The sequence below is a fragment of the Lolium perenne genome, chromosome 5 (genome assembly GCF_019359855.2).
Source record: "Lolium perenne isolate Kyuss_39 chromosome 5, Kyuss_2.0, whole genome shotgun sequence".
Taxonomy (NCBI): Eukaryota; Viridiplantae; Streptophyta; class Magnoliopsida; order Poales; family Poaceae; genus Lolium; species Lolium perenne.
The window spans coordinates 161,769,624-161,841,712 of record NC_067248.2 but is presented as its reverse complement, the minus strand read 5'-3'; the positions used below and the strand labels follow the sequence as shown (position 1 = coordinate 161,841,712).

Genomic DNA, 72,089 nt, shown 5'->3' with positions numbered 1-72,089 from the left:
CACTCTTCCAATAAAATATTTTTAGGAAGCGCTTTCTGGGAGATCATACATACTCAGATGAACTGATAATTGTTGAGAACTACGAGAAGAGTGATGTATCAAATGGTTAAACTGAGAACCCATCTACAACTAGACTGCTATTCCCAATACATATAATGATGAGGGACAGTAAAGAAAATAAATTAAAATAAAACAGAAGTAAGATCCAGTACTAGCTTCTACACACTTCTACTATATTCTAGGAAATAGAATCCTTTAGTCACATATGTTGTAGTAGTTTCTAGCATGTTCTAGCTATATGTTGTAACTAGAATATTTGTATCTCTTTTCCTGGCTTATGTAGTGTCCTCTAGAACACTCTAGTTATGAGTAGAGCTAAGGAGAGAAGGCTCATGCAGCCTATAAATAGAGGTCCAGCCTCTACATATGTAACCAGACTATGTACCATCTACCTATCAATAAAGAGAACTTTCTGTTCTTGTTTTTAAGATCTTGGATTAGATCTTGTGTTGAGAGTTTGGATTGAACTCTTGACAGCCCCCGCCCCTAGAGCGATATCTAGCTTACGCCCCTAGAGCGATATCTAGCGCAGCACGTTGAAGCGGTTCCTTCAACATTTGTGCTGTCCACATTGTAGCAACACGGTGGAGCTGTTCCTCCACAACTTTGTGCTGCTTCAGGTGGTATCAGAGCCCTGCTGATCCGTTCAAGTTGCTGGTTCCCTCATTGAGAGCAAGCTGCAGCAAGCAATGGAGGAGTTGGGAAAGAGAATGGATGCTGCAGAACAACAAATCCAAGCGTTGCGTGAAGATCTTAACCGGAGATTTGATCAGCTAGTTGAGATGATCAGAAAGGGTGTTCCTCCTACTGCCAATGATGAAGAATCATCAAAGGATGGAGAAGATGCTCAGCGGAGAAGGAAGGGAGGTCATCTTAGAGCAAAAACACCTCAACCACATATTGTTCAGCGTACCTCAAGAAGGCCAACTTATGATGAAATTTCTGAAGATGAAGAAAATGATGAGGGCCTTGAAGAACCTGACCTCTATGCACATCCAAGAGTACCCAACACTACGTATGTGAGGGATACATACAAGGTGAAAGCTGAGATCCCTACTTTCAATGGAAATGTTGATATTGAAGGGTGCCTTGATTGGTTGTACGAGGTGGAGACTTTCTTTGAGGTCATGAATATTCCAGAAGACCGTAGAGTCTCTTTGGTCGCATACAAGCTGAAAGGAGGAGCTGGTGCATGGTGGCATCGCCTTCAAGAAGACCGCAGACTCAGAGGAGAACCTCGTGTGCGATCTTGGCGGCAAATGAAGAACCTTTTAAAGGGGAGATTTTTGCCTGCAGATTATGATCAGATCCTATTTATTCAGTTCCAGAATTGTGCCCAAAGAAATAGGACTGTTTCAGAATATACAGAGGAGTTTCTAAGGCTACAAGTGAGGTGCAACCTTGCTGAAACAGAAGATCAACAAGTTGCAAGGTACATCAATGGTCTCAGTGATGTTATCCAGGATCGTTTAATGATGCAGCAAATTTGGTCCCTTGATCAAGCACAAGCTCTAGCCTTAAAGGCCGAGAGGTTGGTAAAAACAAGAAAGGCAAGTAAGGCTCCATATTCTCATACGGAAGCCTCACCTAGGAGTAACTCCCATAAAGCGGAAGAAAAGACCACCCAACCCAAGGAAAAACAACCTGCCCCAAAACAAGTTGGTGGTAAAAGCAGGACTAAGCCTATGATAAAGTGTTATAAATGCGGTGAAGAGGGACATGTATCTAGCAAATGCCCATTGAGGAAATTTGTCAACACCACAATCCATGATGGTGAAGATGATGAAGAATATGAATCTGAAGATGTAGAAGGACAAGATATTTGTGAAGAAGAGGGAGAAGAGGTGGTATGTGTGATTCAACGCCTCTTGTGCTCAACGCCGCAGCCCGACAACACACAAAGGAAGAAAATATTTGAGAGCAAATGCACGGTGAATGGCAAGGTATGCAAATTAGTAATTGATAGTTGCAGCTGCGAGAATCTCATCTCCCAAAATTTGGTGAACCATTTAAAACTTGAGACTCATGATCACCCAAACCCATACACTATTGGATGGATCAAGAAAGGGGTGAATATGAGGGTCACCAAACAATGCAACCTGCCACTCTCTTTGGGCAAGTACTACCGCTCAAATGTACTATGTGATGTGGTTGATATGGATGCCAGCCATGTTCTTCTTGGGAGACCTTGGCAGTTTGATGTGGATACCACACATAGGGGGAAAGAAAATTCGTACTCGTTCACTTGGAACAAGAGAAAGATCATCATTCTACCCAACCAATCAGATCGTAATAGCTCCAAAGAGGAGGGGAAGAGTATGTTAACTATTTCTCACACCTCTAATGAGTTTATGGGAGACTTGAAAGAGGCAAATATGTGTGCTGCACTTGTTGTGAAAGGAGAAGTGCAACCGGAGGTTGAGATTCCAGCAAAGGTACATGACCTACTAGATGAATTTCAGAGCATACTTGGAGAGCCACAAGGCCTACCGCCAATGAGAGGAATTCAACATCGAATTGACTTCATTCCGGGAGCAAGTCTACCTAATCTGCCACACTACCGAATGAGCCCAAAAGAGCATGATATACTCAAGGAAAAGGTGGAGGAGTTGCTGCATAAAGGGCACATTCGAGAGAGTATTAGTCCATGCGCCGTACCAGCTTTGATCACACCAAAGAAAGATGGATCTATGCGCATGTGTACAGATAGTAGAGCTATCAACAAGATCACCATAAGGTACAGATTTCCTATTCCCCGTTTGGATGATATGCTAGATCAGCTTAGTGGTGCAAGAGTATTCACAAAGCTCGATTTAAAGAGCGGATATCATCAAATTCGCATTAGACCCGGGGACGAATGGAAAACAGCTTTTAAGACAAAGGAAGGGTTGTTTGAGTGGATGGTGATGCCATTTGGACTCTCTAATGCACCAAGTACCTTCATGCACTTGATGAACCAGGTACTTCGACCCTTCTTATCCCGCTTTGTTGTGGTTTATTTTGATGACATCCTGATATATAGCAAGGATGAAGATGAACACTTGCATCACATCCGTAAGGTACTATGTGTACTAAAGGAGAACGAACTCTATGTCAACCTGAAGAAGTGTGTTTTCCTTCAAACAAAACTTATTTTCTTGGGCTTTGTCATAACACGTGAGGGCATTCACGTTGATGACTCTAAAGTTAAAGCAATCAAAGAATGGCCAACTCCAAAGACTATTTCTGAGGTGAGAAGTTTTCATGGTCTTGCAACTTTCTATAGGCGGTTTGTGAAAAATTTCAGTACCATCATGGCACCAATTACTGAATGCCTAAAGAAAGGAAAGTTCCAATGGAACGAATCTGCTGAAACTAGTTTCAAGGAGATAAAGGAAAAACTCTCACAAGCTCCCGTCTTAGTACTACCCGATTTCACTAAAACTTTTGAGCTAGAGTGCGATGCAAGCGGAGTAGGCATTGGGGCTGTTCTATCTCAAGAACGAAAACCCATTGCATTCTTTAGTGAGAAGCTAAGCGAAGCAAGACAAAAGTGGAGTACCTATCAGCAAGAATTATATGCTGTTTTCCGGGCTTTAAAGACTTGGGAAGTCTATTTGCTGCCTAAGGAGTTCATTGTTTACAGTGATCATCAATCCTTGAAGCATTTTAGAAATCAAAAGCATGTGGATCGCATGCTAGCAAGATGGGCAGCATATTTAGAGAGGTTTAACTACCTTATTGTGCATAAATCTGGAACAACCAACAGAGTCGCCGATGCTTTGAGTCGTCGTGCATGCCTCTTGACTTCTTTTGAGGCTGAACTTCCGGGCATGGATCAAATAAAAGAGTTGTATGAAGAGGACGAAGACTTTGGCCATGTTTGGGTAAAGCACCTAAGAGACCAACCATTAGGCGACGGCTATTTAGTGCAAGATGGTTATCTCTTCAAGGGTGATCGGTTATGCATCCCAAGAAGTTCTCTACGTGACAAGTTGATTAGAGAGCTCCATTCAAGTGATCTTAGTGGCCATGTGGGACGTGACAAGACTATCGCTAATCTAGAGGCTCGTTACTATTGGCCACAATTGAAGAGAGATGCTGGAAAGTTTGTTCAGCGATGCCCCATATGTCAAACATGCAAAGGACAGATCCAAAACTCAGGGTTATATATGCCTTTGCCTATTCCTGAGGCTCCATGGGAGGATATCTCTATGGACTTCGTATTGGGTTTGCCAAGAACAAGGCGCGGGAATGATGCTGTGTTTGTGGTGGTGGACAGATTCTCCAAAATGGCTCATTTCATCCCATGCCGCAAGACAACAGATGCTCGTCATGTTGCAAATTTATTCTTCCGAGAAGTGGTCAGACTTCATGGGGTTCCACGGTCCATTGTTTCAGACCGTGATAGCAAGTTCCTTGCTGCATTTTGGATGACTTTGTGGAAGCAATTCAACACTGAGTTAAAATTTTCTACTACAGCTCACCCACAAACAGATGGCCAAACAGAAGTGGTGAACAAGTCTTTGGGTAATCTGATCCGTTGCATTTGTGGCGATAAAAAGGGACAATGGGATTTAGCCTTATCTCTTGCTGAATTCTCCTACAACAACTCCAACCATAGATCAACAGGAAGGAGTCCATTCTCTATTGTCTACACTAAAGTTCCAACACATGTGGTGGATCTGTTGAAGCTACCATCAAAAGGAAGCTCAAAAGCAGCCTTGTCCTTTGCTGAGAACTACACAAAACTATTTGAAGAAATCCGCGGTGTCTTGGAGGCACAAAATCAGAAGTATAAACAGTTGGCTGATTGCAAACGGAGGCTGAAATCATTCCAAGTTGGTGATAAAGTGATGGTATACCTCCGAAAAGAAAGACTTCCTCTAGGCGTTAAAGGAAAGCTTAGGCAACGAAAATATGGACCCTTCTCTATTCTAAGAAAGATAAATGATAACGCATATGTGATAGATCTTCCCCCGGAGATGGGCATATCTCACACATTCAATGTGGCAGACTTGGCCCTTTATCATCCAGAACAAGCACTTTATGAAGATAACTCGAGGACGAGTTCTAAACAACCAGGGGAGGATGATGAGGGACAGTAAAGAAAATAAATTAAAATAAAACAGAAGTAAGATCCAGTACTAGCTTCTACACACTTCTACTATATTCTAGGAAATAGAATCCTTTAGTCACATATGTTGTAGTAGTTTCTAGCATGTTCTAGCTATATGTTGTAACTAGAATATTTGTATCTCTTTTCCTGGCTTATGTAGTGTCCTCTAGAACACTCTAGTTATGAGTAGAGCTAAGGAGAGAAGGCTCATGCAGCCTATAAATAGAGGTCCAGCCTCTACATATGTAACCAGACTATGTACCATCTACCTATCAATAAAGAGAACTTTCTGTTCTTGTTTTTAAGATCTTGGATTAGATCTTGTGTTGAGAGTTTGGATTGAACTCTTGACAGCCCCGCCCCTAGAGCGATATCTAGCTTACGCCCCTAGAGCGATATCTAGCGCAGCACGTTGAAGCGGTTCCTTCAACATTTGTGCTGTCCACATTGTAGCAACACGGTGGAGCTGTTCCTCCACAACTTTGTGCTGCTTCATATAAGTAAATAAAATGACTGTTGCCATAATGATTTCAACGAATCAAAATCTCAAAATATAAGGTACTTCCAGGGAACAAAGGTAGTACTTCACCGTTAATTAGATGACAAACAGCATATATAAATAACATCATAAAGTTCCACACCAATAATATTCCTTCCAGATTTCTGTGATCTTGAGAGTGATCAAAGGTTAGGAAACACAGGGTCGTGGTTATTTCTAGTCTGTTTTTTACTGAGTATAGCTGATCGTTAGTGGGTGATATCACTTGGCACGGTAAGTAGACATGTTTGTTTTCTTCGTTCTAGTTATCAAGGACCATAGCAAATAACAATATTTGATTCCTTTGAAAATTCAAGGTGCAAATTCCCATGGGAAGCTAAGAAGCACAGATATTGTACACAAACTGTTGCAATGATAAAACATGCTGAGCTCTAACACATTTTACCTCCATGGAACGAAATTTTACCTTCAGTCAAGTTAACAACTAATCACCCCTGTTTTCAAAACAATATGGAACAACCCCTGCATTTTAGAACTCTGAAGATAGCTAAGCTAACTTGAAAGAAGAACAAGTGGTCTACTCCAGCCAAGGACTATGAACCAAGTAGAGAAAGTACTGGTATGTTATTACATCTTCTACCACCAACATATTCAGTATTATCTCAAACCTACAGGAAGTGTGACCAGAACTTCTAAAGCGGAAATTTAATTTGGAATGTTTGCTTTACATTCCTTGCCAGCTTGATCCCAATTGCTTCAGTACCCTAGCTATCTATCTTGCAACATGAAATCCTAATAATTTTGCATATCCTGGAATAAATGGAAACACGTGGTACGAACACTAGTAAACAGCTCCAAATCTAGTGCAATAAACTACTCAAAGGCATGTGATCTGAGAAATTAATCACATGAGTAAGCAACATGCGTGTATGAACAACAATGGCATTACGAAAACTTGAAGAGGAAACAGGAGGTGAGGTTTTACCAATTAACGGGAACTCAGTACTGATCTGCAGCGAGGAATGCAGGCGGCCAGGCGAGGAAGTAGGCGTAGATCGGGTGCCCGTACTCCTTGCCATCCTTGGTCTCCAGGCGCTCCATCTTGCCGGTGTCGAGATGTAACGAGTAGCGGCCGTATCCAAACGTCTGGATGAAGACCTTGCCGGTGCGGCCGGCGTCCATGTCGCTGGGCCAGACGTTGAAGACCCTTTTCGCCCAGTCCGTGGGCAGGCCTGGCACCGCGTCCCACACCACGCGCATGTCCATGATATCCTTCTCCAGAAGCCACCCGTTGTCGCTGCGCCTGTCCTCGCCGCGCACCCAGAGCTGCAGCTGCTTCGCACGGCTCGCCATGGCCATGATGCAGAGCCGCCCCTCCTCCGGCGTCTCCGCGATGCGGTACGTGCAGAAGTTGTCCGCCAGTTCCGCGGGCGCCAGCAGGTAGGAGAAGCGCAGCGTGGCAGGGTCGAGCACGAGCACGCGGCCGGAGTTGCAGATGTGCCAGTACATCTTCCCGGCGGCGTGCACGCAGCTGCGCTTGAACCAGTGGGGGTCGAAGTCGACCAGGACTTGCATGTCCCGAGCGAGCGCGCGCCAGCTGCAGTCGCCGCTGTCGACGGACGCGACCCAGGCGCGCGGGTGCCCGTCGTCGATGGCGAAGCAGACGGCCTCGAAGCAGAGCTTGCTGGGGTGCGCGCGGGAGAGCAGCGCGGAGCCGATGTAGTACCTGGAGCTGCGCCAGCGGCGGTCGTCGGGGACCGTGTCGCGCGGCGGCGGCGGGAGGAGCACGCTGCGGCGCGAGGCGGGGTCGAGGACGAGGATGCGGGGGATGATGGACTTGGGGAGTGGTACGGTCGGCTCGAGAAGCAGGAGGCCTTGGTGGCAGTCGTAGAGCTCGAAGCGGGAGGCTTCCGGGGCGAAGTCGAGGGAGAGGTGCGGGGAGGAGGGGTCGAGGGGCGCGAAGACGGCGTCGTAGTGGGTTGGCGGGGGTCGGCTGGGCGGCGGGGGAGGGGTGTTGACGGGGTGGAAGAAGTAGCCGAGGAGGGGAGGGGCGCGGGGCAGGCAACGTGCCGCGACGCGGCGCCAGCGGTGGCAGGTAAGGGCGGCGCGGAGGAGGTCGGCGAGGGAGAGGCGGCGGAGGATTTCGCGGAGGTCGTCCCCATGGAGGACATCGATCGCCGCCCCCGACAGCGCCGGGACAGAGGTGGACGGAGCAGAGGACGGGCTCCTCTCCCGGCTCTTCCCCGCCATTGCTGCTGTTGCTGGAGAGAGAGAGAGAGAGCCCCTTGCCCCGGTCGTGGATTATAGTGCGACGGAGGAGCAGTAGCATAGGACGGTAGCAGGAAGGGGCATTTTTTACTGGGCTCGGGCTTTTCGGAAGAAAAGCTACGCTATCATTTGAGAAACCACTGAGCAGAAATGCTCCCGTAAGAACAGATAATCGTACATACATTAAATTTGCAGAGTTGAGCAGTTTTTCTTTTTTGGAATGGAGGAATAGGGAAAATGGTTTGGCTTCTTTTAACTCTCACTAGATTGGCCTTCTTCTCCACCTTCTGCCGTCGTCAACCGCCGTCCACCCCACCCGCTGCCGGCGCGCTGCCGCGCACCTCGCCGCCCCGCCCTGCCCCAAACTCCCCCTCCACCAGTCTACTGCCGCCCCGGCAATCCCTCTAAGACCCGCTCCATTCTTCTCCGGCGCCGGCACCCACACCCGTACCTTAAACCCTAGGGTCCATCCTCGTCGTCGTCGTCTCCGACGCGGCCAGCCACGAGCTCCGGCTCGGCGGACATTCCCCCGCCCCCTCCCTCCTCCCGCTCGATGTGCTCAAGGTAGAAGACGATGCACAAATCTTGGCACGATTCAACGGCTAAGCTCTCAGTTTACTAAAAATTAGCAAACCTGCTGAAATATAGATCATACGAGTACATAAATAGAAATACAATTCATACATTTTCTTTCAGAACGGGCTACTCCTTTCTTTACTGCATGACGGAAATACAAATACTACATGACGGAAATACAAATTCAGTTCGAAGTCCACACACGGAGAAGGGAACAAGGAAAGGAACCGCCCTTAATCGTGTATCCACTACGGGGCAAAAATCTGATGACACTCAAGCACAACAAAAAGTGCATACACCACACAAACAGTCACGCCCCACAGGTTTAAACACAATAAAGATGAAACAATAGGTGACGAGTAAATCATGGCCCTTCAATCATCAGGGCCGCCATCCCACAGTCTCCCCTTGCACACTTATCGCCATCGTCGCCGCTTTGTTTATCAACTTCTGAGTTCCAAGCTTGATCGTCCGGCATCTTCCTCGCCATATAAACATGCCCAATAGTTTAGAAAAGAGCAAACCATGAAGATCACTACCACAGGAGACTTCAACACTTATTTGGTCAAATGTTATCTTATTTTTGATATTCCAGATTGACCCACATATAGCAGTAGTCAAAAGAGTATAAAATTCCCTATCCCCGGGCATATAAGCATAGATCCAAGCCAAACTATATCAAAGACTATTGGGGAAAGTAATAGTCCCCCAAACAAGCTCCCAACAATCCCCAAACAACTTTTGCAACGGCATAGTTAAAGAAGTTTTTTTTCTTTCGAAATGGGGGAAATATCGCCCCAGATTCTGCATCCAAAGGATGCACACGACTTTTTTTATTAGATTATTCACAAAACCTTACAAGAACAATACAAAAGATCAATCTCGAAGCAACCTTACTATACCTACAGTGGGATGAAGAGGGTGACAATACACCAACTCACATCATCCAAAAACTAAATGCCTTCCCAAATAGCCCAATAGCAGGTGAGAAGCACATCCAGTCAAGCAGACTCTCAGCACACGCCAATGCACACGCTACAGAAGTTGCTCCCGCCGTCTTCCTCGACTCCATCTTCAAGAGAGATCATCGCATTAACCTTGCAAGACCTGCCATCGATGCCACCATGACGTCAGACGGCTCCACCATCATGCACGTATACATCATCCCGCATCTGTCGTCGATACCCTGCAGCACCATGCCACTGAGACTCAGCGCCAACAATGTGGTAAATGAACACCACTCCACCGAAATCCGCCAACACCCAGCAGCTGCTCCAAAAACGATGCCCCAAGAGGTAGAACGACGCAGGGCGCGCCGCCATCATCCGATCCGGGAGACCCGGACCTAGGGTTTCCCCCAGAGCAGCACGAGTGAGAGACCGCAGACCGCTGCTGTCTACTGTTGGCTTCTTTTCCTGTAGACAGTGTTGGGCCTCCAAGAGCAGAGGTTTGTAGAACAGCAGCAAGTTTTCCCTTAAATGGATCACCTAAGGTTTTATCGAACTCAGGGAGGAAGAGGTCAAAGATATCCCTCTCAAGCAACCCTGCAATCACGATACAAGAAGTCTCTTGTGTCCCCAACACACCTAATACACTTGTCAGATGTATAGGTGCACTAGTTCGGCGAAGAGATAGTGAAATACAAGTAGTATGAATGTATATGAGTAGTAATAGCAATCTGAATAAAATATGGCAGCGAGTAAACATGTAGTAGAACTTGTTGGAAACGGTGTTTCGATGTGTGAAAACAAGGCCTAGGGATCATACTTTCACTAGTGGACACTCTCAACATTGCAATCATAAAGGAATATAAATAAGCACTTCACTATGCTATTCTGAATTACTCTTTGGCAAGATAACGAACACTAATTCATCATGTAGGTAAACCTTAAAGATGTATTCCCAAGTACTAATAAACACCCTACGTTGTCACTGTGAGCATTCATAGGAGATACTAACACACAACAATTTCATAGAGACATCCAACTCAAATCATAACTCAGTGAACAAGTATTCTGTGAAATATAGCCTAAGAGACCCACACGGTGCACACACTGTCACCTTTACACACGTGGGACAAGGAGTCTCCGGAGATCACATAAGTAAAATCCACTTGAATAGCATAACGACATCTAGATTACAAAGCTCATCATATGGATCTCAATCATGTAAAGCAGCTCATGAGATCATTGTATTGAAGTACATGGGAGAGAGAGATTAACCACATAGCTACCGGTACAGCCCTTAGCCTCGAGGGAGAACTACTCCCCCCTCATGGGAGACAGCAGCGGTGATGAAGATGGCGGTGGTGTCGATGGAGATGCCTTCCGGGGGCACTTCCCCGTCCCGGTGGCATGCCGGAACAGAGACTCCTGTCCCCCAGATCTTGGCTTCGCGATGGCGGCGGCTCTGGAAGGTTTCTCGTACCGTGGCTTATTCCTCCGAAGTTTTTAGGTCAGGAGGCTTCTTATAGGCGAAGAGTCGGAGTCGGAGGGGCCACGGGGCCTCCTCACACTAGGGGGGTGCCCCCCCGGGCCGCGCCGCCACCATGTGTGGGGCCCACCTTGCTCTCCTCTGGCCCCTCTTCGGTGCTCTGGAAGCTTCCTTGAAATATAAGATACTGGGCGTTGATTTCGTCCAATTCCGAGAATATTTCCTTACTAGGATTTCTGAAACCAAAAACAGCAGAAAACAGGAAATGGCACTTCGGCATCTCGTCAATAGGTTAGTTCCGGAAAATGCATCAAAACGATATAAAGTGTGTATAAAACATGTAGGTATTGTCATAAAATAAGCATGGAACATAAGAAATTATAGATACGTTTGAGACGTATCAGCATCCCCAAGCTTAGTTCCTACTCGTCCTCGAGTAGGTAAACGATAAAAAGAATACTTTCTGAAGTGACATGCTACCAACATAATCTTGATCCATTAATGATGTAAAGCATATGAGCTGAGATCAAATTACTCAAAGCAAATGTCTATATTGATATAAGAGATGATAATGCAAGAGTTAAACAAGCTAGAAATTTTCATGAACTATTGCTTCAAAGACATGAAACCGTACAAAGTTCATTAAAGATGTGTTAAGTATTCAGCGTAGAAGTTCTATCCTTCATTCCAAGCATTAAGTAAATTTTCACAACATAAGAAGGATTCAGTCAAGTAAACATAAACATGAACGTCATGAATCAACTGTTTCGAAGTCTACTCAACCGGTGAGCGCAAGCATTTGGTATTAGCACCAGGATGTTATGGCATAAAGAACGTTAATGGGGGTTTGGAAGGCCAAATGGAAGAAAGTCTTACAAAGCTATAAGTGATCATTAGACAAGAGGGAGTCTTATGATCGAAGCTATTGATACGTCCAATTTGCATCACTATTTTATATCATAATTTGCTGTTATTCATTGATATATTTCATATTGGGACACAATACTTATGTTATTTCATCTATTTTGCATGTTTCATCATTATTGGAGGATCAAGCACCGGAGCCGTGGATTCTCAGCTGGAAAAGGCACCGTCAGAACGCGATATTTCGGAAGATCAACTGTGGAAGGAAATTATACCAAAAATCCTATTTTTCAAGATGACGAAGGAAGCCAGAAGGAGGAGCCAGGAGGACCCAGGGTGGGCCCACACCCTAGGGCGGCGTGGCCCATGCCCTGGCCGCGCCGCCATGTGGTTTGGGGGGCCCACGACCCCTTTCGCCTCCTTTTCTTCGCGAAATCCTTCGTCCCGAAAACCGAAGCCACAGAGGGTACCTCGCGAAGAGTTACAGCCGCCTCTGCGGGGCGGAGAACACCAGAGAGAAAAGAGCTCTCCGGCGGGCAGGAATCCGCCGGGGAAATTCCCTCCGGGAGGGGGAAATCGACGCCATCGTCACCGTCATCGAGCTGGACATCATCTCCATCACCATCATCATCATCTACACCATCATCACCGCCGTCTCCACCGCTGGACATCGTCACCGCCGTAGCAATTTGGGTTTGATCTTGATTGTTTGATAGGGGAAACTCTCCCGGTATCGATCTCTACTTGTTGTTGATGCTATTGAGTGAAACCATTGAACCAAGTTTATGTTCAGATTGTTATTCATCATCATATCACCTCTGATCATGTTCCATATGATGTCTTGTGAGTAGTTCGTTTAGTTCTTGAGGACATGGGTGAAGTCTAAATGTTAGTAGTGAACTATGGTTGAGTAATATTCAATGGTATGATATTTAAGTTGTGGTGTTATTCTTCTAGTGGTGTCATGTGAACGTCGACTACATGACACTTCACCATTTATGGGCCTAGGGGAATGCATCTTGTATTCGTTTGCTAATTGCGGGGTTGCCGGAGTGACAGAAACCTAAACCCCCGTTGGTATATCGATGCAGGAGGGATCGCAGGATCTCAGAGTTTAAGGCTGTGGTTAGATTTATTCTTAATTACTTTCTTGTAGTTGCGGATGCTTGCAAGGGGTATAATCACAAGTATGTATTAGTCCTAGGAAGGGCGGTGCATTAGCATAGGTTCACCCACACAACACTTATCATAACAATGAAGATTATTTAGCCGTATGTAGCAAAAGCACTAGACTAAAATCACGTGTGTCCTCGAGAACGTTTGGTCATTATAAGTAAACAAACCGGCTTGTCCTTTGTGCTAAAAAGGATTGGGCCACTCGCTGCAATTGTTACTCTCGCACTTTACTTACTCGTACTTTATTCAACTGTTACATCAAACCCCCACAGATACTTGTCTCGTGAGCATTTACAGTGAATCCTTCATCGAAACTGCTTGTCAACACCTTCTGCTCCTCGTTGGGATCGACATTCTTACTTATCGAAAATACTACGATACACCCCCTATACTTGTGGGTCATCAAGACTATTTTCTGGCGCTGTTGCCGGGGAGTGAAGCGCTATTGGTAAGTGGAATTGGTAAGGAAAACCTTTACTGTTGTGCTGATTTTATTTTTGCCTGCTGCTATAAGTCATTATGGAGAGATCTTCTCTTCAATTTTTATTTGGGAAATCTACTACTACTGCAACGGTAGTGGATGAGGCGCCAGGTGAGGAAGTGATACCATATGAAATACCTATGAAAATTATTGAACGTGTTATGGATAACCGCTATGAAGGGGATGGAACTGTCCATCTCGGTGATCATTTACTGTTTTTGCATGAATTATGCGGTTTATTCAAATGTGCAGGTATTGCTATGGATGAAGTGAGGAAGAAACTATTCTCTTTATCGCTGTCTGGTAAAGCGGCGCATTGGTATAAATTACTGGATAATGGGGATTCTCTTGAATGGAATGATATTGTGCCCCGGTTTTATTCTAAGTTCTATCCTCCAAGTGAAATTCATAAGGATCGGAATCGCATATATAATTTTTGGCCTCATGATGGAGAGAGTATTGCCCAAGCTTGGGGGAGATTGAAGTCTTTAATGCTCAAATGCCCCATTCATGAGCTTCCTGGTAATGTTATTATTGATAATTTCTATGCAAGACTTTCTTTTCAAGACAAGACCTTGCTGGATACTTCTTGTTCTGGATCATTTACACGCAACAAAGAAGATTTTAAAAGGGACCTTCTTGATCGGATCCAAGAAAATACTGAAGGTTGGGAGAACGACAAGGATAGAGAATCAGGTATAATTTATGATTATAAATGCATTGAAGCTTTTATGGATACTGATAAATTTCGTAATATGAGTGCTACATATGGTCTTGATTCTCAAGTTGTCAGTAAATCTTTATAAAGCTTTTGCCTCTCATTATGAATTGCCAAAGAAGAATTTTGATAAGTATCATGAACCGTATAAAGATAAAATTGATTCATCTATTAATAAATGCGTTGTAGTTGAAACTGCTGATCATGTTATTCCTGAAGCTTATATTGAAAAAACTCCTTTCCCTGCTAAAATGAAGGAGTACTCTATTATAAATAGTGCGGTTCATAAAAGTGAAAAGAAACCTGTAGAACCTGAAGAACAAATAAAAGTTGAACCTGCTGTTGCAATAGTTAAAGATCTTGTGACTGAAAATGTGGAGGATGGTCATATTATTTTCTGTGAAGATGCTTCTAATATTGTTTCACATCCTAATAAACCCAAACAAGCTAGTGTTCCTATGCTATCTCGTTAGAATTGGTGATCATTGCTATTATGGATTATGTGATATTGGTGCAAGTGTTAGTGCTATTCCTTATGAGCTTTACACGGAGATTATGCACGAAATTGATTCTTGTGAACTTGAAGATATTGATGTGGTTATTCAGCTGGCTAATAGAGAAACTATTTCTCCAATTGGTATTGTTCGAGATGTGGAAGTATTATGCGGTAAGATTAAATATCCTGCTGACTTTTTGGTACTCGGTTCTGCTGCTAGTGATTATTGTCCTATTATTTTTGGTAGACCTTTTCTAAATACTTGTGGAGCTATTATAGATTGCAAGAAAGAGAAAATTTTGACTAAATTTGCTGGTGAATCTTATGAGTTTAACTTCTCTAAATTTACTAAAACTCCTTATAAAGCTGATTTGCCTAGTAATGATTTTAAAATGGAACAGTGTGCATCTATTGTTCTTGTTCCTAATAATCCTTTGCAGCAACATTTGGAGGATAGCGAGAGTGAAGTTTTTAGGAAAGAAAGAGATGAGCTTGAGGAAATTTTTCTTCGCCAACCTATTCTCAAGCATGATTTACCGGTGGAAGATTTGGGTACAACACCTCCACCAAAGGAAGATCCTGTTTTTGATTTAAAGCCTTTGCCTGATAATCTTAAATATGCTCATATTGATGATAAGAAAATATATCCTGTTATTATTAGTTCTAAGCTTTCAGAGTTTGAAGAAGAAAGGTTATTGGAAATATTGAAGAAGCACCGAGGCGCTATTGGCTATACTCTGGATGATTTGAAAGGGATTTCTCCTTCTATTTGCCAACATGCTATTAATATGGAAGATGATGCAAAGCCTGTTGTTGAACATCAGCGTCGTCTAATTCCGAAGATGAAGGAAGTGGTAAGGAATGAGGTATTAAGACTTCTTGAAGCTGGTATTATATATCCTATTGCTGATAGTAGATGGGTTAGTCCTGTGCATTGCGTTCCCAAGAAAGGAGGAATGACTGTTGTGCCTAATGATAATGATGAGCTCATCCCTCAAAGAGTAGTTGTAGGGTATAGAATGTGCATTGATTTTTGAAAAGTTAATAAAGTTACTAAGAAAGATCATTACCCTTTACCATTTATTGATCAAATGCTAGAAAGTTTGTCTAAAAATACTCATTTTTGTTTTCTTGATGGTTATTCTGGGTTTTCACAAATTGTTGTTAAAGCTAAAGATCAAGAGAAAACCACCTTTACTTGTCCCTATGGAACTTATGCTTATAGACGTATGCCTTTTGGTTTATGTAATGCTCCTGCTACTTTTCAAAGATGCATGTCTGCTATTTTTCATGGTTTTTGTGAAAGTATTGTAGAGGTATTCATGGATGATTTTTCCGTCTATGGGAATTCTTTTGATAGTTGCTTGCGAAACCTTGATAAAGTTTTGCAGAGATGTGAAGAAACTAACCTTGTTCTTAATTGGGAGAAATGCCACTTTATGGTTAATGAAGGAATTGTATTGGGACATAAAATTTCTGAGAGAGGTATTGAAGTTGATAGAGCTAAAGTTGAAGCAATTGAGAAGATGCCCTATCCAAGGGATGTTAAAGGTATTCGTAGTGTTCTTGGTCATGCTGGGTTTTATAGGAGATTTATTAAAGATTTCTCCAAGATTTCAAAGCCTCTTACTAATCTTCTTCAAAAAGAAGTACCTTTTGTTTTTGATGATGATTGTAAGGAAGCTTTTGAAACTCTTAAGAAAGCCTTAACAACTGCTCCTATAGTTGAACCTCCTGATTGGAACTTACCCTTTGAGATTATGTGTGATGCTAGTGATTTTCTTTGTAGGCGCTGTTCTTGGACAGCGAGTAGATAAAAAATTGAATGTTATTCATTATGCTAGTAAAACTCTTGATGCTGCTCAAAGAAATTATGCTACAACTGAAAAAGAATTATTAGCTGTAGTCTTTGCTTGCGATAAATTTAGATCTTATATTGTTGATTCAAAAGTTACTATTCATACTGATCATGCTGCAATTAGATACCTTATGACAAAGAAAGATGCTAAGCCGAGGCTTATTAGATGGGTACTTCTTTTGCAAGAATTTGATTTACATATTGTAGATAGGAAAGGTGCTGATAATCCTGTTGCTGATAACTTGTCTAGATTGGAAAATATTGCTTATGATCCTGTTCCTGTTAATGATAGTTTTCCAAATGAACAATTGGCTGTAATAAAGGTGAGCTCGCGAGACAGTCCTTGGTATGCTGATTATGCTAACTTTATTGTTTCCAAGTACTTGCCTCCAACCTTTTCAGCTCAGCAAAGGAGGAAATTCTTTTATGACTTGAGGCATTATTTCTGGGATGACCCACACTTATATAAAGAAGGAGTGGATGGTATTATGCGAAGATGTGTTCCCGAATATGAACAACAAGAGATATTGAGTAAATGTCATGGTAGTGTTTATGGAGGACATCACGCCGGAGAAAGAACCGCGCAAAAGGTTCTACAATCAGGTTTTTATTGGCCAACTCTCTTCAAGGATGCGAGAAAGTTTATTTTATCTTGTGATGAATGCCAAAGGGTTGGTAATATCTCCAGACGTAATGAAATGCCTATGAATTATACTCTTGTTATTGAACCGTTTGATTGTTGGGGATTTGACTTCATGGGACCTTTTCCGTCTTCAGAAGGTAACACTCACATACTTGTTGCTGTTGATTATGTTACTCAATGGGTGGAGGCTATACCTACAAAAAGTGCTGATGGTGAGACCTCTTTAAGAATGCTTTTAGATATTATTTTTCCTAGATTTGGAGTGCCTAGATATATTATGACTGATGGAGGTTCTCATTTTATTCATGGAGGTTTTAGAAAAACTCTTGCTAAGTATGGTATTAATCATAGAATTGCTTCCGCTTATCATCCTCAAACTAGTGGTCAAGTAGAATTATCAAATAGAGAGATTAAATCTATTTTGGGAAAGACCGTTAATAAAACTAGAAAGAATTGGGCTAGTAAATTGAAGGATGCACTTTGGGCTTATAGAACTGCTTATAAAAATCCCATGGGAATGTCACCTTATAAAATGGTTTATGGGAAAGCTTGTCATTTACCTTTAGAACTAGAGCACAAAGCTTATTGGGCTGTTAGAGAATTAAATAAAGATCCTAAACTTGCCGGTGATAAGAGGTTGTTACAATTAAGTTCTCTAGATGAATGGAGAAGTGAAGCTTATGAAAATGCTAAACTCTTTAAAGAGAAAGTTAAAAAATGGCATGATAGAAGGATTATCAAAAGAGAATTTAATATTGGGGATAAAGTCCTATTGTATCGGTCTCTGCCTCGGATTCTTTGCAGGGAAATTACTCTCGAAATGGGAAGGACCATATGTTGTCGAGGAGGTGTATCGTTCAGGAGCAATCAAAATTAGCTCTCTCCAAGGCAATGCTACGCAAGTGGTGAATGGACAAAGACTCAAGCATTATATCTCAGGTGATTCCTATAATGTTGATGTTGATATTATTCAAGTGGAAACACCGGAGGCTTTCATAAAAGGGCAAATTGACAGTCCGCCAGAACTCGACTTTGAATAGGTAACGATCGGTAATGAAAAGTACGCAATTTACTTTCCGAACAATATTTTCGCTGTTTTTGGAAAATATGAAAAATTACGAGTTCGAAACGGAGTGGAAAGGACGCACGAGGCGCCACCATAGGCCGGCGCGGCCAAGCCTGGGCCCGCGCCGACCTATGGTCTGGCCGCCCCGTCGCCCCTTTCCGACTCTGGTTCGATCTGGTACTTTCCGTTTGTTGTGAAAATTTTTGCTATATAATCCCCCGGACCCCGGGAGGTCCGTATATCGTGTTCTCGACGTGTTTTGTTTCGAGCTGTTTCTGCCAGGATCTGTTTTCGGTCTAGAAGCACCATGGTCTCCAAGAACAAGGGCAAGGAGTTTCCGGATGAAGATGATCGAGATCTTGGGTGGAAAGAGGAAGACAAGGACGTCAAGGAAGAGGATGAAGAAGAGGGGGAGGAAGATTCGCGCGCACACCCGCGTGTTACCATCGCAAGCATCAAGGTGGTGGACAACCCTTTTAGTGCAAACAAGAGCGCAAGAATTCGCACTGGAGGAGGGGTTCCACGTCATTACCTAGCTTCGAAAACATCTCTATCAGGCATTCACCATCCCTTCCACAATCTAATTTTCAATAATCAAATTGAAGGGACTCCAAAGGTAGCATTGCCTAGCCAGTGGGATATAGATCGTTCTAACACTGCAGGAGAAAAGGAGCCTGAGGCTGAAGAGTGGGGAAATAACTCCAAGAGCTGGGACTCGCCGTCGGACAGACTCCTTAACCGCGTCGAGCACAATTCAGAGATGATTCGCAATCTCATATACAGGATTGATGAGCTTCAGGAGCTTATTGAGAAGCTTGTCAGGAATTCATCACCACCATCGCCGAAGGAGTAATTCATCATCGGTATTGGCATCCCCTTGGTTTGTTCCAAGCTTGGGGGAGTGCCGCGGTATCACATTATCACTACCTTTTACTTTTATTGTCAAGTAGTGTCATATCATGAGTAGGGAACTTATCATATAAGATGGGTTGCAGTTTGGAAGTATCTCTCCTTTAGTTGGTTATCTATGTATCCCTTGGTGTGAGTTATCGTTATGGAATATTAATGAGAAGTCTTATCATTTACATATTGCACATCTTATTCTAGTTTGCAATCTCTATTATATGATTTACTTTGTTGTTAGTATTGGTATCACTTTGGGAGCATTGAATAAATCTATTTGGTTTTGGCAAACTTAGCATTGGTCAATAGCAACAACACTTTGAGGTTTAAATAGAAAAGAGAAATACATGTAGATGTTTCATTGTCTTTCTTTCTTGTTAGCTCATAGCTTATTATTCTGAAGATTAAAATTGTTTGCGCTTACAAGGAAGATGCATGATTGTTTCTATCACATGTATATTTGTTTGTTTCCCTCGACTCTTATGCTTGCTAATTAACCTTGCTAGCCAAAGACCTGTACTGAGAGGGAATACTTCTCGTGCATCCAAACCTTAACCCAAACCTATGTCATTTGTGTCCACCATACCTACCTACTACATGGTATTTTCTGCCATTCCAAGTAAATACTTTATGTGCTACCTTTAAACAATTCAAAACTTAGTATCTCTTATTTTTGTCAATGTTTCATAGCTCATGAGGAAGTATGTGGTGTTTTATCTTTCAATCTTGTTGGGCAACTTCCACCAATGGACTAGAGGCTTCATCCGCTTATCCAATAATTTTGCAAAAAGAGCTGGCAATGGGATTCCCAGTCCCAAATTAATTAAACTAAATAGACACTCCTCCATGGTATGTGATTGATGGACGGCACCCGAGGATTCGGTTAGCCATGGCTTGTGTAAGCAAAGGTTGGGGGGAGTGTCATCATCATAATAAAGCTAAAATAAAAAGGCACTCCTTCATGGTATGAGATTGTTGGCAGGCACCCGAGGATTCGGTTAGCCATGGTTTGTGAAAGAAAGGTTGGAAGGAGTGCCACACAAATTGAAAATAATATGGGAGCCGCTCTTTGGAGGTTGTCTGGCAAGGGGGTTAGAGTACCCGCTACCAGTCGTTGACAACAACAAACACCTCTCAAAATGTTACTTTTATTCTCTTTATATGATTGCAAAACTGAAAAAGCTCTAGCACATGATTTAATCCCTGCTTCCCTCTGCGAAGGGCCTGTTTTTTACTTTATGTTGAGTCAGTAAACCTATTTCCTTCCATCTCAAGCAAGCATTTGAGTAGTTGTGATCAAACCATTATATTGTGATTTGCTTCATCATGTCTTTTATTCTTCCTTGTTTAGTACAAGTTTTATCTGAATGAATATAGCTTTGCAAGTTATCAATGATTATGAAAAGACCATTATGATTGAGTATGCAAGTTGTGCCTTATAAACTTTAACATGAGAGCGCTGCTCAATGAAATAAATATAATCTGTTAATTGTTCTCTGACCAAGAACGAAGTTTGCCATCACCAATTATGATTTCTTATGCACCTTTACTTGTGATTACCTTATACTTGTTTCAAGTTGAGTTATAAGAGGTTGTTTACTATAATGTCTTGTGTGAAAGAATATGATGCTTCTTGTCCGTATTTTATTTATCGACTCTTCACTCCATAAACATGTGGTCCTGTCTATCGAGCTCAGTTTCGCTTGGCGACAAGCGAAGTCTAAGCTTGGGGGGAGTTGATACGTCCAATTTGCATCACTATTTTATATCATAATTTGCTGTTATTCATTGATATATTTCATATTGGGACACAATACTTATGTTATTTCATCTATTTTGCAGCTATGCAAGGAGTAGTGATTGCCATGCAACGGATGCACATAGAGCTATATGTGTATGAAAGCTCTCCAATGGAACTAGTGGGGGTGCATCCAACTTGGTTGCTCACGAAGACCTAGAGCACTTTTGAGGAGGCTCATAATTGGAATATACAACCCAAGTTCTATAGTGTAAATTCCCCACATTGTTATGCTAGTAAAACATGAAAACTCTCTCATATGGAGTGTAGGTGCTGAAACATGAGCACAAATGATGACTATGAATAATGCAGGTGCTAAAACATGAGCACAAGTGTGGATAAAAGATAGTAATGTTGCCCCCTTTTTCTTTATTCTCTTTTTTTCTTTTTCTTTTCCTTTTCTATTTTTTTCTTTCTTTTCTTTTTCTCTTTTTGATGGCCTCCATGGCTCTTTTCACTTTTAGGGGCAACATCCTAATATGACAACACACTTTTTGGTACAAATAACTCATAATGAATGAAACATGATGTATGAAACTGTATGCCTCTGCCAGTGTAGCAGGATGTGCAATGATCTAGCGTAACATGGGTAAACCACACATTAGCTGTATAGAATCATGCAAAGCAATGTATAAATGATAAATGACAACATGTAATGTAAAATGGAAGTTGCATGGCAATATATCTCGGAACAGCTATGGAAATGTTGTGGTAGGTAGGTATGGTGGCTGTTTTGAGGAGATGTATGGGCTTATGTGTAGGAGAACAAGAGAAAGTCCTCTCACGGGTTTGGATGTACTGGCGAAGTATGCACAATTCTCAATGTGAGCAAAAGGCAATGCACAGTACCGAAGAGGCTAGCAAATTTGGATGGTGGAAGTGCCAAAAACCGTAGCTTAACATTAGTCAAAAAGAACTCACAAGCTTATTGCAAACAACTAGCAGGTTCATCATTAAGAACATGATTAAAATTTACTCCAAGGAGGGCCGTTCACGGTGGCACAAGTACCCCGCTAGCTCCCTCGACCTTCAGCACAACTTAGTTATTACGATGAATGATACGCGTACAGCACGCGTCCGTTGGGAACCCCAAGAGGAAGGTGTGATGCGTACAGCGGCAAGTTTTCCTCAGTAAGAAACCAAGGTTTATCGAACCAGTAGGAGCCAAGAAGCACGTTAAAGGTTGATGGCGGCGGAGTGTAGTGCGGCGCAACACCAGGGATTCCGGCGCCAACGTGGAACCTGCACAACACAACCAAATTACTTTGCCCCAACGTGTCAGTGAGGTTGTCAATCTCACCGGCTTGCTGTAACAAAGGATTAGATGTATAGTGTGGATGATGATGTTTGCAGAAAATAGTAGAACGAGTATTGCAGTAGAATGTATTCGATGTAAAAGAATGGACCGGGGTCCACAGTTCACTAGTGTTGTCTCTCCCATAAGAAATAGCATGTTGGGTGAACAAATTACAGTTGGGCAATTGACAAATAAAGATGGCATGACAATGCACATACATGTTATGATGAGTAGTGTGAAATTCAATTGGGCATTACGACAAAGTACATAGACCGCTATCCAGCATGCATCTATGCCTAAAAAGTCCACCTTCAGGTTATCATCTGAACCCCTTCCAGTATTAAGTTGCAAACAACAGACAATTGCATTAAGTATGGTGCGTAATGTAATCAACACAAATATCCTTAGACAAAGCATTGATGTTTTATCCCTAGTGGCAACAGCACATCCACAACCTTAGAACTTTCTCATCACTTGTCCCAGATTTAATGGAGGCATGAACCCACTATCGAGCATAAATACTCCCTCTTGGAGTTACAAGTAACAACTTGGCCAGAGCCTCTACTAATAACGGAGAGCATGCAAGATCATAAACAACACATAGATGATAGATTGATAATCAACATAACATAGCATTCTATATTCATCGGATCCCAACAAACGCAACATGTAGCATTACAAATAGATGATCTTGATCATGTTAGGCAGCTCACAAGATCGAACAATGATAGCACAATGAGGAGAAGACAACCATCTAGCTACTGCTATGGACCCATAGTCCAGGGGTGAACTACTCACACATCACTCCGGAGGCGACCATGGCGGTGAAGAGTCCTCCGGGAGATGATTCCCCTCTCCGGCAGGGTGCCGGAGGCGATCTCCTGAATCCCCCGAGATTGGATTGGCGGCGGCGGCGTCTCTGGAAGGTTTTTCGTATCGTGGCTCTCGGTACTGGGATATTCGCGACGAAGGCTTTAAGTAGGCGGAAGGGCGGAGTCGGAGGGCTGACGAGGGGGCCACACGCTAGGGCCGCGCGGGCCCCCCTTGGGCCGCGCCGCCCTAGTGTGGCGGCGCCTCATCGCCCCACTTCGTTTCCCTTTCGGTCTTCTGGAAGCTTCGTGGAAAAATAAGCCCCTGGGCGTTGATTTCGTCCAATTCCGAGAATATTTCCTTACTAGGATTTCTGAAAACAAAAACAGCAGAAAACAACAACTGGCTCTTCGGCATCTTGTTAATAGGTTAGTGCCGGAAAATGCATAAATATGACATAAAGTACGTATAAAACATGTAGATATTGTCATAAAATAAGCATGGAACATAAGAAATTATCGATACGTTGGAGACGTATCAGCATCCCCAAGCTTAGTTCCTACTCGTCCTCGAGTAGGTAAACGATAACAAAGATAATTTCTAAAGTGACATGCTATCATAATCTTGATCAATACTATTGTAAGCACATGTAATGAATGCAGCGATTCGAAGCAATGGTAAAGACAATGGTTCAACAACTGAATCATATAGCAAAGACTTTTCATGAATAGTACTCTCAAGACAAGCGTCAATAAGTCTTGCATAAGAGTTAACTCATAAAGCAGTAAATTCAAAGTAAAGGAATTGAAGCAACACAAAGGAAGATTAAGTTTCAGCGGTTGCTTTCAACTTATAACATGTATATCTCATGGATAGTTTTCAATGCAAAGTAATATAATAAGTGCAATAGGTAAACATGTAAGAATCAATGCACAGTTAACACAAGTGTTTGCTTCTAAGATGGAAGGAAATAGGTAAACTGACTCAACATAAAAGTAGAAGAATGGCCCTTCGCAGAGGGAAGCATGGATTGCTATATTTGTGCTAGAGCTTTTATTTTGAAAACAAGAAACAATTTTGTCAACGGTAGTAATAAAGCATATGTATTATGTATAAGATATCCTACAAGTTGCAAGCCTCATGCATAGTATACCAATAGTGCCCGCACCTTGTCCTAATTAGCTTGGATTTACATGGATTATCATCGCAATACATGTGTTTTAACCAAGTATCACAAAGGGGTACCTCTATGCCGCATGTACAAAGGTTTAAGGAGAAAGCTCGCATTGGATTTCTCGCTTTTGATTATTCTCAACTTAGACATCCATACCGGGACAACATAGACAATAGATAATGGACTCCTCTTTAATGCATAAGCATTCAACAACAGATAATATTCTCATAAGAGAGTGAGGATTGTTGTCCAAAACTGAAACTTCCACCATGGATCATGGCTTTAGTTAGCGGCCCAATGTTCTTCTCTAACAATATGCATACTCAAACCATTCAACTCATGATAAATCACCCTTACTTCAGACAAGATGAACATGCATAGCAACTCACATGATATTCAAAAAAGATAGTTGATGGCGTCCCCAGGAACATGGTTATCGCTCAACAAGCAACTTAATAAGAAATAAGATACATAAGTACATATTCAATACCACAATAGTTTTTAGGCTATTTTTCCCATGAGCTATATATTGCAAAGACAAAGAATGGAATTTTAAAGGTAGCACTCAAGCAATTTACTTAGAATGGCAGAGAAATACCATGTAGTAGGTAGGTATGGTGGATACAAATGGCATATTATTTGGCTCAAGGATTTTGGATGCACGAGAAGTAATCCCTCTCAATACAAGGCTTAGGCTAGCAAGGTTGTTTGAAGCAAACACAAGTATGAACCGGTACAGCAAAACTCACATAAAAACATATTGCAAGCATTATAAGACTCTACATTGTCCTCCTTGTTGTTCAAACCCTTACTAGAAAATATCTAGACCTTAGAGAGACCAATCATGCAAACCAAATTTTAGCAAGCTCTATGTATTTCTTCACTAATAGGTGCAAAGTATATGATGTAAGAGCTTAAACATGATCCATATGAGCACAACAATTGCCACGTATCAAATTATTCAAGACATTATACCAATTACCACATGTAGCATTTTCTGTTTCCAACCATATAACAATTAACGAAGCAGTTTCAACCTTCGCCATGAACATTAAGAATAAAGCTAAGAACATATGTGTTCATATGCAACAGCGGAGCGTGTCTCTCTCCCACACAAGAAATGCTAGGATCCAATTTTATTCAAACAAAACAAAAACATACAGACGCTCCAAGTAAAGCACATAAGATGTGACGGAATAAAAATATAGTTTCACTAGAGGAACCTGATAATGTTGTCGATGAAGAAGGGGATGCCTTGGGCATCCACAAGCTTAGATGCTTGAGTCTTCTTGAAATATGCAGGGATGAACCACCGGGGCATCCCCAAACTTAGAGCTTTCACTCTCCTTGATCATATTGTATCATCCTCCTCTCTTGGTCCTTGAAAACTTCCTCCACACCAAACTCAAAACAAACTCCTTAGAGGGTTAGTGCATAATCAAAATTCACATGTTCAGAGGTGACATAATCATTCTTAACACTTCTGGACATTGCACAAAGCTACTGAAAGTTAATGGAATAAAGAAATCCATCAAACATAGCAAAACAGGCAATGCGAAATAAAAGGCAGAATCTGTCAAAACAGAATAGTCCGTAAAGATGAATTTTTTAGGTGCAACAGACTTGCTCAAATGAAAATGCTCAAATTGAATGAAAGTTGCGTACATATCTGAGGATTACTCACGTAAATTGGAAGATTTTTCTAAGTTACCTACAGAGAACACTTCTCAAATATGTGACAGCAAGAAATCTGTTTCTGCGCAGTAATCCAAATCTAGTATGAACCTTACTATCAAAGACTTTACTTGGCACAACAATGCAATAAAATAAAGATAAGGACAGGTTGCTACAGTAGTAACAACTTCCAAGACTCAAATATAAAACAAAAGTGCAGAAGTAAAATCATGGGTTGTCTCCCATAAGCGCTTTTCTTTAACGCCTTTCAGCTAGGCGCAGAAAGTGTGTATCAAGTGTTATCAAGAGATGATGCATCAACAGCGGGGTTTGGAGTTTTCTCCACTATGAATTGTATCTTATCTATGTAAGTTTCAGAGGCTCCTTTTTCATTACTCTTAGGCTTGCTATTCTCATCAAACAAATTTTCAGGAACAATCCAATCATAGTTATTTTCTAGAGCTTCATGCATTCCTAGGAGCTTACTAGGTATCGGTGCTTTAATCTCTCCACCATCATTAACATTATTAGTGTACCTTATTCTATCCATGTCCATCTTTTCAAGTGTTCTTTTAAAATCGGTGAACAAACCAAGCCTCTTATGCTTAATAAAAACTTTTCTACCTTCTTTAGCTATATCTTTAAATTCTCTATCAAGGACTTTTAAAACAAAATCTCTCTTTTCTCCCCTCTCCATATCAGAAAGTGTAAGAAACATGTGTTGTATCATGGGATTGAGACTAATAAATCTAGTCTCCAACATGTGTACTAAACAGGAAAAGGCACTTTCATAAGTAGGAGCAGCTTTTAATAATGGTATATCTTCAAAATCTTCATCCATGCTAACATGGGTGAAAAATGCTTCTATATTATCTCTTCCAATGATAGACCCTTCTCCTACATGTATATCTTTTAGAGTAAACTTAGGAGGAAACATGATGAAATAAGTAAAGTAGATGCAAGTAACTAATTTTTTGTATTTTTAATATGGAGAACGCAAACAAGATAATAGATAAAGTAAAACAAGTAACTAATTTTTTTTTTGTGTTTTGATATAATGCAGCAAACAAAGAAGTAAACAAAATAAAGCAAGACAAAAACAAAGTAAAGAGATTGGAAGTGGAGACTCCCCTTGCAGCGTGTCTTGATCTCCCAGGCAACGGCGCCAGAAAAATGTGCTTGATACGCGTATAGCACGCGTCCATTGGGAACCCCAAGAGGAAGGTGTGATGTGTACAGCGGCAAGTTTCCCTCGGTAAGACCAAGGTTTATCGAACCAGTAGGAGCCAAGAAGCACGTTGAAGGTTGATGGCGGCGGAGTGTAGTGCGGCGCAACACCAGGGATTCCGGCGCCAACGTGGAACCTGCACAACACAACCAAATTACTTTGCCCCAACGTGACAGTGAGGTTGTCAATCTCACCGGCTTGCTGTAACAAAGGATTAGATGTATAGTGTGGATGATGATGTTTGCAGAAAACAGTAGAACGAGTATTGCAGTAGATTGTATTCGATGTAAAAGAATGGACCAGGTCCACAGTTCACTAGTGGTATCTCACCCATAAGAAATAGCATGTTGGGTGAACAAATTACAGTTGGGCAATTGACAAATAAAGATGGCATGACAATGCACATACATGTTATGATGAGTAGTGTGAAATTCAATTGGGCATTACGACAAAGTACATAGACCGCTATCCAGCATGCATCTATGCCTAAAAAGTCCACCTTCAGGTTATCATCCGAACCCCTTCCAGTATTAAGTTGCAAACAACAGACAATTGCATTAAGTATGGTGCGTAATGTAATCAACACAAATATCCTTAGACAAAGCATTGATGTTTTATCCCTAGTGGCAACAGCACATCCACAACCTTATAACTTTCTGTCACTGTCCCAGATTTAATGGAGGCATGAACCCACTATCGAGCATAAATACTCCCTCTTGGAGTTACAAGTAACGGCTTGCCCAGAGCCTCTACTAATAACGGAGAGCATGCAAGATCATAAACAACACATAGATGATAGATTGATAATCAACATAACATAGCATTCTATATTCATCGGATCCCAACAAACGCAACATGTAGCATTACAAATAGATGATCTTGATCATGTTAGGCAGCTCACAAGATCGAACAATGATAGCACAATGAGGAGAAGAGAACCATCTAGCTACTGCTATGAACCCATAGTCCAGGGGTGAACTACTCACACATCACTCCGGAGGCGACCATGGCGGTGAAGAGTCCTCCGGGAGATGATTCCCCTCTCCGGCAGGGTGCCGGAGACGATCTCCTGAATCCCCCGAGATGGGATTGGCGGCGGCGGTGTCTCTGGAAAGTTTTCCGTATCATGGCTCTCGGTACTAGGATATTCGCGACGAAGGCTTTAAGTAGGCGGAAGGGCGGAGTCGGAGGGCTGACGAGGGGGCCACACGCTAGGGCCGCGCCGCCCTAGTGTGGCGGCGCCTCGTCGCTCCACTTCGTTTCCCTTTCGGTCTTCTGGAAGCTTCGTGGAAAAATAAGCCCCTGGGCGTTGATTTCGTCCAATTCCGAGAATATTTCCTTACTAGGATTTCTGAAACCAAAAACAGCAGAAAACAGCAACTGGCTCTTCGGCATCTTGTTAATAGGTTAGTGCCGGAAAATGCATAAATATGACATAAAGTATGTATAAAACATGTAGGTATTGTCATAAAACAAGCATGGAACATAAGAAATTATTGATACGTTGGAGACGTATCAATGAACTCTCAGACATGGAAAGCTATCAAGTCCAACTACACCTTCAACTATTTAAATAGAGTTTGTAGTACGGCACAAGCTTAAAGACAACAATCCACTACTAATTTTAACTTATTCATCCAGCAAGCTTTACCATCTAAATACCTCAAAACGTTTGCAAAGAATCAAGTTATCAAAGCTCAATGATCTACAAGATTATGCAAGTGTTTCATTATACCACTACCACATGCAACATTTCCTGAACCGACCAAATAACAATGAACGAAGCAGTTTCAACCTTCGCCATGAACATTAAAAGCTAAGAACACATGTGTTCATATGAACCAGCGGAGCGTGTCTCTCTCCCACACAAGCATTTATTCAGAGAATGAAAATAACAAAAATGAAAATAAAAGCACACAAACGCTCCAAGTAAAGTGCATAAGATGTGAAGGAATAAAAATATAGTTTCAATAGAAGAAACCTGATAAATTGTTGATGAAGAAGGGGATGCCTTGGGCATCCCCAAGCTTAGACGCTTGAGTCTTCTTGAAATATGCAGGGATGAACCACGGGGGCATCCCCAAGCTTAGACTTTTCACTCTTCTTGATCATATATCATCCTCCTCTCTTGACCCTTGAAAACTTCCTCCACACCAAACTCAAAACAAACTCATTAGAGGGTTAGTGCATAATCAAAAATTCACATGTTCAGAGGTGACACAATCATTCTTAACACTTCTGGACATTGCCCAAGGCTACTGAAAGTTAATGGAACAAAGAAATCCATCCAACACAGCAAAAGAGGCAATGCGAAATAAAAGGCAGAATCTGTCAAAACAGAACAGTCCGTAAAGACGAATTTTTCTGGGGCACTAAACTTGCTCAGATGAGAAAACTCAAAACTAATGAAAGTTGTGTACATATCTGAGGATCACTCATGTAAATTGGCAGATTTTTCTGAGTTACCTACAGAGAACCCTGCTCAAATTCGTGACAGCAAGAAATCTGTTTCTGCGCAGAAATCCAAATCTAGTATCAACCTTCTATTAGAGACTTCACTTGGCACAACAATGCAATAAAATAAAGATAAGGAGAGGTTGCTACAGTAGTAACAACTTCCAAGACTCAAATATAAAACAAAATTGCTGTAGTAAAATAAAAACATGGGTTATCTCCCAAGAAGTGCTTTCTTTATAGCCATTAAGATGGGCTCAATAAATTTAATGATGCACTCGCAAGAAATAAGAGTTGAAGCAAAAGAGAGCATCAAGAAGCAAATTCAAAACACATTTAAGTCTAACCCACTTCCTATGCATAGGAATCTTGTACACAAATAAATTCATGAAGCATAATGCAACAAGCATAGAAAGATAAAACAAGTGTAACTTCAAAAATTTCAGCATATAGAGAGGTGTTTTAGTAACATGAAAATTTCTACAACCATATTTTCCTCTCTCATAAATATTTTCAGTAGCATCAAGAACAAACTCAACAATATAACTATCACATGAAGCATTCTTATCATGAGTCTCATGCATAAAATTATTACTCTCCACATAAGCATAATCAATTTTATTAGTAATAGTGAGAGCAAATTCAACAAAGTAGCTATCATTATTATTCTCATCAAGTGTAGGAGGCATAGTATAATCATAATAAAATTTACTCTCCATAGTAGGCGGCACCAAAAGACCACTATCATTATAATCATCATAAATAGGAGGCAAAGTATCATCAAAAAAAAATCTCCTCAATGCTTGGGGGACTAAAAATATCATGCTCATCAAAACCAGCTTCGCCAAGCTTAGAATTTTCCATATCATTAGCAACAATGGTGTTCAAAGCGTTCATACTAATATCATTGCTACTAGCATGCAAATAAGGTTCCATAGGTTTTTTAATTTTCGCATCAAACAATCCATGTCTTAACTCAGGAAATAGCTTAAAAAGCTCACTGTTACTTTCCATTATGCCTAACTAGTGAAAAACAAGAAACAAAAAGATGCAATTGCAGGATCTAAAGGAAATAGCTTCGAGCACTTACAACAGCGCCAGAAAATAACTTAGTTACCTGGGACCGGAGTGTGAGTGCCTTTTACCTTTCCTCCCCGGCAACGGCGCCAGAAAATAGCTTGCTGTCTATTGTTGGCTTCTTTTCTTGTAGACAGTGTTGGGCCTCCAAGAGCAGAGGTTTGTAGAACAGCAGCAAGTTTTCCCTTAAGTGGATCACCCAAGGTTTTATCGAACTCAGGGAGGAAGAGGTCAAAGATATCCCTCTCAAGCAACCCTGCAATCACGATACAAGAAGTCTCTTGTGTCCCCAACACACCTAATACACTTGTCAGATGTATAGGTGCACTAGTTCGGCGAAGAGATAGTGAAATACAAGTAGTATGAATGTATATGAGTAGTAATAGCAATCTGAATAAAATATGGCAGTGAGTAAACATGCAGTAGAACTTGTTGGAAACGGTGTTTCGATGTGTGGAAACAAGGCCTAGGGATCATACTTTCACTAGTGGACACTCTCAACATTGCAATCATAAAGGAATATAAATAAGCACTTCACTATGCTATTCTGAATTACTCTTTGGCAAGATAACGAACACTAATTCATCATGTAGGTAAACCTTAAAGATGTATTCCCAAGTACTAATAAACACCCCACGCTGTCACTGTGAGAATTCATAGGAGGTACTAACACACCACAATTTCATAGAGACATCCAACTCAAATCATAACTCAGTGAACAAGTATTCTGTGAAATATAGCCTAAGAGACCCACACGGTGCACACACTGTCACCTTTACACACGTGGGACAAGGAGTCTCCGGAGATCACATAAGTAAAATCCACTTGAATAGCATAACGACATCTAGATTACAAAGCTCATCATATGGATCTCAATCATGTAAAGAAGCTCATGAGATCATTGTATTGAAGTACATGGGAGAGAGAGAGATTAACCACATAGCTACCGGTATAGCCCTTAGCCTCGAGGGAGAACTACTCCCCCCTCATGGGAGACAGCAGCGGTGATGAAGATGGCGGTGGTGTCGATGGAGATGCCTTCCGGGGGCACTTCCCCGTCCCGGCGGCGTGCCGGAACAGAGACTCCTGTCCCCCAGATCTTGGCTTCGCGATGGCGGCGGCTCTGGAAGGTTTCTCGTACCGTGGCTTATTCCTCCGAAGTTTTTAGGTCAGGAGGCTTCTTATAGGCGAAGAGTCAGAGTCGGAGGGTCCACGGGGCCTCCTCACACTAGGGGGCGCCCCCCTGGGCCGCGCCGCCACCATGTGTGGGGCCCACTTGGCTCTCCTCTGGCCCCTCTTCGGTGCTCTGGAAGCTTCCTTGAAATATAAGATACTGGGCGTTGATTTCGTCCAATTCCGAGAATATTTCCTTACTAGGATTTCTGAAACCAAAAACAGCAGAAAACAGGAACTGGCACTTCGGCATCTCGTCAATAGGTTAGTTCCGGAAAATGCATCAAAACGATATAAAGTGTGTATAAAACATGTAGGTATTGTCATAAAACAAGCATGGAACATAAGAAATTATAGATACGTTTGAGACGTATCAACCGCGACGACGATGCCTTCAAGAAGGTAGCGGCGCGACTCATCGCCATCGTCCGCCAACCGAGGTCGGAGCACGGTTTTTACCGGCAGCCGCGCATCCCCAACTCGCCGAGTGTAGTGCCAAGACGGGCAAAGATGACGCCTTCGACAAGGTAACGACGTCGACCGATGCCGCCATCATCCGCCAAGACCAAGGTCGAGGTTCAATTTTCACCGGCCGCCATGACACCCCGGACTAGATCACCATTGCTGAAAACCTGTGTGAGATCCCATGATCCCCCACATAGGACTACCAGCCTGGTCGACCACCTCCGACGAAGAAGATGACCACCACCACCATGCCCGGGGCTGCTGCCCAAGGTTTCCTCATGACGTGAGGGATGCCCACGAACGCCTCACCGCCGAGGAAGCCGAGCCACGACAGGCAGATCGACGCCCGCCCTGGCCCAACGGACCTAGATTGGACATGATCCTCACCGCCGCCACCTGCAGATCGACGCCATAGTCATCGCCTCCCTGCGCCGCCGCATCAAGGAGAGGCCTGGCGGACGCCGCCGCCGTGCCCTCCGATCGTGGAGGCGAGAGGATAGGCCGCCGCCACACCGCAGGGCTTTGCTCGGCAGCGCTTCCGGCGACGGCGGTGGGGGAGGAGGGCGCCCTAGGGAGGGAGATGGCGCCGGGGGTGGCTGGGCCCCGGCGCGGCGCCGCCGGCGCGGGGGGAGAGTCTAATGATGATTTGGGGAGAGAATAAGGAGATGTGGTTGGTAGTCTCCAAATTATCACAAAAGGAACATATATAAAGGGATTCTAGACCATTTTATTTTTCTCATATTGTCTCTGGTCAACACAACATCCTGAGGAAGTTGGCATACAAAAATATTTAACTTCAAAGGTATTTTAGATTTCCATATCCATTCGTGTTATGATCACCAGCAAGACCTTTATCCCGAGTTGATAAACAGATAAAGTAGTGAAACATTTACTTTTGATTAGGGCATCTCCAACGGGGCGACGCAAACGAATTGCGTACGACGTGAGCCCGTGATCGAAAATGCATCTGGGTCCTCCTCCAACGGGACGACGCAAAGTGACTGGGCCGTCCACGGCGACGCAAACCTGGCCCAAATATGTGTCAGGTTTGCGTCTCTGCGGACGCTTCGCGGTCGCGCCGAACGTCCTCCTTTTCCTACCCGGTCCCGCAAGTCAGGGACAGCAAAATCGACCGCTTCGATTTGCTTCTTTTTCCCCTTATTTGCTGCCCTAGTGCAACACCACCACCCCAACCCCACCCGCCGCAGCGCCGCAGTACTCGCCGTCCGGCTCGGTTGTCGCCGCGCGGGAGAGCAGGATCGTACTCGGGATTGGCTCCGGCGCGTACCTGCAGGCTATTTTGGGGCCAAACGTTGTAGGTTGGCCGCCCTGCCGCGCCACCCACGGCATGTTCGGTCATTTGCGTCGGTAGGTTTCTTCTCAAGTTTTCGGCGCTATTGTGCGCGGCCATTGATCCACAGTTCGTACCCACGCAGATGGACATGTGCAGGTGCTGCAGAAGTTCCGCGCGGAGGTCGTTGACTCCTCTTCCGACGACGAGTCCGATCAGTCGACGCATACATTGGCAACTACTGCGGCCTCCATGATCCACGAGTTCACTTCAAATGAGCGGCCGGTGCACCAGGGCTCTGTCAAGGGCCGCTCAAAAAACCTACCGCGCAACGGAGTGGAAGGGAAACTCCGGCTCCACAAGGACTACTTCCACCTCACCGATCTGGTGTACAAGGAAAAAATGTTCCGGCGCCGGTACAGGATGTCAAGGGAGCTGTTTATGGTCATTCTTCGGGGCGCCAGACACTACGACCCCTACTTCCAATGCAGGCCCGATGCAACAGGTGTGTTAGGCTTCACCTCGTACCAAAAATGCTCCGCGGCTATTCGCATGCTATTATATGGAATGGCTGCTGATATATTCGATGAGTATCTTCAAATGGGTGAGAGCACTGATACGTCCAAAACGTATCTACTTTCCCGAACACTTTTGCTATTGTTTTGCCTCTAATTTGTGTATTTTGGATACAACTAACACGGACTAACGCTGTTTTCAGCAGAATTGCTCTGGTGTCTCGTTTTTGTGCAGAAATTCAACTTTCGGGAAAATCCTCGGAATTTATACCAAAGGGCCTATTTTACCAGAAGAATCACGGAGCCAGAAGGGCAGGCCTGGGGGAGGCCCAGGGCCCCCAGACGCTAGGCCGGCGCGGCCTGGAGGGGGGCGCGCCGCCCTAGCGTGTGGCCCCCTCGGCTGCCCTCTGACGCCCTCCTCTGGACTACTTAAAGGTTTCGATCTAAAAACGCGAGACGAGAAGTCGAAGTCGCCAGAAACCCTCCAGAACACCGCCACATCGCGAAACTCCGTCTCGGGACCAGAAACTCCGTTCTGGCACTCCGCCGGGACGGGGAATTGGAGGAGATCATCGCCATCATCACCACTGACGCCTCTCCATCGACCAGCAATGTTTCCCCCATCCATGTGTGAGTAATTCCCCCGCTGTAGGCTGAAAGGGATGGTAGGGATTGGATGAGATTGGTCATGTAACAGCATAAGATTGTTAGGGCATAGTGTCTAGTGTCCGTAATTGGTACTTTGATGATATTGTTGCAACTTGTTATGCTTAATGCTTGTCACTAGGGCCCGAGTGCCATGATCTCAGATCTGAACATGTTATTGTTTCATGATGATATGCATTGTTTTATGATCTTACCTGCAAGTTGTATACACATGTTGCTGTCCGGAACCCGAGGCCCCAAAGTGACAGAAATTGGGACAACCGGAGGGGAAGGCGGTGATGTGAGGATCACATGTGTTCACAGAATGTTAATGCTTTGCTCCGGTACTTTATTAAAAGGAGTACCTTAATATCCAGTAGATTCCCTAGAGGCCCGGCTGCCACCGGCTGGTAGGACAAAAGATGTTGTGCAAGTTTCTCATTGCGAGCACGTACGACTATATAAGGAACACATGCCTATGGATTGCTTAATACTTGGACACCGTTTTATTATTATCTGCAAATGCCCTGCTTTGATTGTTACATGAGTTTCTCTCATCCATGCAATGCCCGTCATCCATCCCTGTGCCTACAGTATTTTAATCCTGCTGTTTACTGTAATCACTACTGCTGTCTTTGTTACTCTGCTGCTGTTATTTCACTACTGCTACTGCTATAAAACTATTACTACTAATAAACTCCTGCGAGCAAGTCTGTTTCCAGGTGCAGCTGAATTGACAACTCCGCTGTTAAGGCTTTCAAGTATTCTTTGTCGCCCCTTGTGTCGAATCAATAAATTGGGTTTTACTTCCCGCGAAGACTGTTGCGATCCCCTATACTTGTGGGTCATCAAGCACCTACCTTGAGGCCATGTACAGGTTTTGCCGAGCCGTGATTGCCGTGTTCGGACAACATTACTGTAGGGAGCCAACTGTTGAGGATACAAGGCGGTTGTTATCTATCAACGAGTCTAGAGGGTTCCCGGGAATGATTGGCAGCATAGATTGCATGCACTGAGAGTGGAAGAACTGTCCATTTGGATGGCAGGGTCAGTACGGGCATGCGGAGGGATGGACTTTCATTCTTTAAGCTATCATATCTCAAGATTTATGGATTTGGCATTCATTCTTTGGCATGGCCGGTTCCAACAATGACATCAATGTGTTGCACCGATCACCGGCTTTCAACAGGTTCATGCAAGGCAAAGCTCCCAGGGTGAGCTATGAGGTCAATGAAAATGAATATGACAAGCCATATTATCTTGTTGATGGCATCTACCCTGACTGGGCCACACTGGTGAAGATTGTCCGTAATCCAAACTCCGAGAAGACGAGGAGGTTTGCCAAGATGCAAGTGGCTTGCAGGAAAGATGTGGAGCGCGGATTTGGTGCGCTCCAAGCTCGGTGGGCAATTGTCCGTCACTCGGCAAGAACATGGTCGTTGAAGACCATGCATGAGGTGATGACATGTTGTGTGATCATGCACAGCATGATCGTTGAGAACGAGCGTCCTAATGGCCGCAATGAGAACCACTGGGAATTCCAAGGTGAGCTGGTTGCGCCACTCCCTGGGCTTTATCTAGGGAGAACTATCTGCATATAAATGTAGAAGTCACTGACGAAAACGTGTGCAAACGGCTGCAGACGGATCTGATTGAGCATCAGTGGGTATTGGCTGGCCATGAAGACCATGCCTAGAGGAATACCATCTTATTTTCATGTAGACTTTTTAAAATTTGGATGTAAGGACTATAAATTTGTTGAAACTCTTTATTTTTTTGTATTCAAACTTCATATTTCATGCCGACGCGGAAATGTGTCGGGTCGCTGGAGGCACCCCAGGCGCAAACGGACGCGCGGATAAAAACGGTCTTTCTCGCGTCTGCCGCTCGATGCAAACGGATGCTCGCGGACACCAATTTGCGTCGCGCCGCTGGAGATGCCCTTAGTGACCATTTTACCGCATTAAGTTCAACACTAATGGGAGCATAGCAATTCTGGACCTGTTTGGAGGGGATGCTGCCAACCAATCCAATATTGCTACATTTACGGGCAAATCTTACGGGAAAGAGTAAAGTCTAAAATAAACCTTGAAATTATAGATGATGTTGTGATTGAACCCTGAATTCTCAATCCCAGGAAGTGGCACCCCGAACTTACACTTCCGGGCCTGTTCTAGCGTGACACTTAAATTTGGACAGGTTTGATGATGTGGCTATGGTCAGCGTTGGAAACATTGACTGATAACTTTAGTACAATACTGTAACATTTTTTGTTTCACCTTTGCGTACATGCCCATGCCGCCCATGCCTGGTAGCCATGCACCGTGCTGGAGTGCATCGTCTGTCCGTAGGCTGAGTCCGTAACAAGTTTGCCTGTAAGCCCAGCATTATTGCAGAGAGAGGGGTCGGACCATCGGAGGAAAGATTGGAAAAAAACCGTAAGGTGTGGGCCATGAATGTGTGTGTGAGGATGAGAAAACCATGGCTACATCAGCAATCCCTTGTTTGGGAACGAGCTAAATGTCTTTGTAGACCGGGATTGGTGAGTTTGGGGTGCTGATTTGCGGGATTAAGAGTTGAGGGTTTAATTTAGGCACCCTCTATAAATCTAAGGTTTAAAACAGACTTTACTCTACGGGAAAAGTGCTTACGGGATGACGTGCCGATCACAGAACCGATGCGGACAATTTGCGTGGAACTGCCGCATTCCTTTCCTCCAATCACATGAGTCCGTAACAAAATCCCGTCTAACAGTTTTCCCATAAACCTAGCATTATTGCAACCAATCAATAGGAGGCGTCCTACTAGGAGACCACTTTAACGACCACATCAGCTCTACAAATTGTTGCAAAATCTCATACGGTTGTTCACGCATCAGCCTATTCTCACAAGCAAGCGCCGATTATGAAGGTGCTATGCGAACTGTGAAGAATGCCCTTTCTGTTCATAGTGCATGGCTTGTTTCCACACCGCCAAGCAACCAAAGAAGAGTTAAATACACTAGCAGTTCTTATACTTACGCATGTGGCTCGATTTTATCCTTGTATTTGTAATTTGCAGAATTGTAGGCACGTATTTGTTAAGTGGGTTCGATTTAGATCTAAACTAGATTTGCCGTTGAAATTGCGTCGATGCGGATGACACGTGGACTGTCATGGGTCCCACTCAAAGAAGAGCAGTTACCCTAGAAATTTGCACATATCCCTAGCATCTGTCTGTCCCAATTGGTCAATCTCCCACAAGGGTTATTTATGTGAAAACTCTCCGTTATTTATAGAGATATTCTATGCTCCAAAAAAATCTCCCTCAATTCGCTAAATCTAACTTTGTTTCTCCATAAATCTTCAGCCAGACTAATATGCACGCATATGTCATTTCTACTCTAGCAAATGTCGATTTTTTTTCAAAGAAAAATGCTTGCAGATGATTCAAGGAGAGGACATGCTTACCGAAACAAGGCCACGGTTTCCATTCGTTGCGGCAGATGGGAGCCATCACCGCCGCAATCAACGCAACCGTTGGTGTCGCATCTATCCCCTCAAACAGTCGTTACATGTTTCGGTCGAGCCATCACCGCCACCGTCACCTTCACGTGCCTCCCTATCCGTCGCCTCCTTTTCCCCTCCCTCGAAAATAACAAAACTATTTGGAACTGAAACAATGTGGGCCATTGCTTAATGGACTAGGTGCAGAGGGATGTGTTGCGTGCAAACTTTCAGGACAGCTGCTCTCCTGCGAGTGAGACCCACATCCACATGTCATCCTCATCAGCGTAACTTTGACGTCAAACCTGGTTTAGATCTAAATTGAGTCCAATGGACAAGTACACAACTAAAAGCCTGCAAACTGCAAGTATAAGGACTAAATCGAGCCACACGCACAGTATAGGGACTACTAGTGTATTTAACTCGGCAAAGAAATCATAGATGCCATACATGTGGAATGAAAGATCATCTCCTACAATGGGACTGGATTTTCAGAAATGGGACTGTGGCCGATCTCCAGGAGATGATCTCTCACAGATACTCCAAATAACTAAACAAAATTTTAGGGAGCATTCTCTCATTTGTCCACCAATTTTATTTGGTGTCTACTATTCTATTTTTCATGCCAGATCTTAGATAAAGTAGCTATCACCACGAACAAATGATACCATTAAACCCATATTCAAAGGTACTTATCCTCGCAACCCCAGATATAGTGGTTGAGTGAGTACCTATATATTAATTTCACGATCTCCATGTTATATTCACAAGCAAATCTCCCTGTTATAGTCTTGGACGATTGGACTTCCAAACGATCAAACCATGATTTTTGTTTGTATAGCAGTATACTGAACCAAGATGCAGAATACGCAAAAGAAATAAGGCTTTGCTGCAACTTAGGATATGGTTTATACCGCTGTTCGTATTACACCCAAGTACAAACAGTACAGACATGTCCTCATAGCACCAAAATTTACTACTTTACATGTAAAGCAGCGGAAAGAATGAAAGTCCCACTAGCTCACTTCCATAACTCCCAAGTCCAAAGTATCTATTACCTCAAGAGGGACGAAACTCGGAACTTTCTCTCAGCAAAACTTAAACCGTAGTGGGGGCAAGGCAAAAGAACGGGTACCTGCGTACACCCTCGTCGTCTAACATAATGGTCAGTTACTGCTACAAATCAAACCAGTGATGGGCACTAGACCATCTGGGAATCTGCAACTCTTCCCTGCAGATCACCCATGCTTGATGATATATACACTCTTGATCAGCCCCCCCTATGCTGAAAACTCTTGAAAACTTCCTTTACCAACACTTTGAGGTATCCAACAAATGACTGCTCTTTTTTCATCCTATGGTGGCTACTCGCAAGAATATACTGCATGTCGTCAATAGTTAGCCCAGTTCATCTGAGCATGTTGCGGCTGCTGATAACCATTGACAGGTGGGCCAACCATTTCAACAGCTCCGGCAATGGTCTGTGGTGGCTGGAACAGTGGATGAACAGCACCTCCAGCAAGAGTCTGTGCTGGGTGGTACATCCCTCCATACGCACCATGACCAGCTTGGGCAGGGGCAAATGCAAGATGCTGCCCCTGTGGAGGCAGACCATAGAACGAGCTAGATTGTAGGGCAGATAGATCCCGTCCAGCTGCAGGAATCCAGACAGCGTTGCCTTCACTCTGGAAAACATACACAAACCAGTAAGAAACAATTATAACAGAGATTTCAGCAAGTCACTGGACCAGTTCATTGGTATAATTTTGTAGTAACAAATATGTTGAATTTAGCGCAAGTAGAATGAACTTGGCGGAAACCATACAACTTTCAAGTGGCTGAATTTAGTTGAACTGAAACACAACAGAACCGAATGAAATCGACTACACATTAAGAAAACTGTAGCGAGCCTACATGTGTTTGAAACAAAAGAAATCCTCTAAATACAAGGAAAATTTGCTGAGTGACAATACAAAATGCGAACTTGAATATGTTTACGAGGTTCCAATATTAGTTACTCCATCCATCCATAAGTAAGTGGCTCAACTTTGTCTAGATGCGGATGTATCTAGATGTATTTTAGTTACAGATACCTCCGTATCTAGAAAAAGTTGAGTCACTTGTTTTATTTAGGACAGAGGGAGTACTATGGTTTAGTAATACTAGCAAGTATACAAAGCTGAATTGTTGTCTTGGAAGTAATGAACTTAACATTTGGCAATCCTATCACATTCTAACCTGACAACCCATGAATTTAGGATGTGAAGAGACATTAGAACGGCAAACTTTAGCAGTGATGGCACTAGCTACCTTCAGGCCCGGCCCAGAGGGCGGGGCAGAGGGGCGGCCGCCCCGGGCCCCCGAGACCAAGGGGCCCCTGGCCAGGTATGGCATAAGCAGTGGGGGTGAGCTCTTGTGGCTGCGCCATTAGAGCTAGTGCAGAGCTCCACTGGTAAGGTTTTAGACGAGGCTGAAGCGTTATGTCTGATGCTTTCTAGTGGGCTAGTGGGCTAGGACTTGGGTCTTTTTTCCCTATCGTTAGCTAGGGGTCTTTTCTCTTTTCATTAGAACTTGAGAGAATTACTTACGTGTGGTCGTTTGGTTTAGATCATGGGCACAACGCACAATATCGATCTTGCATAAAAAACAACAACACGCTGGATTTCAGATCCGAGTAATTGATCTTGGAGTGCCCATCGGGCGGTAGCGGCAGACGTAGATAAGCTTGGCTCACAACCAAGAATCCAGAATTTCAATTGAGATAGTAGTTCAAAAAAAGAAAGAAAATTACAAGGTTATTTCTAGGAACAAGTCTAATTCTCCATCTCATGTGTGTGTGATGCGCAGTTCAACTATTACCTCGACAAGAGTTGAGATGACCCATCGCGCCAACTCTCACACGGTTACACCGAGAGGAGTTCACGGGATAAACAATAAAATTGTTAGTATTGATATATTATCATCACTAAGTTTGCATCTTGGTATGGAGAAGACATTGAACACAATATTTATTAATTACTTGACATCAATACATATTTTTAAATACTTAGTGTCGTAATATTTTATATATTAATTGTTTATGTTTCTATTAAAGGGCCCTGATTTGTTGTTTCGCCCTGGGCCCTCGAAATCTTAGGACCGGGCCTGGCTACCTTATATACAAATAAACCCACAATCTCAGCATTTCCATATATAAATAAATCACCAGACAGGTAGTTCTACTAAAACAATGCCAAAAACATATCTTATATCTTTAGTCATCAATATGGACTTTCAACAAAACAATATATAAAACAGTTGACTTCAGTACAGACTTATGCATGTGTGTGTACCTGCTGCTGTCCAGCAGTATAGATGTTATTTTCTTTGAACTGTGATCCGCTGACATCACCATTCTCTGCCGGAGTTCCGCTTGGCATCACATTATTATTTGTATAGACGGATGGACTAGAACCATATGTTCCGTACGCACCAGGTGCTACAGCATATGTCTGGCTTCCAGTGTTAGCACCAGGTTTATATGCACTGGCCGAGTATTTGACTGGTGGCGCAACAGCTGAACTTACTGGTGGATACATGCTTCCAAGTGGAGGAGCTTGAGGAAAAGCAGCACTGCCCATGAAATGGTGAAGCGCATGTGGCGGAACATAGAACGGTGAGATATACTGATTATATGGGAAAAAGCCTGGTTGATAATGAGGTACATGTACACCAACAGGCTGTCGGAACACAGGAAGAGGTTGTTGTGGAATAGAAATAGAACTTGGTACGACTCCAGGAGCTGGGGTGGCAAGTGAAGTGGGTCCGGATGAAGACAGCACCATTGAGTTGAGTTCCTGTGGTAATCAACATAGAACTGTCAAAAGGATAGACAGGAAAAAAAAGTGCAAGTGGCCTATATGCAAGATGTGATACCTACCCATGCATTACAAAAGTAAAAAAGGCTAACAAATTTACATTGTTTAGTTGTTAAAATAAATTATCTTCACGTTAAGGTTCCTGTTTGAAATTTTGGCATCAGACAGAACATCATTTTTTTACGTATTGGTCTCCAAAAAAAACACTTCGACATATTTTACTGTCAGGATGAAGAGTGGTCAAGTAAATCAATTCAAAACATGATCAAACGTACTACACATTATGAAGACATAAATTATTAGCATTAATTGGCTAAGGTTCCACACTAACAAGCTTAGCAACTGAGAGCGAAAACGCAATGTGATGTAGAAGAGTCTAGATGCAAACCTCTTGAGCCTGGCCAGTTTGAGCAGGTGCAACTGACATGTTCCCAGACTTCACAGCAGCTCCAGGAGCAGTTATTGGGGAGAGATGACAATCAGCATCAACACTTGGCCGGTAAGTATAATAATTCGCAACAAAATCATTTGGCTGTTGCACCTGTATGCACAATTCGGCAGTGTTTATTAGACCTGATGTTGGGTAGCACGGCATTAACATAAAAGATTGGCCAAAGCAAACAAAAATCATATCAGACCAATGGACAAAAAGATTGGCCTATAAAAAGGTCAAGAATGTGAAGCAGATAGAAGTATACTGTGTGCTACAGGAAACAATATTTCCAGCAAGGTTGTGCAATGTAAAATAACTCAACATGTAACGTGTAGTGTACATAGAAAGTTAAAATTATCTAGTGTGATGAAAGTGACTTTTCAGCTATGCATGTTGACACGTTGGGTGAGTGTGTGACACAGGGGGGTCTAAGTAGTCAAACCACTTTCATATGAATGGTAAGTACTGCATGATAAAAGCGTAGTTCAAATAATGTCACGTGCCTGGTATTCAGATGTCTCTAGTAACGGAATCTGATTTCCTTGGGGTTGTGGCACCAACGCATATGATGTGTAAGTATTTTGGGATGAATCTTGGGGCATGTGTGGAGCTGTTGTGTCCTTTGATTGATCAGAATCTGCAGTTTCAGGAGTACTGGACGAATTATCAACCTCTTGACGTGAAATATTATCTGTTATTTCAGCAGTCAGCTGCTGATGACCTGGCTCGGTGGCCGCTTGAACAGTAGAGGATGCACCATGATAACTGCAGTTCAATTACCAAACAAATATTAAGTATGACTGCACACAGGAACTTGAGACAAAAAACACTAGTTATGACACAGGAAATAGCTTCAATCAACGGAACACAAACAGTGAAAAACAAATGTTGGTTCAGAACTTCACTACCTATTATTACCCTGAGATCCATAGAGCAGGCAATCTACAAGAATGTATCGACGCCCAAGCCCAATGTGTACACAAATGAATACATATTCTCTGTCACCCCTCAAAAAGCAAATCCACACTACGGCCCCATTTGGTTCAAAGGATTTTGGGGGAAATGCTACTCAGCAGTAATTCCACCAAGGTTTCCGATGGTTTGGTTGGAGGAGAGATTAACATATAAAATATCATGGTATGGGTTGGCAATTAACATGGTGTACATGACGTACTTAAATGTGGATTGAGAAAATATGCTAATGGAGTTTCGATGCTATTAACATGGAGTACCAAAATGGACAACATCAACTAACCGAGCCTAATGAAAACTCCTTCAAGAAAGTAAGCATTTCTCTGTGTGTATGCCACTAGATCCATATATTCACTATCAACCAGGATTCTATGATCCCTAAAGGAGGAAATATGCAAACATTTCTAGGCACAAAAAAACTACGTCCACAATTAAGTATGAAGAGCATGGAACTGATTCCCATAACAGAACTCAGAAAGATGACAACCATATTCAAAACTAACTAATTTGGACAAATTTTGTTCACTAAACATAAGACTATATTACAGTAGTCAAATATACAGAGTGAACAGTTCAATAACATTGCATAAGGCCAGTAGTCAAAGATACAAACCTAGAGGAGGCAGGTTCTTCCACAGCTTCCTCCACCTCTGGTGAAGATTCATATTCAGGCAGCATGGAGATCTTCGCATTCTCATGTTCATTTGGAAAGCCTGTAGGATGTTCAACACTGGTGCCAAAACTGCCGAAACTGATCCCGTATTTTTCCGACTCTGTGACCTGAAGGTGATCCGGGATAATGACCTGCTGCTTGTCAAATAACTGCATATCACTGAGTTTTTTGTCCATTTCCGAGGAGATATCTTCCTTGTGAACGGAAGTCGACACCAGAACAGACTGTGGAGCATCCTTCACAGTAACAGGTACATCACCATGGGTAACATTTTCAGCTTGGGTGGGTTTGTTCGTTGGTTTTGGCTTCCACTCCTTATTTGGAACAGCTAGATAACAAAAATTGCACTATATTTAATAAAGGAAAGGCAACATTTTCAAAAACAAAGGACTGTTCCTTTCAAGTAATTTACCATGATCTACAAATCTGTTTACAAGTCAAGAATCTGTCTGTTTATAAAGTGGATGGCATAAAGCAAACATAACATAATCTATAAAGTGGAAGATATAAAGCAAACATAACATAATCTATAAGGCTTTCTTTCGTACTAGAGTTTTTGTAGGGATAGTGGGGATAATCCCCTCCAAAATTTAAATCCCCACTTACTTCTAAAAATATGTTTGGTACTAGAGTATTGAGTGGGTTTAATCCCCGCTTATCCCCACCTTTTCTCCAATCTTAGTGTATTTTTCTCAATCGCCAATACTCTACCCCTACCTAGTGGATTGGGGATGGGATTTTGTGGGGATTGGGTGACAGGAGGGGATCACCCAATACTCTAGAGTATTATCCGCACTAATCCCCACAAAAACTCTAGTACCAAACAACGCCTAAAGTGGAGGCTGGAGGGTATAAAGAAAACATAGAAGAAATGAGAGCGAGCGTGAAATGAAGGATATTGAGCTAGATTGTAAGTATAAATTGCTTAATTGTTGCGACTTTATTTGTGAGAGAAACTGTCACTTTCAGGCCTTGTTTGGTACTAGTGTTTTAGTGGGGATTAGTGGGAATAATACTCTAGAGTATTGGGTGAATCTCTGTTGTCACCCAATCCCCACAAAACCCCATCCTCAATCCACTAGGTAGGAGTAGAGTATTGGGGATTGAAAAAATTGCACTAAAATTTGGGAAAAAGTGGGGATAAGTGGGGATTAAACTCGCTCATACTCTAGCACCAAACATGCATTGGGGAAAAGTGGGGATTTAAAGTTTGGAGCGGATTATCCCCACTAATCCCCACTAAAACTCTAGTACCAAACAAGCCCTCACAGTAGAAAGGATTACGCACATCAACTAAGAATTTATGAAGTGACCTACAAATCTGGTTACAGGTCAAGAATCCACTCCCTCCATTCCAATGAATAATGCATAGAAATTTAGTCAAATGTCAGACATCTAAGTTTGACCAATGTTTTAGACAAAATTATGAACATACACTGTACCAAATCAATATCAATATACTCGCCATAAATATATTTTTCATAATGTATTACTTTAGTATTGTAGATGTTGATGTTTTCTTATCTACAGTTGGTCAAACTTAGTAAGGTTTGACTTTTGACTAAATTTATATGCCTTATTAATTGGAACGGAGGTAGTATATTTATAGTGGACGGTATATAGCAAACATAACACAATCTATAAAGTGGAGGTATGCAAACATAGAAGAAATGAGAGTGCGCATGAAATGAAGGATTGAGCAAGGTCGTAAATACTAATTGCTTAATTGTTGTGACTTTATTTTTTGGAAAGAAATTGTCACTCTCAGTAGGAAGGATTATGCGAGTCAAATAAGATCTATTCATGCATCCCTTAGAAAGAAATGTATTCATAACAAAAATCTAGTATTCTGGCTTGCTCTACAGTTAGCCATGAAACAAGCAATAAGCCAGTAACAAGGATCGGTAAGAGCTTCACTGGTCCATGCTTTAGTTCATACTACTAACATGCAAGTTTATTTTGATAAAATTCTGCACGAAGTTTATTTGATAAATTCAGTTCAATCCTAATGGATATGAGATTATGCCAGCGGTTCAACTTAGAAGTCTTGCCTTCATTGACACAAAAGGCCCAGCCCAGTAATTGAAGCCAGATATTCCACATGTGAAAGAGGACGCACAATGATTCTCAAGGGAAACAATACAGAAAAGCCTTCATTCCTTGGTTTTTCACAAGGGGGTGGTTTTGGATGATTCTCAAGGGAAACAATACAGAAAAGCCTTCATTCCTTGGTTTTTCACAAGGGGGTGATTTTGGATGGCTTCAATGAACTACTCTCAAGAAATACTAAATAAACTCTCGATTCATTGTTTGAGAGGTTGCCTCTTTTGCACAAGGGCGTGATTTCGGATGGCTTCAGGATAACTACACTAAACTACTCTCAAGAAATATACTAAATAAACTCTCGATTCATTGTTTGAGAGGTTGAATCTTTTGCACAGGCAAATAGATAGATTCCCTCATGAGAATAAATCGCACCTTTATAAAAAAACAGGATAGTATCCTTTATTGAATATCTTATACTCAAGTCGGATAATTAAGGTGCATAACAACTCAGACGACTGACTCAGACATCTCCAATATAACTATGGTAAAACTAGCAACTTGGAGTGTGCACTGACTCAGACATCTCCAATATAACTATGGTAAAAACTAGCAACTGGGAGTGTGCCAATGGGGCTGCAAATGTCGCCTTAGACCTCCTTGATCACACAACAGATTAGTAAGTGAAAATATAGTGCTATCAATGATCTAACAGACTAACAGTAAATTATAAATCAAAATATAATCATGGTAGATGCACTTGGATGTTTTGAATTAGTCAACAGCGTCTATAGATGGAAATTTTAAGGTTTAGATGACAGCTTTGATCAGATGGGTATTATGATGACTTCATATTATTTTCACTAAATCTTATGAGCCTTTTTTAGAGAGCGTGCAAAAACATTTTCACATCTTATTATTTATAGAGAAAATGCAACCATACAACCCTTAGCGCATATTCTAGAATAATTTGGGCCTGAAAGCTTAATTTCATGTCAATTTTTTATAATCTCCCACAAAGTAGAAATGGTAGGCAGATGCAGATGTAATAGCTGCATTTGCAGCAATAACAATGTTATAACCTCACGATTTAGAGAACTTGTAGCGATAGTTCTCGAGCTGTTCTCCAATAAGTTATAGAGTACTGGGCTTACATGTTGGATTTCAGAATTTGACAAGTACCTTTTTGCGAGCCACCTGGCTGTTGTGAACGGCTACTGTAGCTAGACGATGGCCTACTACCAGATGGTAGCACAGTAGGTGATGAAACAGAAGGTTGAGATGTGTCTAGACATACGAAAATGTGTTAATAACATAACAAGGACAAGAGAAATGTGGTTTACTGGTTCTAACTGAAACGAGTGCATTTAAATATGAAAGTTTACCTTTCAGAACTGCTGGTACATCATCAGAAGACAACCCTGCTGCCCGCTGACTTCTGGAAGCATGTTTGTTGGCAATGGTCTCACATTGGCTGTGGGCTTCAAGTGATGGAGTAAGCACTGAGTCTGCAATGGAAGTACACACTCCTGCTTTGGATGGTGGTGGCAGTGTAGACGTTTGGCTTACATGTGAAACTAAGCCCACAACCTCTTCTGGGGTACTTTTAAGATCTGCCGGTCCTTTTGAATCTGAAGATGGCAAATGGCTACCAGAAAGAGAATTTTTCGCCATGGCAGCAGGAGTTTGTGATGGACCATTGGATAACCCACCTGACAAACTGGCAAAAGGTCAGTTGCGTATAAAATAGTTGCATCAGGACATGACTTCCTGTTGTGCACAATAATTCTTAATGGCACTCAGATGCACTTGCTCACGTTAATGAAGACTATTGCAAATTTCAGAAAAATGTGGGAAAGTTTTCACATCTGCATTGTATGATTATATGTGCACAAACAAAAGGTCATGGCAAAATATGTCCCTTTGTGACCTGTACAAAACAAATGTAGACACATGATTGTTATATTGGTCATTCATCTCCTGTTTCTTTTGAAAGAGTAGCAGATGGACATATGAACAGTTTTTTGCCAGTTTTAGAAGTGGCAATTGCTTTTTTCAATATAAATCTGAATGTCATACGTTTAACAAGCAATGTCATCCGTTTTTCATCTCCACATACCAAGTGATCCAAGAAAACTTGAAATATTAAGATACTAGGTTGCAACAACAAAACTATAGAAATAGAGCCTGTTGTATTAAACAGGCTGGAGATCCATATAAATAGAGCCTGTTGTATTACAAAGCCAGGAGACACAAATACAAGGACAGCGCAGAGAACTTGATGAACAAGAACTGTTTAATAGCTTTCCTTTCCAATATAAATACCTTACGGAAGTTGGTGTCTTCGTGGCTGTGATTGGGTTGACAGCTGAAGAGCTACTGCACTTATCCATGCTCGGATTCACGTCAATTTCCTTTCCAGCAAGAGCATTTCTCCCTGTGCTGTCTGTAGAACCAAGAAATTTTAGTACATGTAATGCAAGAATTATTTCTTATAAAATAGTTCTCACTACTGGGCTACTTCTAAGTGGATACAGCATGATACATGAATTTATCATGTCAAGAGGAATATGCAATCCTATTCATTGTACAAATGCACATTTACAGATTAGTAAGTTGCACTAACAAAATGAAATGGCAACAGCAGTCGTAGGTCCTGACTATATACAACTTCCATCAGCAGAACAAAATCATCAGATCATCCATATGTTCTAGGATAAAGTATAAAAGCAGATCTTCAAAGAAAAATACTCCCTCTGATTCCTTTTAATTGACTCGGATTTAGTACAAGCTTCATGTACAGTTCTACCATTATATACTCCATCCAATCTCTTTTAACTGTTAAAACAGAGAGTAATGCAAGCATACCACTAGAATTGCTTGATTGGCGTGCTGAATAGTTCCCACGGCCACCCTTTCCACCTCGCCCCTGCGTCCCAGATCTCCATCGCGGATCAGCAGATTCTTTGTTGCCCTGTAAGGCAAAGAAAAAGGTTATTTTAGCACCTGTCAACAGAAATGGAAACTCAGATAGCAACTATCAGGCCGTTCCATATTATAAGACATTTTGGCAAACTAATTTGATTTGCCAAAACGTCTTATAATATGAAACAGAGGGAGTAGTATATATGAATATGATATCTTATATGCCCATGTGAGTACTGAAGTACCTAAAAATTATGACAAATTCAGTTGACTAATAGTGCAATTTAGAGAGCAATAATAGAAGTATAGAACTCCACATCCGTAAACAAAACGAAAGGTACAAAGACATTATTTATGAAAATACCAAAAGGAGGGGCGAAATCGAGCAACGTAGCAGAACATTTCTGGTAGACCGGATCACCCGTGAAATCTGTATGTAGCTGTCTCCCTATTGTAGCACTATATTTTGCACAACACACTTTTACCAAACCATAAGCACAATGCTGGATCAAACTTATGAATTAAAATTACTGCTGATATGCAATTCAACCACCTCTACAACATAGATTTGTGTCACTCTTAAGACACAACACAGTTCAAACATAAGATGAATGAACGGATAAGCTTATAAATGAAAAATAAGTTGTTTACAAATTAACAGCCTGCCACATTTCTAGTTCCTTGTTGAATATGTATTATCAAGTGTTGTGCCAGCCTGTTCAGCAAACAAATGGCAATTATGTCATGTTGGCTCATGCCCCAGCCCCAATATAAACTTATTTAAAACTAGCTCTCATCGCCATTATCTTGCAATGACATACAATCTAATAACAGAACCTTGATAGTGCAAATGGACTGTATTTGGCCAATTTAGAGCTTTATTAGAGGTCATAAAAGAAAGACCAGATAAGGATAAGTGCGAAAAATGGCACGGTAACTGTACAGGGGTCAAAGCAGGTAGAGCCCCCTTACCTCCTTTTTCTTGTCACGCTTTCTTTTCACCTCATGGAAGGTATCTGAAAGAACCAAAGATTTTATTAGGGTGCATTAGTACTTAAAGATCTAACATCAAAAGTGCAACAACAAATGAAGTAAACATTGGTGATATATGACATGACATGCAGTGAAGCACAAAAGGATAAATCAAACAATCCATTGTTTCTGTTTACCTCAACGTATCGCCAGAGAATAAGAAATGTTCGAATCAAAACTCACCACATATAATAACATAAGCTTTTCTTACAGAGAAAAGGCTAGAATTTGATGTTTGGCAGTTCTGACGTGGAAAGCTAAAAAAAAAAGAGTGAAGTTGAAACTAACTCTAGTAACTAGGCTTGGGAGGAAGTCATGTTACAAGACATCCATTCTATCGATCAACTGCAAGCGCGGTGACTACAACGATCTGTTACTTCTGTTCAGTTTGCCTCAACATAATCACCACTCTCCAGGGAACAAGATATATGAATGATCCATTCCCCACATAAAGAAAACTCATGTTCTTAAGGCGAAAAGACTAGATTTAAGTCTTTGCGGTTTAAAAAAAAAGTTAGGTTGAGGCTAACTCCACAAGCTATGCCTCAAACAAAGTCATGTTACCATGAGTCCAACACATCCTTCTTGACCATGAAAATATAATGGATAACTAGAATCTTTGAAACTATGTCCCTGTGTAAACTCCAGTATTCCAAAGAGACCCCCAAGTTGTTGTAGTCCTGAAGATCTAAACAATCATAATGAAGAAACACAAACGAACGACGCTTTTATATGACCATAAACTAAGTGAAAGAAGAGTCAGGCCCTGTTTGTCGGGTTCCTACTCAACTTAGCGCAAATAGCACAAGAAATGCACAGAAGGATTTCAACACCTAGCTGCAGAAACCACTGGCCCATCTACCGCAGGAAAGAACAGCAGAAGCGAACTGCACTATCCATCCCTCATGTCAAAGATAACACCATGACCTGTGTTGCTATCAACTCAGATCCAGGAAGCACCAACAAACATACTACTCTGCTATTATCCTCCAGGACAGGATATCATACTTCCATTAGAGATGAGATAAGACATATAAACCATAAGCCGGGCATTCCCTGCAAATATTTCTAGCGCCAGCAGCAACCCTAGAGAAGAAACTAACGGAATCCAATAGAGGACACAAACCCTGCGACATGATTTAACCAAGCTCTACCCATTTACGTTCTACCCCACGACAGGATCTTACAATGACTACACATCAAACAGAAGAGGGAAGGGCAACACAAACCCTAGACCCACCCGAACCCGGACCAACCAGGCGCGCGTCAAATCATGGGCCAGTCCCCCGAGGCACACTACGCATAATCGCGCATCATGTCCTCCTCGCAGACCTAGGGGAAGCCCCATTTCCCGGCGCTAACACCGAGCGCGCCGCCGCCGCATGCAGAACCGAATCGAACGGAATCGGGCCGGGGTGGGGTGGGGTAGGAGGGGGATTACCTTGGTGGAGGAGCTTCTGCGCGGTCTCGTTGGGATCCATGTCGCATTCGCGGAGCGCGGCGTAGACCTCGTCGTCGGTGTGGTTCCCCGCGATCTCCTTGATGTTCTGGATTGTCCGCCGCACCGCCGCCGGGATCGAAACCCTAGCCGCCGCCGCCATCGCCTCCTCCTGCTGCCGCTGCTCCTCCTGGCCGCCGCCGCCGCCTCCGCCGCCGCAACCCTTTCGCTGCGGTGCCGGGGTTGGAGCTCGGTCCCGCACGGAGGAAGGCGAGAAAGGGGCGGACGCGAATCCCGAGGCGGGGAGCAGAGCGGAGGAGGGAAAGGAGGAGAGAGAGGCGAACAAAGGTGGGGGGGAGGGAGAGAGAGATTTGTCGGAGGGTTTTGTGGGCGAGCAAACGAAAGGAAAGAATGTGAATGTGTGCGTGCGTGCCCTTGTGCTGTGTCTTCTCTTGTGTGTGTGGGGCGGCGGCACCGGCACCACACCGGACGGACCAGCAGCTCGCAGAAACACTCGGAAATTTTGCTTTGCTTTTTGATGATTCTGTTTCGGAAAATAAAAAATTTGCTTTGTTTCTTTCTCTTTCTGGCACTCCGTTTTCAGCATTCGGGCCTGCCACGCTACGGATTTTTTAGCGAACTATGATCTATATTTGTTTTTTTAGTGAACTTATTAATTTATTATTCATGTCATGCATCTAACTGCAATGTTGGTGCCAACGTAATACACTCAAGTTGCAATGATAGACAGGGTATAGGATGATGTCATGGCTAGCCTTGCGAGAGCTATGATTGTTCTAATTTCTTTATGTCGTTCAAATGCTAATGTTGCTATGTGACTAGGAGTTGTTGAAAAAATTATGCAGAACAGAGGCGTGCTTGCACTTCATTAAATTTGTTTTTGAAATTATACTTTAACTTATTTGCTTGTTGGAATGGGTCTATGTGATTCATGTAGAAGCCAATGCGAGATGATATACTTCATCTTGCATCATTAAGACGGTTGGCAAATTGATAGTGCAACACATACCATGCGGCAACATGGTTATATATCACAATTCACAAAGTATTGGTATCTCTAGGAAAATCAAATGTATCGGTTTAAACCACCGTTCAAAGTTAGCACGGTTCTCACAAAGTATTGGTATCTCTAGGGAAATCAAATGTATCGGTTTAAACCACCGTTCAAAGTTAGCACGGTTCATCATGTGTACAAGCATGGTTTCTGCTCAGGTGGATGAGGACATATGTCATGGATGCAAGTATCCATCAAGAAATTTCTTAGGACATGTGATGAGGTGGAGGAAAGAGAAAGTTGAAAAAAAAGGTTTGCCTTCTCTTAATTAAGAGACCTCTCTCACCACAAATTAGAACACCTCCTTGGTAGAGATAAGATTAAAAATTTACCCAATGTACATCATTTTTATTGTTATATCTAGATTACGTGGCAGGATTAAGATAAGATAGTCTTATCAACCACTTTACATGCCCTTACGGTGTGAAGTAAAATATTTTAGATGTAAATAGTTTGGAAAGTCGGCACTTCGAAGTCAGATGCCAAGATTCATAAGGCCACTTAGTGTGCATAGTACCATACAATAATACCACAATTAGTGGTGCAAAGTGGCAGTGTGTATATTAGAATATCAGATATTCATATTTAATAAACTGCAAATGGATGTAGAAATAGTTGCATCCAATGTTGAGGAAATCGCTTATCGGGGTCAACTCGGTCGGCTGATGATTAGCGATTAATAGGCAAATCGGCCGATTAATCGGGCGATAAATGAGTTAATCGGACGATAAATGAGTTTATCGGCTAATCGGTGACCACTGAATAGGTATTAATTGGGCGATTAATCGTTGAATCTGACGATTTTTTGAAACAGTGGTTACATCTCAATTAGAAGAGAAATGGATGTGAAAAAGTGGATATGAAGGTAGATATATTCATACCACAAAAATAAGCTTGCCGAATGATACGTCTCCGACGTATCGATAATTTCTTATGTTCCATGCCACATTATTGATGTTATCTACATGTTTTATGCACACTTTATGTCATATTCGTGCATTTTTTGGAACTAACCTATTAACAAGATGCCGAAGTGCCGATTCTTTGTTTCTGCTGTTTTTGGTTTCAGAAATCCTAGTAACGAAATATTCTCGGAATTGGACGAAATCAACGCCCAGGGTCCTATTTTGCCACGAAGCTTCCAGAAGTCCGAAGAGGAGACGAAGAGGGGCCACGAGGGGGCCACACCCTAGGGCGGCGCGGCCCCCCCCCCCCCTTGGCCGCGCGGCCCTGTGGTGTGGGGCCCCCGTGCCGCCTCTTGACCTGCCCTTCCGCCTACAAATAGCCTCCGTCGCGAAACCCCCAGTACCGAGAGCCACGATACGGAAAACCTTCCAGAGACGCCGCCGCCGCCGATCCCATCTCGGGATCCAGAGATCACCTCCGGCACCCTGCCGGAGAGGGGATTCATCTCCCGGAGGACTCTACGCCGCCATGGTCGCCTCCGGTGTGATGTGTGAGTAGTCTACCCCTGGACTATGGGTCCATAGCAGTAGCTAGATGGTTGTCTTCTCCCCATTGTGCTATCATTGTCGGATCTTGTGAGCTGCCTAACATGATCAAGATCATCTATCTGTAATTCTATATGTTGCGTTTGTTGGGATCCGATGAATAGAGAATACTTGTTATGTTGATTATCAAAGTTATATCTATGTGTTGTTTATGATCTTGCATGCTCTCCGTTACTAGTAGATGCTCTGGCCAAGTAGATGCTTGTAACTCCAAGAGGGAGTACTTATGCTCGATAGTGGGTTCATGCTGCATTGACACCAGGACGGTGACAGAAAGTTCTAAGGTTGTGTTGTGCTGTTGCCACTAGGGATAAAACATTGATGCTATGTCTAAAGATGTAGTTGTTGATTACATTACGCACCATACTTAATGCAATTGTCTGTTGCTTTGCAACTTAACACAGGAGGGGTTCGGATGATAACTTTGAAGGTGGACTTTTTAGGCATAGATGCGATTGGATGGCGGTCTATGTACTTTATCGTAATGCCCAATTAAATCTCACTATACTCATCATGATATGTATGTGCATGGTCATGCCCTCTTTATTTGTCAATTGCCCAAGCGTAATTTGTTCACCCAACATGCTGTTTATCTTATGGGAGAGACACCTCTAGTGAATCGTGGACCCGGTCCAATTCTCTTTCTTGAAATACAATCTCTTTGCAATACTTGTTCTCATTTTCTGCAAACAATCATCTTCCACACAATACGGTTAATCCTTTGTTACAGCAAGCCGGTGAGATTGACAACCTCACCGTTTCGTTGGGGCAAAGTACTTTGGTTGTGTTGTGCGGGTTCCACGTTGGCGCCGGAATCCACAGTGTTGCGCCGCACTACATCCCGCCGCCATCAACCTTCAACGTGCTTCTTGGCTCCTACTGGTTCGATAACCTTGGTTTCATACTGAGGGAAACTTGCCGCTGTACGCATCACACATTCCTCTTGGGGTTCCCAACGGACGCGTGTTGAACGCGTATCAAGCAGCTTTTTTCTGGCGCCGTTGCCGGGGAGATCAAGACACGCTGCAAGGGGAGTCTCCACTTCTCAATCTCTTTACTTTGTTTTTGTCTTGCTTAGTTTTATTTACTACTTTGTTTGCTGCACTAAATCAAAATACAAAAAAATTAGTTGCTAGTTTTACTTTATTTGCTATCTTGTTTGCTATATCAAAAACACACAAAAATTAGTTACTTGCATTTACTTTACTTGATTCATCATGTTTCCTTTTAATTTTACCACAAAAGACATACCGGTAGGACGTGGGTCTATAGTTGGGAGAAATAATATAGAAGAATTCTTCAATTATGTTAGTACCATTGAAAATTTTGAAGATAGACACTTGGTAGACCTTGCGCCTACTTATGAAATTGCTGCTGCGCATTTAGTTCGCCTGTTGGAAACTAAATTTGTTAATCTTAATCCTATAATCCAACACATGTTTCTCACACTTGGTGATATGGAAGAAGGGGAAAAGAAAGATTTTGTTTTAGAAACCCTTCTTAGAGAATTTGGTGGTCTAGCAAGAGAAGCTAGAAAGGTCTTTGCTAAATTTAATATGCTTGGTTCGCATACTAATTTTGTTAGTCTCCTTGAAAAGATGGACATGGATAGAATAAGATACACTAATAATATTGATGATGGTGGGGAGATCAAAGCACCAATACCATGTAAACTCTTAGCTATGAATGATGCACTAGAAAATAACTATGCTTGGCTTGTTCCTGAAAATTTGTTTGATGAGAGTAGCACGCCTAAGACTAATGAAAAGGGAAATGCTAAAACTTATGTATCTAATATACTATGCCTGGTTGAGAAAAATCCACACCCCGCTGTAGAAGTACCACCCTTCGATAATACTTGATACACACTTTCTGCGCCTAGCTGAAAGGCGTTAAAGAAAAGCGCTTATGGGAGACAACCCATGTTTTTACCTACAGTACTTTTTTTTTATTTTGTGTCTTGGAAGTTGTTTACTACTGTAGCAACCTCTCTTTATCTTAGTTTTGAGTTTTGTTGTGCCAAGTAAAGTCTTTGATAGTAAAGTAAGTACTAGATTTGGATTACTGCGCAGTTTCAGATTTCTTTGCTGTCACGAATCTGGGTCTACCTCCCTGTAGGTAGCTCAGAAAATTAAGCCAATTTACGTGCATGATCCTCAGATATGTACGCAACTTTCATTCAATTTGGGCATTTTCATTTGAGCAAGTCTGGTACCATTTTAAAATTCTTCAATACGAACTGTTCTGTTTTGGCAGATTCTGCCTTTTATTTCGCATTGCCTCTTTTGCTATGTTGGATGAATTTCTTTGATCCATTAATGTCCAGTAGCTTTATGCAATGTCCAGAAGTGTTAAGAATGATTGTGTCACCTCTGAATATGTTAATTTTTATTGTGCACTAACCCTCTAATGAGTTGTTTCGAGTTTGGTGTGGAGGAAGTTTTCAAGGATCAAGAGAGGAGTATGATGCAACATGATCAAGGAGAGTGAAAGCTCTAAGCTTGGGGATGCCCCGGTGGTTCACCCCTGCATATATCAAGAAGACTCAAGCGTCTAAGCTTGGGGATGCCCAAGGCATCCCCTTCTTCATCGACAACATTATCAGGTTCCTCCCCTGAAACTATATTTTTATTCCATCACATCTTATGTGCTTTGCTTGGAGCGTCGGTTTGTTTTTGTTTTTTGTTTTGTTTGAATAAAATGGATCCTAGCATTCACTTTATGGGAGAGAGACACGCTCCGCTGTAGCATATGGACAAGTATGTCCTTGGTTTCTACTCATAGTATTCATGGCGAAGTTTCTCCTTCGTTAAATTGTTATATGGTTGGAATTGGAAAATGATACATGTAGTAATTGCTATTAATGTCTTGGGTAATGTGATACTTGGCAATTGTTGTGCTCATGATTAAGCTCTTGCATCATATACTTTGCACCCATTAATGAAGAAATACATAGAGCATGCTATAATTTGGTTTGCATATTTGGTTTCTCTAAGGTCTAGATAATTTCTAGTATTGAGTTTGAACAACAAGGAAGACGGTGTAGAGTCTTATAATGTTTTCAATATGTCTTTTATGTGAGTTTTGCTGCACCGGTTCATCCTTGTGTTTGTTTCAAATAAGCCTTGCTAGCCTAAACCTTGTATCGAGAGGGAATACTTCTCATGCATCCAAAATACTTGAGCCAACCACTATGCCATTTGTGTCCACCATACCTACCTACTACATGGTATTTTCCGCCATTCCAAAGTAAATTGCTTGAGTGCTACCTTGAAAATTCCATCATTCACCTTTGCAATATATAGCTCATGGGACAAATAGCTTAAAAACTATTGTGGTATTGAATATGTAATTATGCACTTTATCTCTTATTAAGTTGCTTGTTGTGCGATAACCATGTTCACTGGGGACGCCATCAACTACTCTTTGTTGAATTTCATGTGAGTTGCTATGCATGTCCGTCTTGTCTGAAGTAAGAGAGATCTACCACCTTATGGTTAAGCATGCATATTGTTAGAGAAGAACATTGGGCCGCTAACTAAAGCCATGATCCATGGTGGAAGTTTCAGTTTTGGACATATATCCTCAATCTCAAATGAGAAAATTATTAATTGTTGTTACATGCTTATGCATAAAAGAGGAGTCCATTATCTGTTGTCTATGTTGTCCCGGTATGGATGTCTAAGTTGAGAATAATCAATAGCGAGAAATCCAATGCGAGCTTTCTCCTTAGACCTTTGTACAGGCGGCATAGAGGTACCCCTTTGTGACACTTGGTAAAAACATGTGCATTGTGATGATCCGGTAGTCCAAGCTAATTAGGATAAGGTGCGGGCACTATTAGTACACTATGCATGAGGCTTGCAACTTATAAGATATAATTTACATGATACATATGCTTTATTACTACCGTTGACAAAATTGTTTCATGTTTTCAAAATCAAAGCTCTAGCACAAATATAGCAATCGATGCTTTTCCTCTATGGAGGACCATTCTTTTACTTTCAATGTTGAGTCAGTTCACCTATTTCTCTCCACCTTAAGAAGCAAACACTTGTGTGAACTGTGCATTGATTCCTACATACTTGCTTATTGCACTTATTATATTACTCTATGTTGACAATATCCATGAGATATACATGTTATGAGTTGAAAGCAACCGCTGAAACTTAATCTTCCTTTGTGTTGCTTCAATGCCTTTACTTTGAATTATTGCTTTATGAGTTAACTCTTATGCGAGACTTATTGATGCTTGTCTTGAAGTGCTATTCATGAAAAGTCTTTGCTATATGATTCACTTGTTTACTCATGTCATATACATTGTTTTGATCGCTGCATTCACTACATATGCTTTACAAATAGTATGATCAAGATTATGATGGCATATCACTCCAGAAATTATCTGTGTTATCGTTTTACCTGCTCGGGACGAGCAGAACTAAGCAGGGATGCTGATACGTCTCCGACGTATCGATAATTTCTTATGTTCCATGCCACATTATTGATGTTATCTACATGTTTTATGCACACTTTATGTCATATTCGTGCATTTTTTGGAACTAACCTATTAACAAGATGCCGAAGTGCCGATTCTTTGTTTTTTTGCTGTTTTTGGTTTCAGAAATCCTAGTAACGAAATATTCTCGGAATTGGACGAAATCAACGCCCGGGGTCCTATTTTGCCACGAAGCTTCCGTAAGTCCGAAGAGGAGACGAAGAGGGGCCACGAGGGGGCCACACCCTAGGGCGGCGCGGCCCCCCCCCTTGGCCGCGCGGCCCTGTGGTGTGGGGCCCCCGTGCCGCCTCTTGACCTGCCCTTCCGCCTACAAATAGCCTCCATCGCGAAACCCCCAGTACCGAGAGCCACGATACGGAAAACCTTCCAGAGACGCCGCCGCCGCCGATCCCATCTCGGGGGATCCAGGAGATCACCTCCGGCACCCTGCCGGAGAGGGGATTCATCTCCCGGAGGACTCTACGCCGCCATGGTCGCCTCCGGTGTGATGTGTGAGTAGTCTACCCCTGGACTATGGGTCCATAGCAGTAGCTAGATGGTTGTCTTCTCCCCATTGTGCTATCATTGTCGGATCTTGTGAGCTGCCTAACATGATCAAGATCATCTATCTGTAATTCTATATGTTGCGTTTGTTGGGATCCGATGAATAGAGAATACTTGTTATGTTGATTATCAAAGTTATATCTATGTGTTGTTTATGATCTTGCATGCTCTCCGTTACTAGTAGATGCTCTGGCCAAGTAGATGCTTGTAACTCCAAGAGGGAGTATTTATGCTCGATAGTGGGTTCATGCCTGCATTGACACAGGACGATGTGAAAGTTCTAAGGTTGTGTTGTGCTGTTGCCACTAGGGATAAAACATTGATGCTATGTCTAAGGATGTAGTTGTTGATTACATTACGCACCATACTTACTGCAATTGTCTGTTGCTTTGCAACTTAATACTGGAGGGGGTTCGGATGATAACCTGAAGGTGGACTTTTTAGGCATAGATGCAGTTGGATGGCGGTCTATGTACTTTGTCGTAATGCTCAATTAAATCTCACTATACTCATCATGATATGTATGTGCATGGTCATGCCCTCTTTATTTGTCAATTGCCCAACTGTAATTTGTTCACCCAACATGCTGTTTATCTTATGGAAGAGACACCTCTAGTGAACTGTGGACCCCGGTCCAATTCTCTTTACTGAAATACAATCTCTTTGCAATACTTGTTCTACTGTTTTCTGCAAACAATCATCTTCCACACAATACGGTTAATCCTTTGTTACAGCAAGCCGGTGAGATTGACAACCTCACTGTTTCGTTGGGGCAAAGTACTTTGGTTGTGTTGTGCAGGTTCCACGTTGGCGCCGGAATCCCTGGTGTTGCGCCGCACTACATCCCGCCGCCATCAACCTTCAACGTGCTTCTTGGCTCCTACTGGTTCGATAACCTTGGTTTCATACTGAGGGAAACTTGCCGCTGTACGCATCACACCTTCCTCTTGGGGTTCCCAACGGACGCGTGTTGAACGCGTATCACCGAATTTCAGTAATCTTAGCAATACTTGGCATTTATCCGACCTAGAAAATTGCATATTAATACCCAAGCAATTTTTACCCACTCCGCTAGCGATTCGCTCGCCAAGTACATTATGTCTTCCAACTAGCATAAGACATAGGAGGAAGATGGCGAACCTAAGAGGGAAGGCGGCAACCTAGGCCAGACCTTTCCCCTCCACGGCAGAAGCTAATAGCAAGTCAAAGACGGGATCAAGCAAGAACAAAGGAGGAAAGGAAAATCACTTAATTAGTAAGGAAGGATTGCACGACAAGGGAGGACAACTGTGCTTGCTCTTGCTCTAATTGGAGGCCCAGGGTGGCGTGTCGACACTCGACGTTACTTCCCTAGTTCAAAGTATAGGTGGGCCCTTGTTGGAGTTGGTCGCTCGAATCCCCAAGCCAGCTAGCCCACGCATGAAGGTCCCTCAAGCCACCAAAGGACGAAGCGTCTTGATCAAGGATATCAAGGGCTTGTGAAATCTCCACCTTGAACGAAGAAGCTTGTGCGTCGATCTGAGAAGCACACCGAAGAGGAACCTGTCCAGCCTCCTCCCTCAAGACGCCTGCCTCCTTAGTAGCGGCTAGCAAGTGCTCCTCCAGCCTATCATTCTCCGCCTTCAGCACCTATAACGTCTCTTGAAGCTCTCTCGCTTCTTCCAGGGAAGGAGGACCCATGGGAGTTCCGTTCATAGTCTTCCTCGGAGAAGACATGTGGGAGTGATACTCCTCCGTAATCAGACGTGATTCAGCCGCCCCGCACTAGAAGAGAAGAGCACGCCAAGTGTTAGAATCCGATAGGCCTTCTTGCCTCTCGAGGGAAGGCATCCACCTTCTGATCAGATGAAAGCAGAGGATATCAATACCTTCTAAGCTTGATGCCAAGGATAAGTGGTTCGCACGCATGAAGCAACGCAGCTAGCCACCTCTAGAGAAAGGTCCTCGGTGGAAGGAGACCGGTCTGGGGGGCATAACTCGGAGAGCAGTTTCTCCCGGGCCAGGGGGAAGCCCGACTCAAAGGTACCGGATACTGATGTTTACGCACGCTTCTATTCTTGTAGACAGTGTTGGGCCTCCAAGTGCAGAGGTTTGTAGAACAGCAGCAAGTTTCCCTTAAGTGGATCACCCAAGGTTTATCGAACTCAGGGAGGTAGAGGTCTGTAATAACCCAGAATATAGGAACAACGAAGGGTAGATTTAGGAATGGGATGTGCATTTCATCGCAAAACTAGGGAAATTTTCGCGCCTTAATGCAACTAAACCTATGAGGGATCGAGGTTCTCTCTCAATTGCAAGTAGGGTTAGGCAAGTTGAGTTATGAATTTTGACATGAACTCTTTTGTATCTTGTTGATTTTTGGGATTTGACTTCATATAAACAAGATATATTGAATTGATAACTCAAAGATTAAACAAAAAAGAAAAAGTGAATATGAAATATGAAATCATAATTTAAATACAATTCATAATTCAAATGAATTTGAATTTCAACTTGAAATATAAATACAACAAATATTTAAAAATAGAATTGTTACGAATACAAATAAGCTCATAGAGAAACCTTGGGCTTTATTGATATACACACACATACATTGTCTTTACAATATTCTTGATACAAGAATTTAATGAAAAATAAACAGAAATAAAAAGAAGATTACAATATTTGATCCTAAACTAAAATCCTAGACTAATGACTTGGAAGAAATGCTTCTGTAGTCATATTCAGCTTCAAAACCTGCAAGAACAAAACAAAAATACTATACATGGGTTAAATAGTAAGCCAGTATTCAGTTTTGGAAGGAACCAAGTGTCATTGACACTTGTGTTTGTCCAAAACCATGGATAGCACAAGGATAAGATGAAGCGGAGCAAACCTGAGCACACCCAGGAGCTCAAGTTTCACCATATGAGCACACAGCTCATGAGTTGTTGTCCAAGCAACAGCAAGGCAAGGCAAGACCTAGTCACCAGGCCAAGCCAGGCTTGGGTGGCATGACCAGAGAAGAAGGACCAGAGGTATAAGTAGGACAGAAACCCTGGAAACAATGCACAGTCGACAGATAAACATTCACCGGGCAACCAGAGAAAGAAATAGGATAGAGTTCATCCTGTTCTTGCTCAAGAACTGCACCAACCATCAAAGAACCCAACCATCCATCCAAACCCACCAAGTAATCAACCAGCAAGCATGGTGACATAAGGAGGAGATCAACCAAGAGCTGGGGGTGAAGGGCTGTGAACATAAACCAACCAGAAGCACTGCATCAACACAATATTTCTTTCTAGGAGCTGGAACAAGGTATACCTAGTTCCTGGAGTGGATCCAGTGGATCCAATCCATTATTTATGCATGACACAGGTCATGGGAGTGAGCAGATGCTCAAGGGGTGATCATCACTTGGTTTTCACCAAGGATCACTGTGTAAGGGTATATTGCCCCTATGTGTGGTTTTGGTAATTAATGACAACCCCTATGGACTAATGTTTTCATTGAGTTTATATGAAGGAATATTCCATAGGTACTACTTGTACTCCATGTGTTGGATTCAAGTATGGATGCCATGAAGATAAAGGTATACCTTGTGTATTGGCATCAAGATCATCGGTATGAAGATATATATGTGATATGATCAAGAAGAAGAAATGAAGATGGAGTTCTTATGTGGAACTCAATATTAGCCATGCTCTATCTTATGTGAGTATGAGAAGATACAAGGTTGAGTTGGGCAAGTTCAAGATGAGCATCTTGAGTGAATCACATGCTTGAAGCTTGCCGTCCATTTGGTGATAATGGGCATGTGAAGATGTGCATCAATGGAGCTTTCCCGTCATAGTGTATGGGGGAGCGTTTGTGAGTCTTCACAAAGCAACATTGATCAAGTGAGGCATTCCGGCTTGAGTGAAGCTTGAAGAGTTATCATCAAGATCGAGCGGGATGCGCAAGGCAAAGGTATGGCCTTGCTAGGTTTTCCTTTTACCGGTCTCAAGGTGGATGTTGGGAGACCGGATTATAGGATAGATAGCCGCACTATTAAGAGGGGCTTTCAGTTGGGTAACTTGATCACATCGTCTTAGGGAGCTCAATTCTTTGCATACTTTGCATATCCTTATTGCTTCTTGGTGTTTCTATGTGTAAGGTTCTTGAGCTTGTTGCTAGCTTTACAACAAGCCCAAGTTCATCGAAAACGGAGTTCGCATGCATCTTCTATTGCGTTTTCGAGGTTGGGTGATTTTACCGGTTATTCATGATATAAGGTTCTACCTTTTACATTCATGATAAAATTCCCTCCTACAGATTCTTGAGTTTGCACTTTCTATAGGATAGCATTTGTTGTTTCCAAACAAAATTGGTTTCATTCGAATCGGAGTTCGGGAGCACTAGTTATTAAAGGAAAAGGAAAAAGGAGAAAAGAAGAAAAAGAAGTAAAAGGAAAGAGGGGCAGCCAGCTGGGCGACCGGTCAGCCGGGCCGCACGCCGGCCCACCCGGTCCGCACCGGGCGCCAACCGGACCGGATTTTGGCATGTAATCGGCCACGGGCCCGGTCCGCCTCCGGCCTGCCCGGCGCCCCCTCCGGCCCGACCGGGTTCCGCCACTGGGCCGTCTTTCCGCCGTGGGCCTCACCGCCCCGCGGCCCACCCACGGCCTGCGCCCCCGCGCGACCAAACTCTCGCCCTATGCGGCGCGCCGCCCTGCCCGGTTGTTGGGCCGGCCCGACCGGGTCCCTCGCTGGCTCCTCGAGCGCACAGGCGATCGGCGGCTTTGTACTGGCTGGGCAGTTTTTTCTGCCCGTTTTTCTTGCATTTCCCTTGTCTTTTTCCCCCCAACGGTTTTATTTCCCCCTTAGCTATAAATACCCTTCTTCCACCTGGAGCTAGGGTATTTCTTCCCCTTTCTTCACCTCCATTGTTGCTCTTGGAAGAACTTTCTCTCCCCTTTGATTCCTCCAACCATTCTTGCTCATTCTTGAGGATTTGAGAGAGGAGATCTAGATCTACACTTCCACCAATCCATTTCTTCTCTAATTGAGGGAATCTCATGGGATCTAGATCTTGGAGTCTTTGGTTGACTTTCCCCTTTGTTCTTCCTCTCCAATCTCATCCTAGCATTCGTTGCTTTGATGGGATTTGAGTGTGAAGGACTTGAACACCTCTAGTGTTCTTGCTTTGCATCATTGCATAGTGTTGAGCTCTCTACCACGATTAGTTCGAGTGAGAGACCGTGAGCTTGTTACTCTTGGAGGGAGACCTCCTAGTTGGCTTGGTGATTGGTGCTCCGGTGATCTCTTCAAGAAGATTGTGAAGAGGCCCGGGCTTCTCCTTCGTGGAGCTTGTGAAGTGGTTGTGAAGCTTTGACACGTCTCCGACGTATCGATAATTTCTTATGTTCCATGCCACATTATTGATGTTATCTACATGTTTTATGCACACTTTATGTCATATTCGTGCATTTTCTGGAACTAACCTATTAACAAGATGCCGAAGTGCCGATTCTTGTTTCTGCTGTTTTTGGTTTCAGAAATCCTAGTAAGGAAATATTCTCGGAATTGGATGAAATCAACGCCCAGGGGCCTATTTTGCCACGAAGCTTCCAGAAGTCCGAAGACGAAACAAAGTGGGGCCACAGGGTGCCCAAACCCTAGGGCGGCGTGGCCCCCCCTTGGCCGCGCCGGCCTATGGTGTGGGGCCCCTGTGCCCCCTCCTGACTTGCCCTTCCGCCTACTTAAAGCCTCCGTGACGAAACCCCCGATGCAGAGCCACGATACGGAAAACCTTCCAGAGACGCCGCCAACGCCGATCCCATCTCGGGGGATCCAGGAGATCGCCTCCGGCACCCTGCCGGAGAGGGGAATCATCTCCCGGAGGACTCTACGCCGCCATGGTCGCCTCCGGTGTGATGTGTGAGTAGTCTACCCCTGGACTATGGGTCCATAGCAGTAGCTAGATGGTTGTCTTCTCCCCATTGTGCTTCATTGTCGGATCTTGTGAGCTGCCTAACATGATCAAGATCATCTATCTGTAATTCTATATGTTGCGTTTGTTGGGATCCGATGAATAGAGAATACTTGTTATGTTGATTATCAAAGTTATATCTATGTGTTGTTTATGATCTTGCATGCTTTTCGTTACTAGTAGATGCTCTGGCCAAGTTGATGCTTGTAACTCCAAGAGGGAGTATTTATGCTCGATAGTGGGTTCATGCCTGCATTGACACCTGGGACAGTGACAGAAAGTTCTAAGGTTGTGTTGTGCTGTTGCCACTAGGGATAAAACATTGATGCTATGTCTAAGGATGTAGTTGTTGATTACATTACGCACCATACTTAATGCAATTGTCTGTTGCTTTGCAACTTAATACTGGAGGGGGTTCGGATGATAAAAGGTGGACTTTTTAGGCATAGATGCAGTTGGATGGCGGTCTATGTACTTTGTCGTAATGCCCAATTAAATCTCACTATACTCATCGTGATATGTATGTGCATGGTCATGCCCTCTTTATTTGTCAATTGCCCAACTGTAATTTGTTCACCCAACATCTTTGTTTGTCTTATGGGAGAGACACCTCTAGTGAATCATGGACCCCGGTCCAATTCTCTTTCTTGAAATACAATCTCTTGCAATCTTTGTTTTCTTGTTTTACGCAAACAATCATCTTCCACACAATACGGTTAATCCTTTGTTCTGACAAGCGGTGAGATTGACAACCTCAACATTTTCGTTGGGGCAAAGTACTTTGGTTGTGTTGTGCAGGTTCCACGTTGGCGCCGGAATCCCTGGTGTTGCGCCGCACTACATCCCGCCGCCATCAACCTTCAACGTGCTTCTTGGCTCCTCCTGGTTCGATAAACCTTGGTTTCTTTCTGAGGGAAAACTTGCTGCTGTGCGCATCATACCTTCCTCTTGGGGTTTGATGCGTGTGGTTGGCACGTCCGTTGGGAACCCCAAGAGGAAGGTGTGATGCGCACAGCGGCAAGTTTCCCTCAGTAAGAAACCAAGGTTTAATCGGACCAGTAGGAGTCAAGAAGCACGTTGAAGGTTGATGGCGGCGAGATGTAGTGCGGCGCAACACCGATGATTCCGCGCCAACGTGGAACCCGCACAACACAACCAAAGTACTTTGCCCCAACGAAACAAAGGAGGTTGTCAATCTCACCGCTTGCTGTAACAAAGAGTTAACCGTATTGTGTGGAAGATGATTGTTTGCGTAAAACAAGAGAACAAGTATTGCAGTAGATTGTATTTCAAGAAAGAGAATTGGACCGGGTCCACAAGCTCACTAGAGGTGTCTCTCCCATAAGACGAACAGATGTTGGGTGAACAAATTACAATGGGCAATTGACAAATAAAGAGAGCATGACCATGCACATACATATCATGATGAGTATAGTGAGATTTAATTGGGCATTACGACAAAGTACATAGACCGCCATCCAACCGCATCTATGCCTAAAAAGTCCACTTTCAAAGTTATCATCCGAACCCCCTCCGCATTAAGTTGCTAACAACAGAACAATTGCATTAAGTATTGCGCGTAATGTAACTAGTGACTACATCCTTGAACATAGCACTAATGTTTTATCCCTAGTGGCAACAAAGACATCCATAACCTTAGAGGTTCTTGTCACCCCTCCAGATTCACTGAGACATGAACCCACTATCGAGCATAAATACTCCTCTTGGAGTTACTAGCATCAACTTGGCCAGAGCATCTACTAATAACGGAGAGCATGCAAGATCATAAACCACACATAGATATAACTTTGATAATCAACATAACAAGTATTCTCTATTCATCGGATCCCAACAAACGCAACATATAGAATTACAGATAGATGATCTTGATCATGTTAGGCAGCTCACAAGATCCGACAATGATAGCACAATGGGGAGAAGACAACCATCTAGCTACCGCTATGGACCCATAGTCCAGGGGTAGACTACTCACACATCACACCGGAGGCGACCATGGCGGCGTAGAGTCCTCCGGAGATGATTCCCCTCCGGCAGGTGCCGAGGCGATCTCTGGATCCCCCGAGATGGGATCGGCGGCGGCGGCGTCTCTGGAAGGTTTTCCGTATCGTGGCTCTCGGCACCGGGGTTTCGTCACGGAGACTTTTTATAGGCGGAAGGGCAGGTCAAGAGGCGGCACGGGGCCCCACACCACGTGCCGCCGCGGCCAAGGGGGCCGCGCCGCCCTATGGTGTGGCTCCTCCGTGGCCCCTCTTCGTCTCTCCTTCGGACTTCCGGAAGCTTCGTGAGAAAATAGGCCCCCTGGCTTTGATTTCGTCCAATTCCGAGAATATTTCCTTACTAGGATTTCTGAAACCAAAAACAAAAGTAAAACAGAATCGGCACTTCGGCATCTTGTTAATAGGTTAGTTCCGAAAATTCACGAATATGACATAAAGTGTGCATAAAACATGTAGATAACATCAATAATGTGGCATGGAACATAAGAAATTATCGATACGTCGAGACGTATCAAGCATCCCCAAGCTTAGTTCTGCTCGTCCGAGCAGTAAAACGATAACACGTATAATTTACGGAGTGACATGCCATCATAATCTTGATCATACTATTTGTAAAGCATATGTAGTGAATGCAGCGATCGAAACAATGTATATGACATGAGTAAACAAGTGAATCATAAAGCAAAGACTTTTCATGAATAGCACTTCAAGACAAGCATCAATAAGTCTCGCATAAGAGTTAACTCATAAAGCAACAATTCAAAGTAAAGGCATTGAAGCAACACAAAAGAAGATTAAGTTTCGAGGTTGCTTTCAACTTGTAACATGTATATCTCATGGATATTGTCAACATAGAGTAATATAATAAGTGCAATAAGCAAGTATGTAGGAATCAATGCACAGTTCACACAAGTGTTTGCTTCTTGAGGTGGAGAGAAATAGGTGAACTGACTCAACATTGAAAGTAAAAGAATGGTCCTCCATAGAGGAAAAGCATCGATTGCTATATTTGTGCTAGAGCTTTGATTTTGAAAACATGAAACAATTTTGTCAACGGTAGTAATAAAGCATATGCATCATGTAAATTATATCTTATAAGTTGCAAGCCTCATGCATAGTGTACTAATAGTGCCCGCACCTTGTCCTAATTAGCTTGGACTACCGGATCATCACAATGCACATGTTTTTACCAAGTGTCACAAAGGGGTACCTCTATGCCGCCTGTACAAAGGTCTAAGGAGAAAGCTCGCATTGGATTTCTCGCTATTGATTATTCTCAACTTAGACATCCATACCGGACAACATAGACAACAGATAATGGACTCCTCTTTTATGCATAAGCATGTAACAACAATTAATAATTTTCTCATTTGAGATTGAGGATATATGTCCAAAACTGAAACTTCCACCATGGATCATGGCTTTAGTTAGCGGCCCAATGTTCTTCTCTAACAATATGCATGCTTAACCATAAGGTGGTAGATCTCTCTTACTTCAGACAAGACGGACATGCATAGCAACTCACATGAAATTCAACAAAGAGTAGTTGATGGCGTCCCCAGTGAACATGGTTATCGCACAACAAGCAACTTAATAAGAGATAAAGTGCATAATTACATATTCAATACCACAATAGTTTTTAAGCTATTTGTCCCATGAGCTATATATTGCAAAGGTGAATGATGGAATTTTAAAGGTAGCACTCAAGCAATTTACTTTGGAATGGCGGAAAATACCATGTAGTAGGTAGGTATGGTGGACACAAATGGCATAGTGGTTGGCTCAAGTATTTTGGATGCATGAGAAGTATTCCCTCTCGATACAAGGTTTAGGCTAGCAAGGCTTATTTGAAACAAACACAAGGATGAACCGGTGCAGCAAAACTCACATAAAAGACATATTGAAAACATTATAAGACTCTACACCGTCTTCCTTGTTGTTCAAACTCAATACTAGAAATTATCTAGACCTTAGAGAAACCAAATATGCAAACCAAATTTTAGCATGCTCTATGTATTTCTTCATTAATGGGTGCAAAGCATATGATGCAAGAGCTTAATCATGAGCACAACAATTGCCAAGTATCACATTACCCAAGACATTAATAGCAATTACTACATGTATCATTTTCCAATTCCAACCATATAACAATTTAACGAAGGAGAAACTTCGCCATGAATACTATGAGTAGAAACCAAGGACATACTTGTCCATATGCTACAGCGGAGCGTGTCTCTCTCCCATAAAGTGTGAATGCTAGGATCCATTTTATTCAAACAAAACAAAAAACAAAAACAAACCGACGCTCCAAGAAAAAGCACATAAGATGTGATGGAATAAAAATATAGTTTCAGGGGAGGAACCTGATAATGTTGTCGATGAAGAAGGGGATGCCTTGGGCATCCCCAAGCTTAGACGCTTGAGTCTTCTTGATATATGCAGGGGTGAACCACCGGGTGCATCCCCAAGCTTAGAGCTTTCACTCTCCTTGATCATGTTGCATCATACTCCTCTCTTGATCCTTGAAAACTTCCTCCACACCAAACTCGAAACAACTCATTAGAGGGTTAGTGCACAATATAAATTGACATATTCAGAGGTGACACAATCATTCTTAACACTTCTGGACATTGCATAATGCTACTGGACATTAATGGATCAAAGAAATTCATCCAACATAGCGAAAGAGGCAATGCGAAATAAAAGGAAGAATCTGTCAAAACAGAACAGTTCGTATTGACGAATTTTAAAATGGCACCAGACTTGCTCAAATGAAAATGCTCAAATTGAATGAAAGTTGCGTACATATCTGAGGATCATGCACGTAAATTGGCTTAATTTTCTGAGCTACCTACAGGGAGGTGGACCCAGATTCGTGACAGCAAAGAAATCTGGAACTGTGCAGTAATCCAAATCTAGTACTTACTTTTCTATCAACGGCTTAACTTGGCACAACAAAACACAAAACTAAGATAAGGAGAGGTTGCTACAGTAGTAAACAACTTCCAAGACACAAAATAAAAACAAAGTACTGTAGGTAAAAACATGGGTTGTCTCCCATAAGCGCTTTTCTTTAACGCCTTTCAGCTAGGCGCAGAAAGTGTGTATCAAGTATTATCGAAGGGTGATGCATTCTCAGCGGGGTGTGGAGTTTTCTCAACCAGGCATAGTATATTGGATACATAAGTTTCAGCATCTCCCTTTTCATTAGTCTTAGGCGTGCTACTCTCATCAAACAAATTTTCAGGAACTAGCCAAGCATAGTTATTTTCTAATGCATCATTCATAGCTAAGAGCTTACATGGTATTGGTGCTTTGATCTCCCCTCCATCATCAATATTATTAGTGTATCTTATTCTATCCATATCCATCCTTTCAAGGAGACTAACAAAATTAGTAGGAGAACCAAGCATATTAAATTTAGCAAACACCTTTCTAGCTTCTCTTGCTAGACCACCAAATTCTCTAAGAAGGGTTTCTAATACAAAATCTTTCTTTTCCCCCTCTTCCATATCACCAAGTGTGAAAAACATGTGTTGGATTATAGGATTAAGATTAACAAATTTAGTTTCCAACAGGTGAACTAAATGCGCAGCAGCAATTTCATAAGTAGGCGCAAGGTCTACCAAGTGTCTATCTTCAAAATTTTCAATAGTACTAACATGATTGAAAAATTCTTCTATATTATTTCTCCCAACTATATACCCACGTCCTACCGGTATGTTTTTTGTGGTAAAATTAAAAGGAAACATGATGAATAAAGTAAATGCAAGTAAACTAATTTTTTTGTGTTTTAGATATAGCAAACAAGATAGCAAATAAAGTAAAACTAGCAACTAATTTTTTTGTATTTTGATTTAGTGCAGCAAACAAAGTAGTAAATAAAACTAAGCAAGACAAAAACAAAGTAAAGAGATTGAGAAGTGGAGACTCCCCTTGCAGCGTGTCTTGATCTCCCGACAACGGCGCCGAGAAATTTGCTTGATGCGTGTGGTTGGCACGTCCGTTGGGAACCCCAAGAGGAAGGTGTGATGCGCACAGCGGCAAGTTTCCCACGATAAGAAACCAAGGTTTAATCGGACCAAAAGAGGAGTCAAGAAGCACGTTGAAGGTTGATGGCGGCGAGATGTAGTGCGGCGCAACACCGTGATTCGGCGCCAACGTGGAACCCGCACAACACAACCAAAGTACTTTGCCCCAACGAAACAAAGTGAGGTTGTCAATCTCACCGGCTTCTTTGTAACAAAGGATTAACCGTATTGTGTGGAAGATGATTGTTTGCGTAAAACGATAGAACAAGTATTGCAGTAGATTGTATTTCAGTAAAGAGAATTGGACCGGGGTCCACAGTTCACTAGGGGTGTCTCTCCCATAAGACGAACAGCATGTTGGGTGAACAAATTACAGTTGGGAAATTGACAAATAAAGAGAGCATGACCATGCACATACATATCATGATGAGTATAGTGAGATTTAATTGGGCATTACGACAAAGTACATAGACCGCCATCCAACTGCATCTATGCCTAAAAAGTCCACCTTCAGGTTATCATCCGAACCCCTCCAGGTATTAAGTTGCTAACAACGAGACAATTGCATTAAGTATTGCGCGTAATGTAACTAGTGACTACATCCTTGAACATAGCACTAATGTTTTATCCCTAGTGGCAACAGCACATCCATAACCTTAGAGGTTCTTGTCACCCTCCGCATTCACGGAGACATGAACCCACTATCGAGCATAAATACTCCCTCTTGGAGTTACTAGCATCAACTTGGCCAGAGCATCTACTAATAACGGAGAGCATGCAAGATCATAAACAACACATAGATATAACTTTGATAATCAACATAACAAGTATTCTCTATTCATCGG

At 42.6% G+C, this 72,089-nt stretch overlaps 2 protein-coding genes across 2 annotated transcripts in view; both read right to left on the bottom strand.

Moving 5' to 3' along the window:
* The window catches only part of LOC127300433 (uncharacterized), an 8,360-nt gene extending 390 nt beyond the window's left edge, over window positions 1-7,970 (bottom strand). Inside the window, exon 1 of the mRNA XM_051330538.2 lies at window positions 6,643-7,970. Coding sequence (XP_051186498.1) covers window positions 6,657-7,907 — 1,251 coding nt within the window. The 5' untranslated portion in view covers window positions 7,908-7,970 and the 3' untranslated portion in view covers window positions 6,643-6,656. The remainder of the gene's footprint in view (window positions 1-6,642) is intronic.
* Window positions 7,971-39,091: 31,121 nt separating this feature from the next.
* Window positions 39,092-51,982, bottom strand: LOC127300432 (uncharacterized). Its single transcript, XM_051330537.2, has 11 exons — window positions 51,602-51,982; window positions 50,101-50,144; window positions 49,072-49,177; window positions 48,529-48,649; window positions 47,589-47,923; window positions 47,386-47,490; window positions 44,101-44,488; window positions 43,019-43,280; window positions 42,471-42,623; window positions 41,558-42,061; window positions 39,092-39,910 (listed from the first exon to the last, which is right to left on the bottom strand). The coding sequence occupies exons 1-11, from the start codon at window positions 51,759-51,761 to the stop codon at window positions 39,617-39,619; spliced, it is 2,472 nt and encodes an 823-aa protein (XP_051186497.1). The 5' UTR covers window positions 51,762-51,982; the 3' UTR covers window positions 39,092-39,616.
* Between the last annotated feature and the right edge of the window lie 20,107 nt (window positions 51,983-72,089).

Coding starts and splice junctions, on each gene's coding strand:
- LOC127300432 (XM_051330537.2), bottom strand. CDS start 51,761: ATGGCGGCGGCGGCTAGGGTTTCGATCCCGGCGGCGGTGCGGCGGACA. Junction 48,650..49,071: donor CCAATCAAGCAATTCTAGTG/GTATGCTTGCAT, acceptor TTGGTTCTACAG/ACAGCACAGGGAGAAATGCT. Junction 42,624..43,018: donor TAGAGACATCTGAATACCAG/GCACGTGACATT, acceptor TTGTGCATACAG/GTGCAACAGCCAAATGATTT.